At 44.5% G+C, this 60,948-nt stretch overlaps 5 protein-coding genes and 1 pseudogene across 6 annotated transcripts; 5 read left to right on the forward strand and 1 right to left on the reverse strand.

The window, feature by feature from the left end:
- The first annotated feature begins 329 nt into the window (after positions 1 to 329).
- LOC135506798 (fibrinogen gamma chain-like) lies at positions 330 to 6,403 on the forward strand. Its single transcript, XM_064926178.1, has 9 exons — positions 330 to 485; positions 602 to 649; positions 1,133 to 1,316; positions 1,730 to 1,814; positions 2,248 to 2,378; positions 2,992 to 3,125; positions 3,408 to 3,592; positions 4,499 to 4,776; positions 5,071 to 6,403. Exons 1-9 carry the CDS (start codon positions 423 to 425, stop codon positions 5,259 to 5,261), a joined length of 1,299 nt encoding a protein of 432 aa, XP_064782250.1. The 5' UTR covers positions 330 to 422; the 3' UTR covers positions 5,262 to 6,403.
- A 4,927-nt stretch (positions 6,404 to 11,330) lies between these two features.
- Positions 11,331 to 18,980, forward strand: LOC135506800 (pleiotropic regulator 1-like). Of its 2 annotated transcripts, XM_064926179.1 has the most exons (15): positions 11,331 to 11,477; positions 11,801 to 11,907; positions 14,064 to 14,194; positions 14,311 to 14,364; positions 14,693 to 14,786; positions 15,037 to 15,130; positions 15,260 to 15,361; positions 15,624 to 15,716; positions 16,285 to 16,434; positions 16,578 to 16,679; positions 16,784 to 16,886; positions 17,184 to 17,292; positions 17,447 to 17,586; positions 17,956 to 18,149; positions 18,378 to 18,980. In XM_064926179.1, exons 1-15 carry the CDS (start codon positions 11,469 to 11,471, stop codon positions 18,435 to 18,437), a joined length of 1,542 nt encoding a protein of 513 aa, XP_064782251.1. In that variant the 5' UTR covers positions 11,331 to 11,468; the 3' UTR covers positions 18,438 to 18,980. The 2 variants fall into 2 exon arrangements, with proteins under 2 accessions (XP_064782251.1, XP_064782252.1); XM_064926180.1 differs by lacking the exons at positions 11,331 to 11,477; positions 11,801 to 11,907 and adding an exon at positions 13,519 to 13,743.
- Positions 18,981 to 22,489: 3,509 nt separating this feature from the next.
- On the forward strand, positions 22,490 to 24,548 carry LOC135506801 (E3 ubiquitin-protein ligase TRIM47-like). Its single transcript, XM_064926181.1, has 3 exons — positions 22,490 to 22,637; positions 22,903 to 24,100; positions 24,419 to 24,548. The coding sequence occupies exons 2-3, from the start codon at positions 22,905 to 22,907 to the stop codon at positions 24,465 to 24,467; spliced, it is 1,245 nt and encodes a 414-aa protein (XP_064782253.1). The 5' UTR covers positions 22,490 to 22,637; positions 22,903 to 22,904; the 3' UTR covers positions 24,468 to 24,548.
- Positions 24,549 to 31,405: 6,857 nt separating this feature from the next.
- LOC135506466 (protein starmaker-like) lies at positions 31,406 to 37,080 on the reverse strand. The gene is made up of 4 exons (XM_064925847.1): positions 37,030 to 37,080; positions 33,515 to 36,002; positions 32,388 to 33,421; positions 31,406 to 32,281 (listed from the first exon to the last, which is right to left on the reverse strand). The coding sequence occupies exons 1-2, from the start codon at positions 37,078 to 37,080 to the stop codon at positions 34,848 to 34,850; spliced, it is 1,206 nt and encodes a 401-aa protein (XP_064781919.1). The 3' UTR covers positions 31,406 to 32,281; positions 32,388 to 33,421; positions 33,515 to 34,847.
- Positions 37,081 to 51,032: 13,952 nt separating this feature from the next.
- On the forward strand, positions 51,033 to 53,486 carry LOC135506802 (E3 ubiquitin-protein ligase TRIM39-like). The gene is made up of 2 exons (XM_064926182.1): positions 51,033 to 51,195; positions 51,604 to 53,486. Exons 1-2 carry the CDS (start codon positions 51,066 to 51,068, stop codon positions 53,229 to 53,231), a joined length of 1,758 nt encoding a protein of 585 aa, XP_064782254.1. The 5' UTR covers positions 51,033 to 51,065; the 3' UTR covers positions 53,232 to 53,486.
- An 894-nt stretch (positions 53,487 to 54,380) lies between these two features.
- Positions 54,381 to 60,489, forward strand: LOC135506803 (E3 ubiquitin-protein ligase TRIM39-like; annotated as a pseudogene).
- The last annotated feature ends 459 nt before the right edge of the window (positions 60,490 to 60,948 follow it).

Below are 60,948 nucleotides of genomic sequence, written 5' to 3' on the forward strand. Positions count from 1 at the left end.
CACTCTAATATAATATCTAATGTAGTATCTTGTCGTATGTTTTATACTGGTTGGATTGGAATTTGCAAGGTAATGATATGTCATGATTGACCCAGTGTTGTTTTGACCCCAATGAAGTTCACCACGCAAGCCTGCTGCCCACGACTTTCCCTGTGATCACAAAGTCATGGAAGGAACCACACCAAACCTGTTAATCAATCCCTGTCACATCTGGGAAATGACAAGTAGTAGGACATTTGAGTCACAACGTTGTTGAGTCATCTACTAGGACACGAGTTGGATGACCTGGTTCTGTTTACACGCGGACCCCTTATCTGCTACAAAAAAAAGGAGGACCTTGATCGGATAAATATACCATCAGGGGCCAGAGGCTCTTCATTCTCCAACTGGACAACGCCACAACTGGTGCACCAAAAGGCAACATGGCTCCTTCCCTTTTGTCCACAGCCATAGGCGTTCTTTGGCTGTTCTCCCTCTCCTCTGCAGTAAGTGTCACATTTCAGCGAACCTGTCTGAATTCTCGTAAACAGTGTTCTGCAACAAGAGATACAGTGGCATCTACTAAGATTACAGACTGTGCTGTTTTGCTTCTGTTCCACAGCAAACGAGGGGAGACTATTCTGAGGACTGCACACCAAGGGACGGATTTGTAAGTATGATTGTAGATGGATGCGCCCAGGTACTCTACTCGTTAAGCGGTGTGTGTTCAGGAAGAAATTCTCCCGTCTTACTATTTCATCCTCTTTGTGCCAAATACTTATTGACATTGTTATTTAGATGGATTTGTTGCTGAATTATATTCCTCTCACGCATGTAGTTAATTCTGGGACATTTACAACCAATTTAGTTGGTGCCTCTTCAAAGAACACACATCATTAAACCTTTCTAGTTTCTTTGAATCCAATGCCGTTTTCCAATACTCACACACCCACTGTCACAATATAGCAACATATTGTAAATATGTGTCCCCAATGGCACTCTGTTCCATATAAAGTGCTCTACTTGTGACCAAAGATCAATGCGCCCCGGTCAAAAGGCAGCGCACTATAAAGGGAATAGGGTGTCCTTTGCGACACAGACACATCTCTCACAGTGTTTAAATGAAAGCATCTGTGTTCTGTGCCTGTTGTAGGGCAAGTACTGCCCGACGACATGTGGCGTGGCTGACTACCTCAACAGGTACAAGCCGGTGGTGGACAAGGACCTTGATGAAATGGAGGACATCCTGGGTAGAATTACCAACCTTACCACGGGGGCCACAGAGAAAGTCACCTATATGAAGGATTCGGCAACACAACATCAGAAGTCTGGTGGAGGTAATTGACTTTTCTGTATCTTTGGTTACTTGACTGTGTTAACCTGGCTGACACAAAAATGAAAAAAAAAAAAATCAACGCTATTCGATGTGGTGCTAAGAAGTGGAGGAGTCAGTAGCAGAAAAGTCGAAACTTTAAAGGAATACATCAATGTGGCACACTCCGCTTTTCATTGCTACGGGATTTTGTTTTATATCACTTCACAAACGGTTTGTCTCGAACCTTCCTCAGGGTTGTGTTCAATAGGGAGAAAACATTTTGAAACAGAGTGAATCCGGGAGGTAGTGTCTGAACTTTCTACAGTTTGCCCTACTGAAGACACCCAGGTGTTAGGCTAATTTTAAAAGAAGTATAGACTCTGGCCACTCATTTAGGTTACTGTAACTGAAGCAGGTATTGTGATTGTTCCGCAGACGTCTACTATAAAAGGTCCGCGAGTATACTGGATGATGTCCTGCGCTTCGAGAAGACCATCGTCTCCCAGGAGGAGCAAATATAGTAAGTCCTTCTTTTAAACCATTGAAATTTTTTTTAATTTTTTTTTTTACATCAGAATCTAATTTGGTCTCAATTCACTTACAACTGGACTCAGAACTTTTCCTTAGTAGAGCAATTCACTTCTGGAATTGATTGGGATTTAGTTGGAATTGACCCCAATGCTTGTATGTCTCTCAGCGGCTAAAGCTGGTTGAAACCATTCAATGACATCATTACAAACAATCGTTCCCTGCTGGGGACGAATTACCTGCTAAAATTGGAAATACCCGGACTAAGTAAGGGTACAAGTGTCAAATGCTGTGTACTTCAAACACATTGATAGTCAAATCATACACCCGCTGGCTGACCTACGATATAAACCGCAATCTAAGTTTATATCCAAATCACCTGAGAAACATTATCCGTCTGTCTCCCCCCCCCCCCTTCTGCTCAGTCAACTCCAGGGGATGCTGGAATCCAATAAGAAGAGGATGTTAGACCTCAAACAGATGTCCATTCAGCTGGATCAGAAATGCCAAGATCCCTGCAAGGACACCGTGGAAATCAAACCCATTACAGGGAAAGGTAAAATCGACAACGTTCTGTAGGTCGTTCCCCATTTCATCAGAGAGGTTGCTCAATCCTGCTCTTGGAGAAATCGCTCTACGTACCCATCATTTGTCCTTGTTGCTTGTTTAGTCAGAAGCGAATCAATGGCATCAATCAATAGAGGCTGAGCCGATTTGTCCCAATCCAGTTATATGGATGCACTTTAGCAATGGTTAATGAATTCATTTGTTTATATCACTTGTTGGCATTTCTAAGTGATATTCTTTAAGTGAGGGGTATCAATCCAGTTATATGGATGTACTTTAGATTAGTTTAATGAATTACTTTGTCATTTATTGGCATTTTATAAGGGATTCTTCCATAAATAGGTATACTGTAGCTTTAATTTAATTGAAATGATCAAAAATGGCTGTTAATAAATACCACAGAGTGGATCATTACAAGGGACAATAAATCAACAATAATCAGCAATGTAATAGAGCCAGAGCTCATTTCCATCTGTAGTCCAGGAACAGGCTAAAAACACTACAAAAAACATTGTGCGTAGCGCATTGCCTTATGGGAACAGTAGTCTTTGTTATTAACACGGAACAACATGGTCATGGCATGTCGTTTTCCCCCGTATTAGATTGCCAGGATATTGCCAACAAGGGCGCCAAAAGCAGCGGCCTGTACTACGTGAAGCCACTGAAGGCTAAGGAGCAGTTCCTGGTCTACTGCGAGATCGACAGCTTCGGCCGCGGCTTTACCGTTCTGCAGCGGGTACGTGTGTTCTTCCCTTGCAAGTGACACGTAGCATATTCATTATGGTTGGCCCATATGCAGGATTCAAACCCCCAACCCCACCAGGCTCCAACCCACTGAGACATTGGACGTTGGAACCAGGTTTGGGGTTAATTCCATTTCAGTTAGTTCAGATAGTAAACATTCCAATTGGGATTTCAGTTCCCGGATTGACTAAAGTGAAATGGTATTGACCCACACCCGATTGGAACCACATATTGTATTATTACCATAAGCACCGTCCAACATATATCTCCACAGAGACGTGATGGCCGCGTGGACTTCAACAAGGACTGGATCCAGTATAAGGAGGGCTTCGGCTATCTGAGCCCAGATGACACCACCGAGTTCTGGCTGGGCAATGAGAAGATGCACCTGCTCTCCACCCAGTCCTCCATCCCATACGTGTTGAGGATTGAGCTCACCGACTGGCAGGGCAACAAGAAGTACGCACTACTAAGTTCTCTACTAAGGCTACTACTAGTGCACACTTAGGGCCTACATTCCCCCGTCCTGAATAGAAAATGGTGTTCAAAATGTAGTGGGAACAGCTCAAAGTCTTATCCCAGCAGGTAAAACGGGTTCCAGAGATGTCACTGTAACCCGTTGTAAGGCCGTTATAATGACATCATTGCAACCATCTTGACCCACTGGGATGCTTACCAATCCAATTCTGTGGTGTCTAGGTTTCACGCTATAGAAATGCTATAAATACCAGATATTTTGCTATTATCAATTCCCCCTCAAAGTTATTGGGGGCTGGGCACCATTGGTCTATATGACACATTTACTCGCGCAATTCTCTCCACTAAATTATTTTCACTTAGTCATTAATGTCAATAAGAGACTAAGTTGACATTTGACTAAGGTGAAGTTAGGATTTGCCCCTTTAATATGTTTAGTCCTGAAATATTTAGTGCCATTTAGTGCTATTTTATATCATGAATTGTGGAAATAAGCAGTAGTAAGCCTTTTCTTTGGTGAGGTGTCTAACTTAAAAATAATATGTTTCTCCACACATCTCAAACCTCTGGACTTTAGTTTGTGGAATAGATTTTCTGGTGCCAAGTTACATAGCTGAAAGAACTGACCTCCACAATCAAAGCAAACAACGTATTCTACTTCATGACACTGGTTTTTGGAGGCCATGACCCAAGCCGTCAGGATAGTATGCTGCATTTTAAATGAATACTGTGTGGTCTAGTGCTTTGTGCAGCGGACCCCAGTACACACACCACAGTAGGGTTCAAATGCCTTTCTGACCTGCGCCGCTCATGCTTTTCTTGTCTTATTTATTCAATAAAACCACACGAGTAAAAAAAATATATAATGTATTTCTTTTCTTTCTTTAGGCATGCCGACTACGCCATGTTCAAAGTGGGTCCGGAAGTCGACATGTACCGTCTGACCTACGCTTACTACTTCGGCGGTGATGCGGGTGACGCGTTTGACGGCTTTGACTTCGGCGATGACCCCAGCGACAAGTTCTACACATCTCACAACGGCATGCAGTTTAGTACCAGCGACAAGGACAACGACAAGTTCCAGGGCAACTGTGCCAAGCAGGACGGCTCCGGTTGGTGGATGAACCGATGCCACGCCGCCCACCTCAACGGGAAATACTACCCGGGTAAGGACACACACACGTACACAGACACGTGCGCACTCTCACACACAGACACGTGCACGTTCTTGCGTTTTTCTGTTTTTATACTACTCTCCAAATAACAAGAACCATACTACAGTTATACATTCATGCAAGTCACTACCAACCTATACCAATGTCAGTTTTGGGGTTTCTCTGACATTTTTACTGTTACCTTTCCGAGAAGGCCACATTTAGGAGTAGGCCCAACACTGTGATTTTCTTACTTGTAACAACTGTTTCATTGACACTTCTCTCTGTCCGTCTTTCCATCCCTAGGTGGGAAGTACACGGAGAAGGACGCCGGCGAGTCAGGCTACGACAATGGCATCATCTGGGCCACGTGGCACAGCCGCTGGTACTCCTTGAAGGAGACTACCATGAAGATCATCCCCACCAACAGGATCACGGCGGGGGACGGACAGCAGACCGGAGGAGTCAAACAGTTTGGAGGCCTGGGAGACAACTAAAACACATACTGTGTCCTGGGAAAGTTCAAGGATGCTCGAACTTCCTTGAATTTTTCCGGGCACAGATTAAGCCAAGTCCTAAAACGCACATGGAGAATCTCTATTAAACATGTAGTCCAGGACTAACTTTAGGCCTAATCTGTGTCTGGGAAAAAGGCCCTCTGTCTTGTAACTTGTTTTTATTGGTTCGATCAATTTCGTTTTTTTGCCCTCTTGCCTAAAATATTGTCTATGATCAAATCGCTGTTGCTGGACCTTGGAAGATTGGTTCGACTTCTTCTATTTAGCACCATCTTAGAACAAACTTTGTCTACTGTCTATGGAGAATAATTGGATCTGGTTGGTTTAACCAGTGAATAAATGTTGTATTTGTCTACATGTAAGATGTATTTTGTGCTGGTTTTAGATACCCCTGCAACGACTACATGATCTAAGACAGGGTTTGAACCTGGGTGGTCTGAAAGCCATAAGACTGTGTAAGCCCTCTAAGCTAAAAGCCAATACCTCAGGGAGGTAACACACGTCTTCAGGTCTCAGGCCAAGGTGCCGAATCAGCTCAAATAGCATTTAAAAGACCATGCCAATTTCTTTATTGTACTTTCCCTGATATCCATTCCTGGTACCACTTTTAATTGTTCTAAATGTGATAAATGATACCCACATTTATATGATATACATTTCATTTAGAAATTGAACAAGCAGTATATGATGAATTGCACATAGGCATCGGATGATAAATTAAATAACCATGGAAGTTGGTGGCGGCAATGAAAGGATTTGAAATAGAAGGCACTGTGCTGGGAGGACCAAACTCAATCAATTCGTTCAACGATTTTTAGAAGCTATTCTGATTCACTGCTATTTTGAAGTTCTTGGAAATCATCTATTGGAAGTTCTTTGAACCAATATTCAAATGGCCTGGTTTGAATTCTGAGAGGATGTGTCAATGGGGAAACAAACTGACACTATTAGGTAGGAATGTTAAGTAGGAATTTACCATATTAAAGAGGGTATGTGTGTTTTGCCCACCAAATCCAGGGTCATGTTCAGTATGGACAAAACGATCTGAGGCAGAGTGAAACTTTTACAAATCCTGTTATGTCCTTCATGCTGTTCTATTACAAAATAAATACCTACCTGAACATACGACTCAGTCAATATTTTCTTTCCTACAACACCAACAGTACAGCAATTAGACCCTATACTGTTGTTGTCCCATTGGTGCGTGGCATTACCAAGACAAATGTTCTCCCATACATGTTTTGAGAAGAACATGTTGTAATCATTGTCACGTGATTTACTTGACTGTGCATAGACAAAACCATGTTTGGATGTGACACTATGACCAAAAAGCCTCTGAGGCTAATCAGAGGGATCTCAGACAGGCCGTGTGTGTGTGTGTGTGTGTGTGTGTGTGTGTGTGTGTGTGTGTGTGTGTGTGTGTGTGTGTGTGTGTGTGTGTGTGTGTGTGTGTGTGTGTGTGTGTGTGTGTGTGTGTGTGTGTGTGTGTGTGTGTGTGTGTGTGTGTGTGTGTGTGTGTGTGTGTGTGTGTTTCTGCTGACTGGTAAGTAGGCTATGTGTGGGTGTTTATTTGTCTTTGTTTGTACATTGCACAGGTCCCCTATGTGAACACTCTTTTATGTCAATATTACCCAACATGCATTGCATTTTCCTATCAGCATTTTTATGGAGTCAACCAAAAGCCAAAATTAGTAAATGAATGTATTTCATAACGTACTGCTGCAATTGTCATCAATTTACAATCACTTTTCCATCCAGGAGACAAATGGGATCAGGGAACACTTTTATTCAATCCTTTTGGATAGTAGTATCGATGTTGGTTGAATAGAAGTCCACGTCTCTGACAGACATTCCATACTTGTTACTCATATTGAATCAAATATGTTAGCTGCAATATGCTTAATCATGTTTTCGAAGCATTGGACTGCAGGGAAATAACACAAATATGCTAGAATCTACAGTAGAGATTAAGAGATTTCTGTTTGCTTGTTGATTGTGATCAAAATACTACCTGCCCTCCAGTACACATACAGCACCAGATGTCAAAAGAAGGCCAAAGAAAGCACCAATGAAAACAACCACCCGAGCCACGGCCTGTTCACCCCGCTATCATCCAGAAGGCGAGATCAGTACAGGTGCGTCAAAGCTGGGGCCGAGAGACTGAAAAACAGCTTCTATCTTAGATCATCAGACTGTAAAACAGACATCACTAACTGGCTTCCTCCCGGTTACTCAACCCTGCACCGAAGGCCCTGCCCCGCTCTCCTTTCGGAAAAGCTGACCACGACTCCATTTTGTTGATCCTTGTCTACAGACAGAAACTAAAACAAGAAGCTCCCGCGCTGAGGTCTGTTCAACGCTGGTCCGACCAATCTGATTCCACACTCCAAGACTGCTTCCATCACGTGGACTGGGATATGTTTCGTATTGCATCAAACAACAACATTAACGAATACGCTGATTCGGTGAGCGAGTTCATTAGAACGTGCGTTGAAGATGTCGTTCCCATAGCAACGATTAAAACATTCCCAAACCAGAAACCGTGGATTGATGGCAGCATTTGCGTGAAACTGAAAGCGCAAACCACTGCTTTTAATCAGGGCAAGGTGACCGGAAACATGACCGAATAAAAACAGTGTAGCTATTCCCTCCGCAAGGCAATCAAACAGGCTAAGCGTCAGTATAGAGACAAAGTAGAATCTCAATTCAACGGCTCAGACACAAGAGGTATGTGGCAGGGTCTACAGTCAATCACGGATTACAAAAAGAAAACCAGCCCCGTCACGGACCAGGATGTCTTGCTCCCAGGCAGACTAAATAACTTTTTTGCCCGCTTTGAGGACAATACAGTGCCACTGACACGGCCCGCAACCAAAACATGCGGACTCTCCTTCACTGCAGCAGACATGAGGAAAACATTTAAACGTGTTAACCCTCGCAAGGCTGCAGGTCCAGACGGCATCCCCAGCCGCGCCCTCAGAGCATGCGCAGACCAGCTGGCTGGTGTGTTTACAGACATATTCAATCAATCCCTATCCCAGTCTGTTGTTCCCACATGCTTCAAGAGGGCCACCATTGTTCCTGTTCCCAAGAAAGCTAAGGTAACTGAGCTAAATGACTACCGCCCCGTAGCATTCACTTCCGTCATCATGAAGTGCTTTGAGAGACTAGTCAAGGACCATATCACCTCCACCCTACCTGACACCCTAGACCCACTCCAATTTCCTTACCGCCTAAATAGGTCCACAGACGATGCAATCTCAACCACACTGCACACTGCCCTAACCCATCTGGACAAGAGGAATACCTATGTGAGAATGCTGTTCATCGACTACAGCTCGGCATTTAACACCATAGTGCCCTCCAAGCACGTCATCAAGCTCGAGACCCTGGGTCTCGACCCCGCCCTGTGCAACTGGGTACTGGACTTCCTGACGGGCCTCCCCCAGGTGGTGAGGGTAGGCAACAACATCTCCACCCCGCTGATCCTCAACACTGGGGCCCCACAAGGGTGCGTTCTGAGCCCTCTCCTGTACTCCCTGTTCACCCACGACTGTGTGGCCACGCACGCCTCCAACTCAATCATCAAGTTTGCGGACAACACAACAGCGGTAGGCTTGATTACCAACAACGACGAGACAGCCTACAAGGAGGAGGTGAGGGCCCTCGGAGTGTGGTGTCAGGAAAACAACCTCACACTCAATGTCAACAAAACTAAGGAGATGATTGTGGACTTCAGGAAACAGCAGAGGGAACACCCCCCTATCCACAGCGATGGAACAGTAATGGAGAGGGTAGTAAGTTTTAAGTTCCTCGGCGTACACATCACAGACAAACTGAATTGGTCCACCCACACAGACAGCATCATGAAGAAGGCGCAGCAGCGCCTCTTCAACCTCAGGAGGCTGAAGAAATTCGGCTTGTCACCAAAAGCACTCACAAACTTCTACATATGCACAATTGAGAGCATCCTGGCGGGCTGTATCACCGCCTGGTATGGCAACTGCTCCGCCCACAACCGTAAGGCTCTCCAGAGGGTAGTGTGGTCTGCACAACGCATCACCGGGGGCAAACTACCTGCCCTCCAGGACACCTACACCACCCGATGTCACAGGAAGGCCATAAAGATCATCAAGGACAACAACCACCCGAGCCACTGCCTGTTCACCCCGCTATCATCCAGAAGGCGAGGTCAGTACAGGTGCATCAAAGCTGGGACCGAGAGACTGAAAAACAGCTTCTATCTCAAGGCCATCAGACTGTTAAACAGCAACCGCTAACATTGAGTGGCTGCTGCCAACACACTGACTCAACTCCAGCCACTTTAATAATGGGAATTGATGGGAAATTATGTAAAATATATCACTAGCCACTTTAAACAATGCTACCTAATATAATGCTTACATACCCTACATTATTCATCTCATATGTATACGTATATACTGTACTCTATATCATCTACTGCATCTTTATGTAATACATGTATCACTAGCCACTTTAACTATGCCACTTTGTTTACATACTCATCTCATATGTATATATGGTACTCAATACCATCTACTGTATCTTGCCTATGCCGCTCTGTACCATCACTCATTCATATATCTTTATGTACATATTCTTTATCCCCTTACACTTGTGTCTATAAAGGTAGTAATTTTGGAATTGTTAGCTAGATTACTTGTTGGTATTACTGCATTGTCGGAACTAGAAGCACAAGCATTTCGCTACACTCGCATTAACATCTGCTAACCATGTGTATGTGACAAATAAAATTTGATTTGATTTGATTTAGAGGCTGCTGAACTATACATAGACTGGCCACTTTAATAATGGAACACTCGTCACTTTAATAATGGAACACTAGTCACTTTAATAATGTTTACATACTGCTTTACTCGTCTCATATTTATATACTGTATTCTACTCTACTGTCTTTTAGTGAATGCCACTCCGACATTGCTCAATCTAATATTTATATTTTCTTAATTCCATTCTTTTACTTTTAGATTTGTGTGTATTGTTGTGAATTGATAGATAATACTGCACTATTGAAGCTAAGAACACAAGCATTTCGCTACACCTACAATAACATCTGCTAAATATGTGTATTGTACCAATGACATTTGATTTGATTTGAAATACACATTGAAAATTGCCAAATGCAGAGGTGTGTCTTGAATGGGGGTAATTTAGAATTGAGTGTATTAGACACATTAATCAATGTACTTTCCTTGGCAAACATTGTCCAAGTACCATAGTTTCCAAAGGTTTTCAAAGGGCAGTGTTGACGTATTCAGAACATAAAGCACACGATGTCACAGGAAGGCCAAAAAGACCAACCGCCCGAGCCACTGCCTGTTCACCCCACTATCATCCAGAAGGCAAGGTCAGTACAGGTGTGTCAAAGCTGGGACCGAGAGACTGAAAAACAGCTTCCATCTCAAGGCCATCAGACTGTGAAACAGCCATCACTAGCACATTAGAGGCTACTGCCTATAGGCATAGACTAGGAATCCCTGGCCACTTTAAGGAATGGAACACTAGTCACTTTCATAATGTTTACATATCTTGCATTACTCATCTCATATGTATATACTGTATTCTATACTATTCTACGGTATCTTAGTCAATAATGTTTACATATCTTGCATTACTCATCTCATATGTATATACTGTATTCTACACTATTCTAAGGTATGTTAGCCACTTAATGTTTACATATCTGGCATTACTCATCTGATGTTTATACTGTTTTCTATACCATTCTACTGTATCTTAGTCCGTTCTGCTCTGACAGCGCTCGTCCATATACTATAGTCTTAATTCATTCCTACTTAGATTTGTGTGTATTGGGTATATGTTGTGTGATTAGGGCTTAAAATGTAAATAAGGCCTTGAAAATGAGGCCTGAATTGTTATGTTGGGTAAAGCAGCGCTGCAGAATTTATCAAATACTTGTACCGTAAATGTTACTAGATGTGGCCATGGAGTGGCGCTCATCGTCAGGAGGAGAAAAACAAATTTAACCCGGAAATGAACACGTGAACCCTATTGTTTACATCCGGTGCATCGGAACAGCATCTGCGTTTGTTTAGAAAGCTGGACCTACGTAAATTTCTACATCTGTTTTATCTAAAGTTTTTTTTACAGTTTGGAAAGGTATCTGGCTAAATAACATCAGAAATGACTGAGGTGTGTGTGCTCACTCGTGCATCTTCATGTCAGTAAAGCTGAAATAACAATAGGTGTAGCTGATGCGCCACTACCTAACGTTGCCATGATGCCTTGCCTATTTGAAGCACACTTTAAAATAATTCAATTTGGGAAATTAATATTAGTCGGATCAACTTTATATATACATCTAGCCCAAGTAACATCAGCGGATGTGGTATCGTGGAGTTGAGATATACTTGGCAAGCTAGCATGCATCATGAATATGTCGCTAAAGTAGGTAACTAGCAATGACAGATATTGCTGTTGTCGAAAGTAATGTTTCCGTGTATTTTATTTTTCAGGATGTGCAAAAGCACTCTGTGCACACGCTCGTGTTCAGGTCCCTCAAGAGAACTCATGATATGTTTGTGGCTGACCATGCCAAACCAGTCTCCTTGGATGAAACAAGGTACTCGTGTTTTGTAAAACAATATGCTGTCATTGTTCTCCCATCGAGCTAACGTTACTCTTTTCTGTGTGAGATAAAGATCAGCTGTGTGTGGGTGGGTCCTGTCTGTGTGTTCGGGATAGACATAATAGTGTCCGACCCTACACTTGCTTACAGCTGCGCAGGGGGTCGTACAGGCTTTCTGTTTAGATTAAGATACCGGGACCCAGCGCATCTTAGAAACCCTACCTCCACCCAGGGATGAGAAATTCGTTGTACTCCGAATTGGCCCATCATCCAGTAAAATACAATGTTATTTGTCACATGCTTCGTAAACAACACGTGTAGTGAAATGCTTACGAACAGGTCTTATTTACAAGTCTCTTCCAAAAATGCAGAATTAAATATATAAATATTAAATAGAAATAGTAACACGATGAATAAATACACAGTGAATAACAATAACGATTAAAAATAACATGGCTATATACAGGGAGTACCAGTACAGAGTAGAATGTGCAGGGATACAAGGTTGAGATCTATGTACATATAGGTAGGGACTAGGCAAAAGGATAGATAATAGACAGTAGCAGCAGTGTATGTGGTGAGTGTGAAAGTGTGTGGTTCAGTATGCATGTGTTCGCCTGTTACTTGTGTGTAGGTAGAGTCCACTGTGTGCTCATAGGGGAGTTGGTGAAAACAAGTATGTGTGTGTTGGGGTGTCAGTGTAATACGCATGTGAGTTACACTTTTTTTAATTTAACCTTTATTTAACTAGGAAACTCAGTTAAGAACAAATTCTTATTTACAATGACGGCCTACCCCGGCCAAACCCGAACCATGCTGGGCCAATTGTGCACCGCCCTACGGGACTCCCAGTCATGGCCGGTTGTGATACAGCCTGGAATCGAACTAGGGTCTGTAGTGGCGCCTCTAGCACTGAGACGCAGTGCCTTAGACCGCTTTAAGTAAACTGATGTTTTCATCATGCTAGATAGCAGTAGCCACACAGCCATTATGGAAGGGCACGTCTCTTTGAACAACATAGGAGCTGATTGGCTGACATATTTTACCTTTAATTGTACGACAAAGATTTTAAAAAGTATACAGTGCCAGTCAAAAGGGATTTTCTTTATATTTACTATTTTCAAAACTATGAAATAACATATATGGAATCATGTAGTAACCAAAAGATGTGAGATTCTTCAAAGTAGCCAACCATTGCCTTAATGACAGCTTTGCACACTCTTGACATTCTCTCAACCAGCTTCATGAGGTAGTCACCTGGAATGCATTTCAAATAACAGGTGTACCTTGTTAAGTTAGTTACCTACTAAAGGACACCAATAATAAGAAGACTTGCTTGGACTTGCTTGGACCAAGAAACACGAGCAATGGACATTAGACCGGTGGAAATCTGTCCTTTGGTCTGATGAGTCCAAATTTGAGATGTTTGATATCCGCATGTGTAGTTCCCACCGTGAAGCATAGAGGAGGTGGTGTGATGGTGCTTTACTGGTGACACTGTTGGTGAATATTTAGAATTTGAGGTACACTTGACCAGCATGACTACCACAGCATTCTACAGCGATATCCCATCTGGTTTTGGTTTAGTGGGACTATCATTTGTTTTTCAACAGGACAATAACCCAACACACCTCCAGGCTGTGTAAGGCTATTTGACCAAGAAGGAGAGTGATGGATTGTAGCGTCAGATGACCTGGCCTCCATAATCACCCGACCTCAACCCAATTGAGATGGTTTGGGATTAGTTGGACCGCAGATTGAAGGAAAAGCAGCCAACAAGTGCTCAGCATAAGTGGGAATTCCTTCAAGACTGTTGGAAAATCGTTCTAGGTAAAGCTGGTTGAGAGAATGCCAAGAGTGTGCAAAGCTGTCATCAAGGCAAACAGTTTCTTGGCTACTACATGCTTCTGTGTGTTATATCATAGTTAAGATGTCTTCACTATTATTCTACAATGTAGAAAATAGTATAAAATAAATAAAAACCCTTGAATGAGTAGGTGTGTCCAAACTTTTGGCTGGTACTGTGTATATATATTGTGAATCACCTATACGTTTGAAAAGATCAAGATATGATTCTTAGGCCATATCGCCCACCCCTACTTTCATGCTCTGATATGTTCAATTGAGTTAACTTGCATTTCCCTTCGTAGTCACAAGGTGAAGATGGCAGCGAAGCTCAGGGCAGACTACAGTGCCGTTCTACACATGCCCGTTCTGAAAGAGGGAAAGGACAGACCACTGGGCTCGAACATGCCTGGCAATCAGAACTATGCCCAACCTGGTAAGAATGCCATCACTTCAACATCAATCATTGACAAATCATTATTGATTTCATGGGCAACGAATGAGAGCAAAACCTCCCAAGTATTTCTCATTTATAACCCTCTGGTCTTCCAGGTGATGATCCAGAGTACTTGATCACTGGGACACACGCATACCCCTCAGGACCTGGTAATTACAACAGTCTTACCCAGGGTTCCCTTACTCTGGTCCTGGAGAGGTACTGGGTGTGCAGGATTTCGTTCCAGCCCTATCCTAACACCTGATTTCAGCTAATCATGGCTGAAGATCATGCTTATTTGAATCTGGTGTGTTAAATGATGGGTCGGAACAAAACCCTGCACACCCAGTATCTCTCCAGGACCAGACCTGGAGAACCCTCCCTCTGGTCTAACCCCATGCAATGCTACTGTTGCATGTAAAACCACATTCATTCATATGGTGTCCTCGGGGGGGGTGTTACGTGACCTTTATAACGCTGTGTATTGTCGTTCCCCAGGGGTGGCTCTGACGGCGGACACTCAGATACATAGGAACCCCAGTGAGGGGGGAGTTCACGCCTTGGCTCTTGCCCTGCCGCCATCACAAGCCAGGTACTTCTTTTCAGATGATGCACGGTAGATGTGTCGAAGTGAGAAGACACCAGAGCAAACGGAATTCAATAGTCCACGTCAGACAGTCTGTACTTCCCCGCAGCCTCCTGTACAGACCCCAGATGTTAGAGACATGAACAAAGTGTTCTTGTATCCAAGCAACACAGGCAACCCCGATTGGAGTCCCATCTTATTAGAGTGCACTTTGACACCATCCAGCATCCATTTCTTTGCGTGTGTGTAATTGCAGGCTGGACGCCAGTCGCACTGCAGCTGGTGTCGGGGACATTCACAGAAACGCAGGGGGGGCCGAGAGGTCTCCTGCTCCTCACTCACACGCTATGGTGGGGTAACGCTCTCCGATACGTATCATTACACTTCGCATGCATTTCTGCACCAACATTCCATTCAGTCTTGTATGATATAATCCTACCACTGTGGATAATACTAATCGTTTTCTCTCTTATTTCTAGTCTCTTTTGGAAGGAGGCGGCACCAAGAACTCGTCCCTCGTTGCCAGAAAAGCCCCCACTATGCCCAAGCCCCAGTGGCACGCTCCATGGAAGCTGTTTCGGGTAAAGGACGTCGTTTTGTCATGTCAAGGGCTTCTGAATGCACTTACTTCCTCTACAGTCCACACACTTTATCAAATGCACAGGGCACACTCACAAAAAGCTTGGATGTTTTGTAAGGAATTGTCCCTAGTCCTTTGGACATACTACAATAATCGTAGAATATCTTCATGCAAGGCCTATGCGTTTTAAGATAACTTCATGTGTATTGACTTGCTCCCTGTTTTGTGTGGAAGCTGATGCAGGTTTGCTTTATCCCTTCCAGGTCATCAGTGGTCATCTTGGCTGGGTGAGGTCCATTGCCGTAGAGCCCGGCAACCAGTGGTTTGTGACAGGTGCAGGCGACAGAACCATTAAGGTGAGTACAGAGAGAGACCGAGAGATTTGTAACTTCTAAACAGCGGTTTTGAGGCTGGTGTACCAAACCGAAAGTAAAAGATGCAAAAATGAAACTTAATAAGAATGGGACGCATAGAAATAGTGCACATAGAACAGATATACCGTATCTTCTACTTGCTTTCAATGAGAAATCTACATCTAGCATTTCTATGTGAATTTGTTCGGGTCCCACCAAAAAGTTACATTTTGCAGCTTTAAAGGAAGAGTAACGCCTTTGTTTTATCAGTGTGTGTGATTGACAGGAGAGATGTGAACAATACAATTTGTTTGATTTGATTTGAGATGATGAGAGGGGCTACGTTTTTACCACTATCATCACTACAGGGACTGAAGAATGGGTAGATCGCCTCTGTGCAGCCAGTGAAACAGATATGATAATAAGAAGTGACATCATAAGGGGTTTGGGGCACCCATTTGATCTATTCAATGTCAGTCAACTGGTGGCATTTAGTCATGTATCTCGTAATACGTCAGCTATAAGTTTGCCCGTGACGTCAAATCCCCATTGTTTCTCATTCTCCTGACAGATCTGGGACCTAGCCAGTGGGAAGCTAAAGCTCTCCCTAACGGGACACATCAGCACAGTGCGCGGCGTGGCCGTGAGCACCCGGAGCCCCTACCTGTTCTCCTGCGGCGAGGACAAGCAGGTCAAGTGCTGGGATCTGGAGTACAACAAGGTATTGTACTAGTACCCTTTCATTTCTGCTTTACTTTATATGATGTGTTTCAATGGACTGTTGGTCCATTATTATCTAGTTAAGTATTTAGTATAGTTACGCCCACTCATTTCTGCTCCACCTCACTTTCAAAACATTTTTAGGTTATCAGGCACTACCACGGCCACCTCAGCGCTGTGTACGACTTGGACCTGCACCCAACCATCGACGTGCTGGTCACGTGCAGCCGAGATGCCACAGCCAGGGTAAGTCTTGCTAATTACTAGTTGTCTTAACTTTCAAAAACGTTATTTTAGTGGAACATTTTGGAGTGTATTGGGAGATCAATATGATATCTCTACGTCTATAGGTGTGGGATATCAGGAGCAAAGCCAACGTGCACACCCTGTCCGGACACACCAACACAGTGGCCACAGTCAGATGCCAGGCCGCCGAACCGCAGATCATCACAGGTACGGACAAGGATATGTTACAACTGCTTTGCCTTGCTGTGTTCATATATTGGCTAGTTGACTCACTCCAAACTACCATCAATGGCTTATCATCTTGTTACATTCTATTATGAGCTGGCGCAAGGAGAACTCGGGATTTTTTTATTTTGACCTTTTCTCCCGGGTCATGTTCAGTAGGGAAAAAAATAGGATAGAACACTTGAACTTGTCCGAGTAAGAATGCAGCGTTTTTATTGTTAGTTTCAAAACATATTGCCACGTTGTCACCTGAACACGACCTGACTTTTTCCGTTCCAGGGAGCCACGACTCCACCATCAGGCTATGGGATCTGATAGCTGGGAAGACCAGAGCCACTCTCACCAATCACAAGAAGTCTGTCAGAGCACTGGCCCTACATCCCAGACAGTACGTCACTTCCTCATACGTGGTAAACGGTGATGCGTATGTTGCACCCAAGTTGGTCATCTTTTGTTATCTAGTTGTAGTTAATGATAGGGTTGATAGGCTCGCTCATTTTATTTGTGCGTTTTGAATTATGGCACGTGGCTGAATGTTACAGGTATACCTTAGCCTCTGGCTCTGCCGACAACATCAAGCAGTGGACGTTCCCAGACGGCAACTTCATCCAGAACCTCTCTGGACACAACGCCATCATCAACGCAATGGCGGTCAACTCAGACGGCGTGCTGGTATCAGGAGGTATGAAAACGTTACTTTTTCCAACAGGGATATCCTTGTCCCATCGCGCACTAGCGACTCGTGTTTGAACAAAAAAATATCTTGTATATATGTTGCGATTGAAATAGACAGTTTTGAGCCTCTGTCAGAATGATTGGGTCAGATTATTTCTAGTCATAGTACATTGAATGACTCTGAAGGGCTTTGTTGCTTAGAAAGCGCACTACTAAAGATGGGCAACAAATGAAAGGGAAGTGGTAACTGCAGAGGCTGGAAGCAAATATATTGAATGGCTAAGTGATAGGAAATCCTACATACGGCTAGATCCTAGACACCGCTGTCTTGATCTAGATACAGCTAATCCTTACATCTTTTTATTGTCTCCGTTAGCTGACAACGGCACCATTCACCTGTGGGACTGGCGGACCGGCTACAACTTCCAGCGTATCCACGCCGCCGTGCAGCCCGGCTCACTGGACAGCGAATCGGGGATCTTCGCCTGCATGTTCGACCACTCGGAGAGCAGGCTGATCACGGCCGAGGCCGACAAGACCATCAAGGTGTACAAAGAGGACGACACGGCGGTAGGGAAATACTTATCCTGCGCTGTAAAATCACAAGTTTCTGTTGATTTGAGATGTGATTCAGTAATGGACGTGTTAATTACAACCTCATACAAAGTGTGGATGTTTATTCAGTCAGGGAAAATGACAGTCACTAAAACATTGCTAAGCTAATGAAACTGTGGTATTACTTTGAGTACTTCATAAGTTCTTGTTTCTGACTAGGGTGGGATTGTTTTTTTCTTTCAGACCGAGGAAAGCCACCCAATCAACTGGAAACCGGAAATCCTCAAGAGGAAAAGATTCTAGTTTTGCAACAAACAAAGAAATACATGAATTAATTTCTGTCAATATTCCCATCAATAGAACTCACATAATTTTTTAAAAGTAGAATATTCGCACAAAAACGAGTTGGCTTTTATTTTGGCTGTGATTTTGGGGGTTTTCAATGTCGTCCTTATTCTAAGTATCATTTTGCGATCTTCAATGTACAATGTTAGTCCAACAAAGCAGCCATTTTGGACAGCTAATAACCTTCCAGAATGTTTGTTCTTGATGATGAATGCTCTCTCATATCTCTGGTCACTCTCGTCCACCATGAGAAGCCACTTCTCAGCTCCGTAAGAGCTCGCCTTAGTGTACACATAGTCCCCACTCGGGTCAAATCTAGTAAACGTGTGGAAAATTACAAGATTTTCTCACCATTAGAAAGGTTTTCTTTTATTTCTTTATTTCAGAAACACCAACTGTATATACAAGAGAAACGTAATTTGTTGTGCAATCTGGTGTATGAAATAAATCACTGTATGATTAACAGAACCATAAAAAGAAAAAAACATGTTGCATCTCATTTTGAATTTCCATGAAGCGTGACTCACCCATGTAACCATTGGTGACAACATTCCCATCGTGTTTGGAGCTGTTTGCATTGATCTCCCAGTATCCGTCATCTCCTGGGTGGTCCTGGAGCTCAACCGTATTCCTGGTTTAACTGATAACATGGAACTTCTGCTCACCTGTTAGACAAAGCAGGTGTTCACTGTAACAAAACTACTGTATACGGTAATTTGGGGTATTATCAACAGTGAAATACTCCGTTTTACTGTAGCATATTGTAAATTATGGGCCATTGTGGAAAAATGTGGGCGGGGAAATAATTGGTCTATTTTGAGTGGTACTGTAATTCCAACCCACATAATACAGTATCATTGATAGTGCCAAAAATGGTATTGTTTCTGGCTTAACATATTTGAGGCTTTGTAAGAGGCTACATTGCACCTGTGAGTGCGAATGCTGTACCAATTTAAGTCCTATGTGGTTATAGTGCCCCATCAATTTAAAATGTATAGGGGACAGATTGGAGTGGGGCAAGTCTTAAACCTGAAATGGTTGCACATTTTGCCACGTCCTGTGCTCTGTTTTCCCCTGTAGCCGCTGCCAGTTTGGAAGCTTCCAGAAGTGCAAGTGTTCATTAATATGTTGTAATGTGTAAACACTTAGCAGCCAACCTGCTTGCACCAATCCCTTGCAATTACAGTAAACCATTTATCAGTCATTATGATTACGCTAATATTCACTTTTTTAACAGTATAATCAATGTTACGGTATTGTACTGTCATTACACAGTACTTGCTTTGATACTGTATTTATATTACAGAATTTGACTTGCCACAGTAAGTTACTGTCAAATTCAGCAACCCCTTTACAGTGTGAATTAACTCACACACATGCATTAAAGGGGAAATACGCAGTTTCTACATCAATTGTTAGCCTTTTAAATTAATTATAAATACCCATTCATTCTTGAAGAATATAACTCAGAAATCCAGTCCACTTTGAGATCTTGATAATATGCAGCTCTTTAAAGGGCAAGTTCACAGATGAAACAACAAAACGACTTCCCTGCCTCTGTTTTGGTAAAAAGCTGAGGGATGGGCCTGGAGAAATGTAAACACTCAGATTAATAGACAGCTATGGTTACAAGGACTGACCATCAGTGATATAAAAATGAATGTTTTAACCATGATATGAGGCTATACAGTGTTTATTCACTTTAACAATGTTTACAAACATTGGCAAAAAACAAGCTTATATTTTGGGTTCTCAAGGAGTGTGACAGTTGAACTGAACTCAGATGTTATTCAAGAATCAATGGATATATATATATACACACTACTGGTCAAAAGTTTTAGAACACCTACTCATTCAAGGGTTTTTACTTTTTACCATGTTCTACATTGTAGAATAATGGTGAAGGCATCAAAACTATTAAATAACATACAGTGACATACAGACACAAACCCATGTTCAAGATTAAACTGATCCTCTCTTGCCCCACAGCTGTCACAAAGAAAAGAGGACATTGATTGTTTTCTTTAATTAGTATGCAAAAGGTTGAACAATTCTGTTAAATAACAAAAACTCATGAAGGGAATAGAGATACAATAATAGGGAATCACGTTTTCTATGGATAAACTCAGTAAGCAGTAATGACTCAATGTTGCCACAATGTAGGGATTGTCAGTTATGATCATGCATTGCCTCTGACATGACAACTTCAGTACTTGTAGGACCTGCCATTCAAACATTAGAATAATATCAAACATCCTCAGAGTAAGTGGCTCATTCATATTTGATCCACCGTAGTAACCTGATCCTGTTATCGGGCGTGGGACAACAGCTTGCACAAATTTAGAATAAAAAAAGAATGTCCATGCAAGAAGACTTTGAACAAGGTATGGTGGAGTTATTTCAGACATGAAAAGGGCCTGTTAATCATCTATTATGCTCGTCAGTTGTATTTGTCAAAATTGTATTAAAAAAGGAGCAGCGCGGCACATTTAGCAACCATGAACGTCTTTATCGCAATCTAAAAATACATTTGATGCACAAACACTTGTTAGTGTACAGTAACACAAACACATGATTAGTGTACAGTAATCATGTTTAATAACAGGGGTGACATGGAACGCATTTGAAAAATCTCTAACAATACTGTCACCCACAAGAGGCTAAACATAACATACTTTACAACCTGTAAACTAGAACCAAACTGCACTAACAGTATTTTTGACTGAAGTACTTTTGTTATATAAAAAAGGTGTTTCAAAAAGGAATTGTGCTTAAAAAAAAAATTTTTAAAAACAAAGCTTTCATGTAAAGTGTGCCATATATTAATAAACAGGTTTTCAAAAATATTGTAGACTCTGACTAGAGTGATATCATGGTAAACCTGCTACACATGGAATAAAGAAAACACTTGGAATGTCTTCTGGTTTCTGTCTTCTGGTTTGGTCAAGCAAAAGTCCCTCCTCCGTGAGTCTACAACAATAAACAAAATGGAGTGTTAAACTTTCTGTTGGAAAAGTATTGTTAACTCACCGTGGGCTTCATCTCACGACCGTCTCCATCTGCCTCGGGCCGATCCCTTCCGCCATATTCTTACTGTTCTCTACAAACTCCTAAAAGCGAGGGAGAGGAAGAAGAGGGTGGATGTGTGTTGGTGTTGAGACAATAGCGGGCAAGTATCGTAAACGCTAACAAGGCAAGTTCAGTGTGATATGTGCATAAAAACACTATTTAACATATAGAAATGGATTAAAGTGGTATTTTTTAAACCATTCAGGTATATTAGACACTTCTTCAGGCACCACAAGCAGCAGATGCAGGATTTCAACAAACACAGGCAGTTTCCTACAAACAGAAAATACATTGAGCTTAAGTTCTCCACCCAATGTCTGACTTGACTTGGTAGAATTGAAAGTGAGTATGTTTAAAGGAATAATCTGAAAATAATATTTCCTACTCCTTATGTAGCCCTTGAAGTCAAATGACCTCGTGACCTCATGAGTGGAATATTATTCATATGTTTCAACAAGCCCAAACTCCAGTGTTGCTATGTCAAACAGTTTTGTTGTATTTCAGTCTTCTGTGATGTAATATTGGAATGTAAACTCAAAATGTATTACATTTCAACTCTGTATCTGACATGGTATATGTGTATTATTTTTGTTAAGCCCATAACCATGTGTGTGAGGTGTATACCTTTGTTTCAAAATAGATTTGCTAAAGACGAGAAATACTGTGTGAACCTGATTTAGCCCACTGCAGTAAAAGGCTATTAATGATCAAATCTACCTAACAGTGTGTGTTCATCCCCTGTGAATTATATTGTAGTTGATGACTTTAGAAAACTTTCAATACATCTGCAGTAATTCCTTGTTTAACGTTTCTGATTCACACTTTTGTATCAATGATGAAGAGAGATCAGCCATGTGAAGGGTTCATTCTGTTCCAGAGCACAGAGCAGCACTGGGTGGGGAGGAGCATGTCAACGTCACTTTACTGAAGTGAGACTGAAGTTGCTAGGCGTACTGTATGTTGCCAACACAAACAAACTGTCTCGAACTCTTCTGGAAAATATAAGACAGCTACGCAGTCTGTTTCTTTTAATACTACAGTACCGATAAATTGGAGAAAGTGCCCACCCTCTTTCACACACAGATACAGGTGAGTACAGATTTACAAGGGCAGGTGAAGATGCATTCCAGTGTGTGAATTCTTGTATTCTAATGAATTCCTTTATTCTGCGGTTTTATTTTATCCTGTTTGCTACATTACGTTTATCTTTATTTTGTACATTGACAAATGTATACTGTATGTTGTATGGTTAAAAAACTTTAATCAGCATTGGTTAGATTCTCTAAATTCCGTGTTGACAGTGGCACTAAAACTATTGAGAGAAATAATTTATAGTCCCATCTTCTCTATCTAGATATGGCTTCCTCCACTATTCTCCAGTCTGAAGAGCAGTTCCTGTGCTCTATCTGTCTGGATGTGTTCACTGAGCCAGTCACCACTTCATGTGGACACAACTTCTGCATGGCCTGTATCAGAAAGTACTGGAATAGCACGGACCTGTACCAATGTCCACTGTGTCAGGAGAAATTCTCCAGACGACCTAAGCTTCGTGTCAACACAACTTTCAGAAAGGTTGTAGAGAATTTTAAAAAGAGGAGAGATATAGGTAGAGATGGGCCCCGTACCGAACCTGGAAAAGTGTCCTGTGATGTCTGCACTGGGATGAAGCGCAAGGCCCTTATGTCCTGCCTGGTGTGTCAGACCTCTTACTGTGAGACTCACCTGGAGCCTCATCAGATAGCCTCACCCTTAAAGAGACACAAACTGATCGACCCTGTGGAGAACCTGGAAGACAGGATGTGTCAGAAGCATGACAGACTCCTGGAGCTTTTCTGTAGGACTGACCAGACTTGTGTGTGTCAGTTCTGCACTGAGGCAGACCACAAGACTCATGACACTATCCCTATAGAGGAAGAGTGTGGAGAGAGGAAGGCTCAGCTGGGGAAAACTGAGGCAGAAGTGCAGCTAATTATCCAGGAGAGACTGAAGAAGGTTAAAAAGATCAGACTCTCTGTAGTTCGTAGACAGAGAGATGCAGAGAGAGAGATAGAAAACAGTGTACAAGTCTTTACTGCTCTGGTGCGCTCCATTGAGAAAAGCCAAGCTGAGCTGATTGAGGTGATTGAGGAGAAGCAGAAAGCAGTAGAGAGGCAGGCTGAAGGGCTCATTAAAGAACTGGAGCAGGACATCACTGAGCTAAAGAGGAGAAGAACTGATCTGAAGCAGCTCTCACACACTGAGGACCACCTCCAACTTCTTCAGAGCTTCCTATCCCTAGAGTGCAAACTTCCACCCACCAAGGACTGGTCTGAGATCAGTGTTCACAGTGATCTGTGTGTGGGGACTGTGAGGAGAGCTGTGTCCCAGCTGGAGGAGATACTGAATAATGAGATGGAGAAGCTGCCTGAAGTCAAACTGAAGAGGATTCAGCAGTATGCAGTGGATGTGACTCTGGACCCTGATACAGCACATCACAAACTCATCCTGTCTGAAGATGGGAAACAAGTGAGAACTGGAGACACGGAGCTGAATCTTCCTGACAATCCAAAAAGGTTTGATGTTCATTGATTTGTCCTTGGAAAGGATGGCTTCTCCTCAGGGAGATTTTACTATGAGGTGATTGTTAAGGAGAAGGCTAGATGGAATTTAGGAGTGGTCAGAGAGTCCACTGAAAGGAAACGGAATATTATACTGAGACCTGAGGATGGACTCTGGACTGTGTCCCGAAGGGATGTAAATGAACTGATAAAATGCAGCATTATTAGTTATTATTTATCCTCTCATGATAAAAAGTTACTGCTGTGACCACTGTGCTGGAAATGTTTGATGTTTGTGTTTTTCTAATAGCTCATTTATATGTTCCATTCAAGGACTGGTCTGAGATCAGTGTTCACAGTGCTCTGTGTGTGGGGACTGTGAGGAGAGCTGTGTCCCAGCTGGAGGAGATACTGAATAAAGAGATGGAGAAGCTTCCTATAGTCAAACTGAAGAGGATTCAGCAGTATGCAGTGGATGTGACTCTGGACCCTGATACAGCACATCACAAACTCATCCTATCTGAAGATGGGAAACAAGTGAGAACTGGAGACATGGAGCTGAATCTTCCTGACAATCCAAAAAGGTTTGATGTTCATCGATTTGTCCTTGGAAAGGATGGCTTCTCAACAGGGAGATTTTACTATGAGGTGATTGTTAAGGGGAAGGCTAGATGGAATTTAGGAGTGGTCAGAGAGTCCACTGAAAGGAAGCGGAATATTATACTGAGACCTGAGGATGGACTCTGGACTGTGTCCCAAAGGGATGTAAATGTGTACGTTAGCTGGATCTTTCCCCCTGTCCTCCTCTCCCTGAGAAAGAAGCCCCAGAAGGTGGGGGTGTTTGTGGACTATGAGGAGGGTCTGGTCTCCTTTTATGATGTGGAAGCCAGGTCTCATATCTCATCTTACACTGGCTGCACCTTTACAGAGAAACTCTTTCCATACTTCGGCCCCTCTGATAATGATGATGGTCAAAACTCAGCCCCTCTCATCATCTCTCCTGTCATTGTCATGTCTTGTTATGTCTGTTCCTGTCCTTTCTCTTCACTCTGTCTCTCTCTGCTGGTCTTTTTAGGTTACCTTCTCTGTCTCTCATTCTTCAGCTGTTCTACATCTCCCCTAACTAGCTCATTCACTCTTTCCCACCTGTTCCCTCTTCCCCCTCTGATTAGGTCTCTATTTCTTTCTCTGTTCCTGCTACTTTCAGTGTCTGATTCTTGTTTGTGTTTTTGATGCCAGAAGCAAGCTGTCGTCTCGTTTGCTTCCACCTTGTCCTATCCTGTCGGAGTTTGCCTGGCAGGTGCATCCTGCATTATACTAACGTTCTTTTTGTTCCATTGACTACGTTGGAAGAGGATTTATGCCATTCCTGTTTTATCATTAAAGAACTCTGTTTTCTGTTAAAACCGCTTTTGGGTCTTCACTCAAGTACATAACAGAAGAATCAGACCACGAATGGACCCAGCGGCTCCGGACCCTTTTCACTCCGCCGTCAAGATCCAGGGAGCGATGCTAGGCAGACACGAGGAGGAATTGTCTGCTGCTCGACATGCCGTTGAGACCCTGGCCGTCCAAGTCTCCGACCTCACAAGACAGGTTCACCAACTCCACCTCGATCCACCGCCCACTTCCAGGGTTTCCGAGTCTCCGGAGCCCAGGATCAACAACCCGCCGTGTTACTCTGGGGAGCCCACTGAGTGCCGCTCATTCCTCACTCAGTGTGATGTGGTGTTCTCTCTCCAGCCCAACACTTACTCCAGGAGCGCAGCCCGCATCGCCTACGTCATTTCTCTCCTTACCGGACGGGCGCGTGAGTGGGGCACGGCAATCTGGGAGGCGAGGGCTGAGTGTATTAACCAGTATCAGGACTTTAAGGAGGAGATGATACGGGTTTTTGACCGTTCTGTTTTTGGGGAGGAGGCTTCCAGGGCCCTGTCTTCCCTATGTCAGGGGAATCGGTCCATAACGGATTATTCTATTGAGTTTCGCACTCTCGCTGCCTCTAGTGACTGGAACGAGCCGGCTTTGCTCGCTCGTTTTCTGGAGGGTCTCCTCGTCGAGGTTAAGGATGAGATCCTCTCCCGGGAGGTTCCTTCCAGTCTGGACTCCTTAATAGCTCTCGCTATTCGCATAGAGCGACGGTTTGATCTTCGTCGCCGAGCTCGTGGAAAGGAGCTCGCGTTCTCCGTTGCTCCCCTCTCCACATCACTGCCACCTGCCGCATCTCTGCAACCCTCCTCCGCCGGCTCGGATGCTGAGCCTATGCAGCTGGGGGTATCCGCATCTCGGCCAAGGAGAAGGAACGGATTGTCGCCTCTGTCTCTACTGCGGCTCCGCTGGTCATTTTGTCACCTCATGTCCAGTAAAAGCCAGAGCTCATCAGTAAGAGGAGGGCTACTGGTGAGCGCAACTACTCAGGCCTCTCCTTCTGGATCACGCACTACCTTTCCGGTCCATCTCCGCTGGCCCGGTTCATCTGCTTCCTGCAGTGCCTTGATAGACTCTGGGGCGGAGGGCTGTTTTATGGACGAGACCTGGGCTCGGGAACATGACATTCCTCTCAGACAGTTAGGGGAGCCCACGGCCTTGTTCGCTTTAGATGGTAGTTCTCTCCCCAAGATTCAGCGTGAGACGCTGCCTTTAACCCTCACTGTCTCTGGTAATCATAGCGAAACCATTTCTTTTTTAATTTTTCGTTCACCTTTTACACCTGTTGTTTTGGGTCATCCCTGGCTAGTGCGCCATAACCCTTCTATTAATTGGTCTAGTAATACTATCCTATCCTGGAATGTATCTTGTCATGTGACCTGTTTAATGTCTGCTATCCCTCCTGTTTCCTCTGTCTCTTCTTCACAGGAGGAGCCTGGCGATTTGACAGGGGTGCCGGAGGAGTATCACGATCTGCGCACGGTGTTCAGTCGTTCCAAGGCCACTTCTCTCCCTCCACACCGGTCGTATGACTGTAGTATTGATCTCCTTCCGGGAACTACTCCCCCGGGGTAGATTATACTCTCTGTCGGCTCCCGAACGTAAGGCTCTCGAGGATTATTTGTCGGTTTCGCTCGACGCCGGTACCATAGTCTCCTCCTCCTCTCCCGCCGGAGCGGGGTTTTTTTTTGTTCAGAAGAAGGACGGGTCCCTGCGCCCATGCGTGGATTATCGAGGGCTGAATGACATAACAGTTAAGAATCGTTATCCGCTTCCTCTTATGTCTTCAGCCTTCGAGATCCTGCAGGGAGCCAGGTTTTTCACCAAATTGGACCTTCGTAACGCCTACCATCTCGTGCGCATCAGGGAGGGGACGAGTGGAAGACGGCGTTTAACACTCCGTTAGGGCACTTTGAATACCGGGTTCTTCCTTTCGGCCTCGTTAACGCTCCAGCTGTCTTTCAGGCACTAGTTAACGACGTCCTGAGAGACATGCTGAACATTTTTGTTTTCGTTTACATGGACGATATCCTGATTTTTTTCTCCGTCTCTCTCGATTCATGTTCAGCACGTGCGACGCGTCCTCCAGCGCCTTTTGGAGAACTGTCTTTATGTGAAGGCTGAGAAGTGCATTTTTCATGCCGCCTCTGTCCCTTTTCTCGGTTCCGTTATTTCCGCTGAGGGCATTAAGATGGATCCCGCTAAGGTCCAGGCTGTCATTGATTGGCCCGTTCCTAAGTCACGCGTCGAGCTGCAGCGCTTTCTGGGCTTCGCTAATTTCTATCGTCGTTTCATCCGTAATTTCGGTCAGGTGGCAGCTCCCCTCACAGCCCTTACTTCTGTTAAGACGTGCTTTAAGTGGTCCGTTTCCGCCCAGGGAGCTTTTGATCTTCTTAAGAATCGTTTTACATCCGCTCCTATTCTTGTTACACCTGACATCTCTAGACAGTTTGTTGTTGAGGTTTGACGCGTCAGAGGTGGGCATGGGAGCCATTCTTTCTCAGCGCTCTCTCTCTGACGGCAAGGTCCATCCTTGCGCGTTTTTCTCTCATCGCTTATCGCCGTCAGAACGTAACTATGATGTTGGTAAATGAACTGCTCGCCATCCGCTTAGCCCTAGGCGAATGGCGACAGTGGTTGGAGGGGGCGACCGTTCCTTTTGTCGTTTGGACTGACCATAGGAACCTTGAGTACATCCGTTCAGCCAAACGACTTAATGCGCGTCAGGCTCGTTGGGCTCTGTTTTTCGCTCGTTTCGAGTTTGTTATTTCTTATCGTCCGGGCTCAAAAAACACCAAGCCTGATGCTTTATCTCGTCTCTTCAGTTCTTCTGAGGTCTCCACCGACCCCGAGGGGATTCTCCCTGATGGGCGTGTTGTCGGGTTGACTGTCTGGGGAATTGAGAGGCAGGTAAAGCAAGCACTCGCTCACACTCCGTCGCCGCGAGCTTGTCCTAGGAACCTTCTGTTCGTTCCCGTTCCTACTCGTCCGGCCGTTCTTCAGTGGGCCCACTCTGCCAAGTTAGCCGGCCACCCCGGCGTTCGGGGTACGCTCCTTCCATTCGCCAGCGTTTCTGGTGGCCCACTCGGGAACGTGACGCGTCGATTTGTCGCCGCTTGTTCGGTCTGCGCGCAGACTAAATCTGGGAACTCTCCTCCTGCCGGCCGTCTCAGACCGCTTCCCATTCCCTCTCGACCGTGGTCTCACATCGCTTTAGATTTTATCACCGGACTGCCTTCATCAGCGGGAAGACAGTTATTCTTACGGTTGTCGATAGATTCTCTAAGGCGGCTCATTTCATTCCTCTCGATAAGCTCCCTTCTGCTAAGGAGACGGCTCAGATCATTATCGAGAATGTTTTCCGAATTCATGGCCTTCCGTCTGACGTCGTTTCCGACAGAGGCCCGCAGTTCACGTCTCAATTTTGGAGGGAGTTTTGCCGTTTGATTGGGGCTTCCGTCAGTCTCTCGTCCGGCTTTCATCCCCAGTCTAACGGTCAAGCCCGAACGGGCCAATCAGACTGTTGGTCGCATTTTACGCAGTCTTTCTTTTCGTAACCCTGCGTCTTGGTCAGAACAGCTCCCTGGGCAGAGTACGCCCACAACTCGCTTCCCTCGTCTGCTACCGGTCTATCCCCTTTTCAGAGTAGCCTCGGGTACCAGCCTCCGCTGTTCTCATCTCAGCTCGCCGAGTCCTGCGTCCCCTCCGCTCAGGCTTTTGTCCAGCGTTGCGAGCGCACCTGGAAGGGGTCAGGTCGGCACTTTGCCGTAATAGGGCGCAGACTGTGAGGGCCGCTAATAGCGTAGGACCAAGAGTCCTAGATATTGTTGCGGTCAGAGAGTATGGCTCTCCACTCAGAACCTTCCCCTTAAGACAGCTTCTCGCAAGTTGGCCCCGCGGTTCATTGGTCCGTTCCGTATTTCTCAGGTCATTAATCCTGTCGCAGTGCGACTTCTTCTCCGCGCTATCTTCGTCGCGTTCACCCGGTCTTCCATGTCTCCTGTGTTAAGCCCGTTCTTCGCGCCCCCGCTCGTCCCTCCCCCCCCCAACCTTGTCGGCGCACCCATCTACAGGGTTCGTAAGATTTTGGACATGCGCCCTCGGGGCCGTGGTCATCAGTACCTAGTGGATTGGGAGGGGTACGGTCCTGAGGAGAGGAGTTGGGTTCCCTCTCGGGACGTGCTGGACCGTTCGCTGATCGATGATTTCCTCCGTTGCCGCCAGGTTTCCTCCTCGAGTGCGCCAGGAGGCGCTCGGTGAGTGGGGGGGTACTGTCATGTCTTGTTATGTCTGTTCCTGTCCTTTCTCTTCACTCTGTCTCTCTCTGCTGGTCTTTTTAGGTTACCTTCTCTGTCTCTCATTCTTCAGCTGTTCTACATCTCCCCTAACTAGCTCATTCACTCTTTCCCACCTGTTCCCTCTTCCCCCTCTGATTAGGTCTCTATTTCTTTCTCTGTTCCTGCTACTTTCAGTGTCTGATTCTTGTTTGTGTTTTTGATGCCAGAAGCAAGCTGTCGTCTCGTTTGCTTCCACCTTGTCCTATCCTGTCGGAGTCTGCCTGGCAGGTGCATCCTGCATTATACTAACGTTCTTTTTGTTCCATTGACTACGTTGGAAGAGGATTTATGCCATTCCTGTTTTATCATTAAAGAACTCTGTTTTCTGTTAAAACCGCTTTTGGGTCTTCACTCAAGTACATAACAGTCATTCACACACACTGATTAAACAACAGAAAGGGAATGGATAATTCATTAATTGCATTAATAAATCATTAAATATATCAATTTAGAAATGATTATATTTAGTCAGTCGACATGACACATGATTATATTTTCCATGGAGGTCCTCTGAAATCTTATCATCAAATGAAAAGTGAAACCTCTTTACTCTGTTAGGGACAGATTGAATATTACTGGGAGAGGGGTGGTCCGAAATAGGGGAGGGTTCTCAAACCTTTTTTATTGCTTTGGGGATAGTTGTGTGTTTTCTTTTGGGGGGGAGGGGGGTAGTGCAATTTTTCCTCATTTACATTCTCCCTATAAACAATGACTTACTTTTGATATTACCCTAATAAAGTTTTGAAACGTTTGGGAAATTTGGTATGGTTTGTCTATTATTAAGCTTTAGCTACTGCAGGCCTCTGATGTGATGGCAGTGCGCCCGGGCTTTTCAACTGATTTTGACAGTTGAATTCGAGGTGAGGAAGACTTTCATGCCAACCATTGTTACCCCTATAATCTAACAATATAATGCCCATCTTTATACAAGATATTGGGATCGAAAATCTATGAATTACCCTCATTCTGTACATCTATTTCTGTATAACAGATGCGGGAGCCATCTGACATAAAGAGATGCCCTAATACCAGCAGCCCCAAACTTCTAAAGAATTCATTAAAAATCCTACAATGTGATTTTCTGGATTTTTTTCTTCTCATTTTGTCTGTCATAGTTGAAGTGTACCTATGATGAAAATTACAGGCCTCTTCTCATCTTTTTAAGTGGGAGAACTTGCACAATTGGTGGCTGACTAAATACTTTTTCCCCCACTGTATATCTCACTACCCTATCACATGGAAACACCAGCAGGATCACTGGCATAAGGGGGCGAGTAGCTTCCTTTGTAAGTTCTAAATAGACAGTACACAGATAGGTCCCTGTGCTGAATGAAATAGCGTCTGATTCCTCTGGCCGTGTAGAACTAAGGCAGGGAATGCAACACAGAACCAGTGTCTACTGAGTAATCCACATAGATGTGCACCCGATCATAGGCAGTTCATTCTCAATTACTGCCACGTCAATTGTCTTTCAAAACGTGGTGTCGCTGTCATCTTTCAAATAAACACAACCAAGATATATGTATGTGCAAGACATATTTTATTTCAAGGCAATAGATATATATACAGTTGGCTGATAGAAAAGTAGAAAAGGGTAGGTACAAAAGGGTATACACATTACTCAGGTGTAATATGGTCGATTAAAGTACGGTATAAAATCGTACACACGTGAAATTGGTAACAATATACAAACATCATTGCTCTACTTTAAAGGAAACTGTAATACTCTATGGTTGTGGACACGCGAGTGAGACCAATACCATCATCGCCACTGTTGTGGTAGGAGCTAAACTCCTCAACAATATCGATGGAATTACCTCCTGAATTACCATCTGAGGGGCATGTGAACATGTTATTGGCATTCCTACCAGTGAAACAGTAATTGCTATCATCTTTGGCCTGTTGATGGGCCAGGTGAGGTGTTACTGTTTCCATCCCAATCCTGGAAGCCAACAAAGCTATGACATGGACCAAAGTAGCACCTTAACTGGGTTTACAATCTAACAAAAGGTTAAGCCGCCTGTCTTGTGGTGACACGTACTGAGCTGTAAACCACCCACAAAGATAGAATACCATTCTTCTAAACTCTATGCTCGAGGTGAGGTTTCTCAGTGTGTTGTCAACAACTGTGACTACCTTAGACTGCCCTCTCCTGGGCAACGAAGTGCACCACATAGTCAAAATGATCTGTTTCGGCACCAATGAAACCTGTAGGACCCAAGTGACACATTGAACAATCTCGGTAGGGAGTCATCAGGTCCGATCAGCTTCTCCGTTCTGGGAAGGGGACGGGTTCCCACCACAACGTGATCCCAGAATCCAGGTACATGGGGGATGCAGACATATCTGTAGGCCACCTCTTCTGGCATTGCTTCGTTTACCCAGTACCTGAAGGACATGGTGTCATTCACTGTGATGAGATGGTTGAACGCTGCGTGGGAAGAGAACACTGTCAGTCCAGCTACATTATCAGGGCTATTCATAGTACTATAACATAGACATAGAGATATATATCTATAAATGGTAATTATACATACCTCTTTTCAGGGTGTCAACTCCAGGGGATTGCTCCTCATTCATAATCAGCTGCAAATGGACGTTGACCTCCTTGTCAGTCTTGAACATATCATCTATGTTGAGTTCCAGATCCCAGTCTCCTACATTCTCCAGAGCAGGGCAATTTGCAAGGGTGTTGGCTGTGGTGGTTACAGCGGCCCTTGTGGACGATATATTGTGTAGGCGACAACCACTTTGTTCACTGTAACACAGTGTGCACAATACACAGCTGCCAGCACATTGCATGGGCCTGTTCAGCTGAATCGAGTAGATGTTACAGATGAACACTCTGTTGAACTTCTTTTTTTACATGTGCCGCATATAATCAACTGTTTCACCACATGGATTATCATCGCAATGGACGACACGGTGGCGCCGTCGCTGTCCAGGTTATATCGGCTGGGACCAGGCACGGGTTCTTCATAGGTGACAGCCGCTTCGGATTGTGGTGGTGTGGGGAACAATGTCCTTTGCGACTGTAAAGATGTCACTGGCTTGAGTTTGCACACGTTGAACCCGTGTATGTCAACAGTCTGCTGTGACATTTCAGGCACTTGAGATGCTGGTTGTTCGGGATGTAGGACCCGGGCCTCCTGCTGCGGTCGAGACACGTGATGAAACGTTTCCAGATGCACCTCAACCTGCTGGGCCTCTAGAGGCTGTGCCGACTGTTGTTGTTGTTGAAATACATATTCACCACAGACCCTCTCAAGAGCAAACATGGAGTTGTCTGGGTACCCGAGAGGGTCCATGTCACCAATACAGGCATTGAAGGCGTCGAGTTCCACATCTCTTGTCTGGGTTACCACATTAGAGATGGTGCTTGAAGGTGGTATCATAGTGGGAAGGGGATCGGTTGTAGCAGAAAATATTGAACCTGGACAAGAGTCAACGTTCAACTGTGGCCTACTGAAATGCGGCTCGGGAAGCATTGAATTGAGACACTTCACACCCTTGAAACGCGTTTGCATATTCCACATCGGTTAGCATATCATCCGGAACTCTCTCGGTACCCCTGTAACACAAGGCAGAAACAAGTCACCCCTCGACCCAAAGGCAATAGATTACTGTTCAGTAATAACACAATGTGTGTGATAGTTACACTTACGTGACACATGTCATGCTATCCAGGGCAGCAGCAACCTCCTCTGATGTATCACACCCAGACATGGCTGTGATGCTATCCACGGCAGTCTCAGGTTCCTTTGAGGTAGCACACCTGGCCCTGGTTACGTGCTCTGTCGCAGAGACAACTTCATCAGCCCTATCTTGATACCCAGGCGCAGCTAATACAATTGCATGGTCAACTGTACATTCAGGCACATTGTGAGACATTTCACATGTTTCACTAATAGGTTGTTGGAACGATGGTTCAGTTGTAGACTGGGGCTTGGGTACAGCAGACACTACCTCCTTGGTCTGAGTCTCATCAGAGCCTGGGTCCTTGGTCTGTCTCATCAGAGTCTGGCTCCTCGGTCTGTGTCTCAGCAGATTCTGGGGTCTGAGTCTCATCAGAGTCTGGGTCCTTGGTCTGTCTCATCAGAGTCTGTCTCCTCGGTCTGTGTCTCAGCAGATTCTGGGGTCTGAGTCTCATCAGAGTCTGGGTCCTTGGTCTGTCTCATCAGAGTCTGTCTCCTCGGTCTGTGTCTCAGCAGATTCTGGGGTCTGAATCTCATCAGAGTCTGGGTCCTTGGTCTGTCTCATCAGAGTCTGGCTCCTCGGTCTGTGTCTCAGCAGATTCTGGGGTCTGAGTCTCATCAGAGTCTGGGTCCTTGGTCTGTCTCATCAGAGTCTGTCTCCTCGGTCTGTGTCTCAGCAGATTCTGGGGTCTGAGTCTCATCAGAGTCTGGGTCCTTGGTCTGTCTCATCAGAGTCTGTCTCCTCGGTCTGTGTCTCAGCAGATTCTGGGGTCTGAGCCTCATCAGAGTCTGGGTCCTTGGTCTGTCTCATCAGAGTCTGTCTCCTCGGTCTGTGTCTCAGCAGATTCTGGGGTCTGAGCCTCATCAGAGTCTGGGTCCTTGGTCTGTCTCATCAGAGTCTGGCTCCTCGGTCTGTGTCTCAGCAGATTCTGGGGTCTGAGTCTCATCAGAGCCTGGGTCCTTGGTCTGTCTCATCAGAGTCTGGCTCCTCGGTCTGTGTCTCAGCAGATTCTGGGGTCTGAGTCTCATCAGAGCCTGGGTCCTTGGTCTGTCTCATCAGAGTCTGGCTCCTCGGTCTGTGTCTCAGCAGATTCTGGGGTCTGAGTCTCATCAGAGCCTGGGTCCTTGGTCTGTCTCATCAGAGTCTGGCTCCTTGGTCTGTCTCATCAGAGTCTGGCTCCTCGGTCTGTGTCTCAGCAGATTCTGGGGTCTGAGTCTCATCAGAGCCTGGGTCCTTGGTCTGTCTCATCAGAGTCTGGCTCCTCGGTCTGTGTCTCAGCAGATTCTGGGGTCTGAGTCTCATCAGAGCCTGGGTCCTTGGTCTGTCTCATCAGAGTCTGGCTCCTCGGTCTGTGTCTCAGCAGATTCTGGGGTCTGAGTCGCAGCAGACACAGTCTCAGCAGACGCTACCTCATTGGTCTGAGTCCCTTCCAAGTCTGGCTCCTTGGTCTGAGTCTCATCCAAGTCTGGCTCCTTGGTCTGAGTCTCATCAGAGTCTGGCTTCTGAGTCTCTGCAGACACAGTCTCAGCAGACACTACATAATTGGCCTGAGTCTCATCAGAGTCTGGCTCCTGGGTTTGCGTCTCAGCAGATTCTGGGGTCTGAGTCTCAGTGGACACTTCCTCCTTGGTCTCATCAGAGTCTGGCTCCTGGGTCTGAGTCTCATCAGAGTCTGGCTCCTGGGTCTGAGTCTCATCAGAGTCTGGCTCCTGGGTCTGAGTCTCAGCGGACACTTCCTCCTTGGTCTCATCAGAGTCTGGCTCCTGGGTCTGAGTCTCATCAGAGTCTGGCTCCTGGGTCTGAGTCTCAGCGGACACTTCCTCCTTGGTCTCATCAGAGTCTGGCTCTTGGGTCTGAGTCTCAGCGGACACTTCCTCCTTGGTCTCATAAGAGTCTGGCTCCTGGGTCTGAGTCTCAGCGGACACTTCCTCCTTGGTCTCATCAGAGTCTGGCTCCTGGGTTTGCGTTGTGGGTGAATTAGGCACAGTGCATACTGTCCCAGAACAGGCAGCATCCTCTGTATACTGATACTCTGGCTCAGCAGATACACATGGTTCAGTATCAGGGTCATGTTGGACTCCAGCCACTCTGGTACTTTTTTGTTTGATAGGTACACTATGTTTGACTGGAGAGGATACCCTTTCCGCGACATGTTTGGGTACAGAATTGTGACAGTCATCCTTGTCATCATCACGAGTGTGAACAGAGTCACTGGAGGAACTTGTGTTGCTTTCATCTCCGCTATCATCTGCACTGGGTTCTGTGGGTACTTTTGTCCCGATTCCACTGCTGGAGTCGATGCTTTCATCTCCGCTATCATCTGTACTGGGTTCTGTAGGTAGATTAGCCTCCTCATTGGTATCCGTGACATGGTGTAGAACCTCTGATGTGCCACTGTCTACTTCCTCACTGTTGTTCGGTCTCTGTTGAACATCCAGGCCCTCTTTCTGCAACCACTTTTAACGCTCGACTGAGAACCAGGCTGATTGTAGGACATGTCGACCGATCTCTTCTTAATATTGTCCACAGTCACAGGTTTCTGATGTGTGCCAGTGGACGGTCTATGTGATCTAGGCATGCTGTGGCTTTGTGAAGAAAACCTGTTTTCATATCTGCCAATCTTTGCCGATGTGACGCTGCAACCAAGACCACCATTGCGGCCGCTGCTACAGGAGACTTCGGGACACAGCCTTTGAGCTTTAAGGCCTGTATTGGGTTCTTTGCTTCGCCTACAGTTGACAGAACTATGGGTCATGTCTCTGCTGTAGTAGGAGCATGATAAAAGTTTTGTGGCCGTTTGTTGTACCGAGTTGGCGGTCCATTGTAACCTTGGTCTTCGGTGACAGTACTATGTCATGACTAAGTTGTTGTAACCTGTTTTTGTCAGACCTACATCTTAAGTCAAAGGGTTGGGGGTGTCTAGGGTACACAGGTACATTGTGTGGAACCAGAAGGTCATGTTGATATGTGTTCTCTGTGTTATACAGCCTGTCATTAGAGACTCTTTCATGTCTCCTTCTCTGCTGTATGCTGCGCAAGGGAGAGGGTGTAGATTCCCTCAACTGTGTATATTCCTCAACTCTTAGGGCCATATTGTGATGCTGGTAGTACCATTCGCCTCTGTTATTGTATGTTGAATAAATGTCATGTGACATTCTATCTTTTGTTTCTAATTCTTGTTGTTTTGTAGAGTACTTCACACGAGCACTGGACCACCTTCATGGTTCAGCTGCAAATATACACTGAATTATCCACTGTCTGTGTAACTAATCTCATATATGTAGCTGAGGCTCCTCCTAAAAGCTTCAAGGCCTTTGAAGTAATCACCACAATGTGGCATCTTTCCTGTGTCACTGCTGAGGTGTCAACCTGAGGTGACTTAGTTTCAATGTCTCACTGTGTATCCAACCAACTGCTGTTTCTACGGGCTTCCGATACGTCCAACCGCTGCTGAATTGTCCATTCCGATGTTATGCACATTACCTCGAATTGTCCAATAACTCCCGAGTCGTCCAACCGCTGTTCATCGAACATTGCTCATACAATCCAAACAGAGCTGACACCTCCGGCCGCAGCTGGGTCTTCCAACCACTGTTACGCAGATGAAACTCACACTTTCCAAGTGCAGGTGGCTCCCCCAACTAATGTTATCTCCATGGGGCTCAAACATCCAGAGCAAGGTAGATCGTCCAACCACTGTTATGTATATGGGGCTCGGAACATCCAACGCCTGCAGGGGTTTCCAACAGCTTTTATGTCAATGAAGCTCAGACTGTCCAAGTGTGAATGATTCACCCAGCTACTGCTATCTCCATGGTGAGCAAACATCCACACCAGATAGGTCATTCGTTTAGCTATTACAACTACAGAATAACAAGCTTTTCTGTTTGGGAGTCTAAGGTGGAAGCTGTTAGTAACTGATTGACTTTGGACCTGTTGCCGTGCTACCCAAACACGATCTGGTGTAAACAAGGGGACCTTATCTATAAGGCATGTTTGTTCATCCAGCACATTTTCCGTGTGAACATTGGAAAGTGCTATGTCTACCGGTTACACATTTAAATGATGGTAAGTGATAACGATGACAAATAAATGGTCACAGGTCTATTACAGTTTTTTCCATCTGCTTACACACGTTTTCAAAACTGTCTCCTTTTTTCAAAACTCTACACACAATTCCCAAAACTGCACACACAGAATGCAAAATGCCTCACATCTCCTTCAAAATGTAACACTGCATTCAAAATGCCATAAACACATGTCAGAATGAAGCATTTGCATCAAATGGCAAACATTGCTTTCATAATAGTACATTTTTGGGTATACCATGTAAACACTGTTGTTCTAAATCTAAAGCTCTTTGGTCTTTCATAGGCTTATATCTACATTTCAATACAATGTTCTACAGTGAAAGTCATCTGCTGAGAGGGGTAACAAGTTCACTGTAAACACCAATGCAATGTAGAAACAGAAAATATTTATTAGGCCAAACATTACTGTTGTATACAGTAGCATACAACAAAACCATAAACATATGCAAACCAAATATATTTTCTTTAGAATACAGTAAAGAACACAATTGTGTGTGTGAGGTCCCGTTGAACTTTGCGACCTTTTGCCACATTTCAGGCTGCAAACATAAAGATATAAAACTGTATTTTTTTGTGAAGAATCAACAACAAGTGGGACACAATCATGAAGTGGAACGGCATTTATTGGATATTTCAAACTTTTTTAACAAATCAACAACTGAAAAATTGGGTGTGCAAAATTATTAATATAATGTAAATATACAAATTGTGGATGGGTGGCAAACCAGTTTTGGACCAGAACAGCCTGGGGAAAACTTAACATTGTCCCATAAAACCACAAATCTAGCAGGCTCCTGATCTGGACCAGGGACAAGCATTGTGTAAATTGCATCCAGAAAAGTGAGCATATGGCCGGTGTTGTACGGACCCAGTGTGGCGTTGTGATGGAGGACCCCATTTTGAGTGATGGCAGCACACATAGTTATATTACCCCCACGCTGTCTAGGGGCATTGGTAATTGCCCTCTGTCCTATTACATTTCTTCCACGGCGCCTGGTTTTGGTGAGGTTGAAGCCAACCTCATCCACATAAATCAATTAATGGCGAATTACATGGGCATCCAGCCCCAATACTCTCTGTAACAGACAAAAGGATATACAGATGAGTAAATATGGTATGTCTGAAGTACTGGAAGTAGTGTTGCATACATACCTCTACAAAGTCATGTCGTATATTCTTGACTCTGTCAGAGTTTCTCTCAAATGGCACCTTGTAAAGTTGTTTCATCGTCACTCGGTGCCGTTGGAGGATGCGTTGTGTGGTCGACAGGCTTACAGCATTGATGTTGTTAAATATGGTGTCATTATTCAAGATGTGCTCTCTTATCTCTCGAATCCTAATTGCATTGTTGGCCAAAACCATATACATAATTGCAGTCTTTTGTACATCTGTAAAAAAGCGTCCTCGTCCTCCATGATGTCTTTGCCTTTCCACTCTGTACAGAATTCAAACACAGTATGTGTTCAGCATAGGAACTATAAACAATGTACAAAAAAAATGTAGTACAGCTGTCACGCCTTGGTCTTAGTATTTTGTGTTTTAGTTAATTAGTTGGTCAGGCCAGGGTGTGACATGGGTTTATGTTTGTTGTATTTCTTAGTGGGGTTTTTTAGTTATTGGGATTGTGGCTGATTAGGGGTGTGTGTTGCATAGGTTTGGCTGCCTGAGGCGGTTCTCAATCAGAGTCAGGTGATTCTCGTTGTCTCTGATTGGGAACCGTATTTAGGTAGCCTGGGTTTCACTTTGTATTTCGTGGGTGATTGTTCCTGTCTCTGTGTTAGTGTTCATCAGATAGGCTGTAATAGGTTTCGGTCCGACTCTCTTTCGACAAACGAAGAACGTCGTTACAACAGCATGATAACCAACCTCACTCATTCAATGCAGTGCAGTAAATGGATGGCTTCGAGTTACAAATGTTTATGCAATACTATGCAGTCATACGTATTTTACAGTACATTACTGTAATGCTAAAATAGTCATTAGATAGTTGCATACCTGTTCTCATTTCTGAAGGTTTGAATTATGGACGCCACCGTAAAATCGACACAAATTGGGCTGGACTGTCAGCCCAGCCTCTCTCATGGTCAAACCGTGGTTGATCACATGATCAACAATTGTTGCCCTAATCTCATCAGAGATGGCTTTCCTTCCTTCTCTTCTTTGCCCTCGTCCTCTTCTTCCTCTTCCTCTCCCTCCTACTCCTCTTGCTCTCTGTTCATTGTTGGCATCCATTGTTCAAAACAGGTAATCTGACCTTTGACCTATTTATAGGCCTATACTACAGTAAAGCAGTGATTGGTTAGTGATCAGTTAAGCTATTAGTGTTTGCACATGTGAGGAGTGTGTGTGTGACCTGGTGAATAAGTGTAGTATTTTGATTGGTTGTGTTTGGAAAAGGAAAGCAAGTCACTTCCTGTTAGAGTTTTGTGTTTTGGGTAGAGAATTGTGATTCCTTCATGCAGTTAACAACTGAGTCAAAGGCTGAGAAATAGCTTATGGTTGTGGATATTTGGTGTGTAGTTTTGCACTTTGAGTGAGAGGTGTGACATGAAAAGATTTAGTGTGTAAGCAGTTGGAAAAAACTGTAAAACAGTATCAAGCAATCAGGTAGGTGCAGCAAGTACACCATAATCCATGCTACTGAGTAACTGAAACAACCAGAAATAACATCATTTATTGTTGGCAGGTAAAAGATGTGGATGTTGTTACTGGTACAAAGTGTAATTACAAAAGGCTGCACTTCATTATAATGCAAGTTGTACTCTACTTAGCCCGTGTGTGTGTGTGTGTGTGTGTGTGTAGAGACGTGCACAGTATACATTGTTATCACTCGAGTTTATTGAGCAGTATATCACAAAACAAAGCAGTGGTACATATCAGCAAGCTATAGCTCAAGAGAGACATGTTGCAATGGCGCATTTATAGAACGACTACTGTTCAGTGTACGTAAAACAGTTTATCATTGACTACATATCCTAGGGACTGAGGCCAGCTATGTACTTTTTCAACTGGTCTGCCAGGCTGTTTTGGTTCATTTCCCTCAGTGTTTTGTAAATGGTATCCAGGTAACTGATATCCGGGTATATGAGCCTTGAAAGTTGACAAGGTAACCTGGATAGCCATCTATGCACACCTCCGGCAACCCGACGTCAGGACACAGTTTAACATTGAAGTAATAAACGGGACAGCTGGGCTGAGGCTCTAGGTGTAGCCCTTCGGGACTGACCATCTGCCAGTTCCCTACACTGAAGCTTGGGTAGGCGATTGTCTGGACTGTCAAACTGCAGCTCCCCGAAGGTGGACATGTGCATGTCTCGATCCTCGTGGTAGCTCTTGTTGTCTAGCCTCATAGTAATTCCCTCACGGCCACAAGCCGTCAGCACAGCCACCAGGTCCGAGTCTCCGGTGCACACGGTCACGCTACCTTTCAGAACGTTGACCAACTCAACGAGCAGCGTGTTAGCCTCTGTGCTCGTACACTCTAGACACGCGTCCCTCAATGCAGACAATTGTATAGTCTCGGGATCGGCGAAAGTCGCCACAAAGACGCCCTCGTGTCCCTCAGGTCTGTCTATCGAACCGTCAGCATAGCCGGGATCTAGGTCTGACAGCTCACCACGCTCAGGAGGGTTCAGATCTTGGGACGTGTTCACGAATAGAATGTCTTCCTGACACTCCCGGTACACCAGGTACGTCTGGTGGAACGACACCAGGTTATCGACCGAGGTTGCCTCTAGGGGTTCGTCCTCGGGGGAGGCTCCTTTCGCGCCGGTCACGAGGAACAGCTTGTTTTTCATACCCATGTCGGCCAAAATCTTCATCATGGTGTATTCTATTGCGCACAGATTACGCTTACAGAATGCTATGTGAGGTAGCGGGGGGCGGTTCAGTCTGATCTCTCACAGCCGGCCGGCTTCTGAGCTCCCACGTCGTCCTTTACAAGCACTACGCACCGGCTACACACCGAGCATCGCGTGAAGGGCCTTGTGTTTCAACCCCATGTCCATCAATGCGTTATACCATTGAATAGAAGAGGGATGGAGTAGGTCTAAAGCACATATGTCAGAGTCAAGGCTTTTTACGGCCCCTGGGATGATCTTGATTTATTATTAGAACCGGCCCGCAGACCGCAGCAAGCCGGCAGCCCGCAGATCTTTTACACGCACCAATACTACATTTCCCACAATGCAACGGTGACGCACCGAGCAGTAGGCTGCTTCATTTCAATATTTATTGGCACAGCAGTCGTCAGCATCACAGTAAAATTAACTTTCAGATACCCATCAAAAATGGCAAAACGGAAGGTGGACACTGAGAACCGGGGGTTTCAAACAAGGTGGGAGTCGTGGGTTTGACAACCGACGGAGCACCTGCGATGTGTGGACACAGGAGCGGACTGGTGGCGAAGATACGGGAAAAGATGCAAGAGGAAAACGCGACAGGTGAGCTGACAGCTTATCATTGTATCATACACCAGGAAGCGTTGTGCGGTAAAGCCTTGAAAATGGAGCATGTAATGAGCATCATCACGCGCACAGTTAACTTTATCAGAGCCAAAGGTTTGAATCACCGCCAGTTCAAGGCATTTCTGACGGAGTTAGAAACGGAGCATGGTGATTTGCCTTATCACACAGAGGTGCGATGGCTAAGCCAGGGAAAGGTGCTTCAAAGATGTTTCGAGCTTCGTGAGGAGATTTGTCTGTTCTTGGACAGCAAAGGGAAAGACACAACACAACTCCGAGATGAAATGTTTCTGTGTGAAATGGCTTTTCTGTGTGACATTACGAGTCATCTGAATGCAATGAACTTGCAGCTGCAGGGTCGGGATCATGTCATCTCTGATATGTACAGTACAGTGAAGGCATTTAAAACCAAACTGACTCTGTGGGAGACGCAGATGCGGAAAGAAAATTTGAGCCACTTTCCCAGCTGCCAGACCATGAAAGAGAAGCTCTCTACCAGTGCGTTCCCGAGCGCACAGTTGGCTGATAAAATAGGTATGCTTGCCGCTGACTTTCGACGCCGATTTGCTGACTTTGAAGCACAAAAAGCAGGTTGGAACTGCTCGGTAACCCATTTGCTGTTGACGTGGAAAGCTCACCACCAAACCTCCAAATGGAGTTGATTGACCTCCAATGCAATGATGCACTGAGGGCAAAATATGCGGCAGTGGGTGCTGCGGAGTTCGCCCGTTTCCTCCCCGACACAATGCCCCAGCTGCGCATCCAGGCTGCTCAAACGTTGTCTATGTTTGGCAGCACATACCTGTGTGAACAACTTTTTTCTTTGATGAACCTGAACAAAACATCACACAGAAGTCGACTTACTGCTGAACACCTCCACTCAATTCTGAGGATTTCCTCAGCTCAGAGCCTTACCCCGAACATTGATGAACTTGTGGAAAAGATGGGACACCACCAAGTATCACCCTCAACCTCAAACAAGTGAACATTACTGTGCAATCACATATTTAGAGTTTTTACTCAGTTCAAGTTTAAAAGTTAAAGTTTAATATTTGTTTTCACTGCATGTTACTTCTCCTTAAACAAAGTGTTGTTTTTGATTAATAGATTTTTGCACTTTATTTTATTGTATTTCAATCCAATTATATTTTAAAAATATTTCAGTTGAGTGGATGATAGAAAATTGCTATTATTGTTTTTTTCTTTGAAGTAAATTTAGCCCACTTTTGCTAAAATAGAAAATATAGGCTACTGATGGTGCCTTGAATACCGGTTTCTTTCATTTAATGTTCATGTTATGGGGATTTTTATATAAAGGAAATTTGTCTTTTGTGTCTGTTGAAAATTAAAGATTACTGACAGAGCCATAAGAAAATATTGCTTTATTTATCTGATCATATTGGAATATATTTGTTAGGTTTTCAGTAGGTTCAATTAGGTTCACTAGACTATATGCGTCATTTAAAATTTTTTCAATGAACATTCGAACAGTCCGGCCCTCGGCTTGTAGCTAAATTTTTTATTTGGCCCTCCGTCCATTTGACTTTGACACCCCTGGTCTAAAGTATGTCTACAGTGACAGTGTAGCCGGGCAATACATCGCCACGGGTTACCCTTTGGTTGGGTCTTTCATGCACCTCTGGGCAAATGCTGTACGGTTGGAGCCCTGGTTGGACAATGAGCCCTGCTACAAGGAACTGCTCTCGTGTTGGCGACTCGAGCCCTGTTTGGATTGGTCGCAAGGGAGCTATTGCGTTGCAGGAGCAAGGACACTACATGTACGTTTATTCGTCTTCATCGTGGTCGATTCCAACAGGAGAAACAACATCGGTGTCTCGGGTGATTGTCACCTGTACACTCTTCCTGATATTCAGTTTGTCCTGGTTGAAAAGTATGTTCCTGTAACACAAATCGAGCCACCATGCCGCTCAAGGTCTTTCACAGGTACTCGAGGCTGCTGCGATTCGACGATCGGCAGTCAAGGCCCACCAGTCTCGCCACTGACAAACTCGCAGCCATACGAGACATCTGGGAACATTGGGCTGCGCGGCTGACGGCCCTCTACAACCCGGGGCCTGACGTGACGGTGGACGAGCAACTGGTCCCGTTCAGAGGTTGTGTGTGTGTGTGTGTGTGTGTGTGTGTGCGTGCGAGTGTGTGTGCGTGTAGCATAGCACTCATTGGCCCCAACGAGCCGGTAATGAAGCCAATCTCTTCTCCCCTTGCCAAAGGCCGCTGTCCTTTCCGTCAGTACATCCCCAGCAAGCCGGCGAAATACGGCATCAAGTCGTGGGTGGCCTGCGACGCCAAGTCCAGCTACGCTTGGAAGATGCAAGTGTACACCGGTAAGGCGGCCAGCGGAGTCCCTGAGAAGAACCAGGGGATGCGTGTCGTCCTCGATCTGACAACGGGACTGAGCTGTTGCAATGTCACCTGTGACAACGTCTTCACCTCCTACGAACTGGGCCAGCGGCTCCTTGAAAGGAACCTCACCATGGTGGACACGGTGAGAAAGAACAAGGCCGGTCTCCCGCCCTGTCAGGTCCTGTCCTCCATGTTTGCCTTCACGCCCCTCACCACTTTAGTGTCCTACCTGGCAAAGAAAATCAAGAACGTGCTACTTCTGAGCACGCTGCACACAGAGGCCGACATTAGCGATTGCCGTGACAGGAAGCCAGCCCTCGTCCTAGACTACAACTGCAACAAGGGTAGCGTGGACAACCTGAACAAGGTGGTCGGCACGTACAGCTGCAGACGGATGACTGCCCGCTGGCCCCTGGTCGTCTTCCACAACATCCTCGACGTGTCCTCCTACAACGCCTTTGTCATATGGCGCGAGATCAAGCCTGACTGGATGCCTCGCAAGCGGAACAAGCGCAGGTTGTTCCTGGAGCAGCTGGGAAAGGCGCTCGTCAAGCCGCTGATCCAAAGAAGGCAGCATCTCCCACCGAAGCACCGAAGTGGCGTCAGCGCTCGTCAAAGTCCTACAGGGTGCTACTGCGGCTCGTGATCAACAGCGCGAGGAGCCCGCCGTTGGCCCGGCCGCTGCCCCGCTCGCTGCCCCGGCCACCAGGGCAAGTAAGAGGAAGAGGTGTCAGCTCTGCCCACCCAAGAAGGACTCCAAGACACAAACGGTGTGCTGCAGGTGTAAGTCATACATCTGCAAAGGCTGTTCACACGCATACTGTCACACTTGCACACATTGGGGCTTTAGCCAAGACGGGACAGGGTGACCCGGAGGACGCGGGGTCTAGACACTTTACAAGGACGATGGGTGGGTTAAAGAGAGTGGTTTTGTAATTTGATGATACTATATTTAGAAAGAATCTAAGTAATTTCAAGTCTCATTCATGCAGTTTGTTTAATAGGAACTATGTCATATAAAATATTTCATATTTTAATATTTTATAAAAATTTTAGCTTGTGCCCTCAAAAGTAACTATACCTCAGCAATTTATAATTATTTTTACAAGAAAGGTTAGCTTTTAACCGTCTTTTGGAGTATGCAGCATTGCTAGTTGTTGCTTGTCTTCTCATTATAAATACTTTCTTTCGGGGATCATGTAGATTACATTTTAGATTAAATGTAGTTACATTTATTAACACATCACAATCACAAGCGTTTAATTTAATTTAATATATTGTTTTATTGTTGCGTATACAGTGCATTCGGAAAGTATTCAGACCCCTTCACCTTTTCCACATTTTATTACGTTATAGCCTCATTCTAAAATATATTATTCTTTTTTTTAATCCTCATCAATCTACACAATACCCCATAATGACAAAACTGCTATGAGACTCAAAATTGAGCTCAGGTGTCTCCTGTTTCAATTGTTTTTTATTGATTTTATGTTATTTCACCTTTATTTAACCAGGTAGGCTAGTTTTTACAACTGCGACCTGGCGAAGATAAAGCATAGCAGTGTGAACAGACAACAACACAGAGTTACACATGGAGTAAACAATAAACAAGTCAATAACACAGTAGAAAAAAGGAAAAAAAGAGACTATATACATTGTGTGCAAAAGGCATGAGGGGGTAGGTGAATAATTACAATTTAGCAGATTAACACTGGAGTGATAAATGATCAGATGGTCATGTGCAGGTAGAGATACTGGTGTGCAAAAGAGCAGAAAAGTAAATAAATATAAACAGTATGGGGATGAGGTAGGTAAATTGAGTGGGCTATTTACCGATGGACTATGTACAGCTGCAGCGATCGGTTAGCTGCTCAGATAGCAGATGTTTAAAGTTGGTGAGGGAAATATAAGTCTCCAACTTCAGCGATTTTTGCAATTCGTTCCAGTCACAGGCAGCAGAGAACTGGAAGGAAAGGCGGCCAAATGAGGTGTTGGCTTTAGGGATGATCGGTGAGACACACCTGCTGGAGCGCGTGCTACGGGTGGGTGTTGCCATCATGACCAGTGAACTGAGATAAGGTGGAGCTTTACCTAGCATGGACTTGTAGATGACCTGGAGCCAGTGGGTCTGGCGACGAATATGTAGCGAGGACCAGCCGACTAGAGCATACAGGTCGCAGTGGTGGGTGGTATAAGGTGTATGAGGAGGCTTTGTTGCGGAATAGAAAGCCGACTCTAGATTTGATTTTAGATTGGAGATGTTTGATATGAGTCTGGAAGGAGAGTTTACAGTCTAGCCAGACACCTAGGTACTTATAGATGTCCACATATTCTAGGTCGGAACCATCCAGGGTGGTGATGCTAGTCGGGCGTGCGGGTGCAGGCAGCGAACGGTTGAAAAGCATGCATTTGGTTTTACTGGCGTTTAAGAGCAGTTGGAGGTCATGGAAGGAGTGTTGTATGGCATTGAAGCTCATTTGGAGGTTAGATAGCAGAGTTTCCAAGGAAGGGCCAGAAGTATACAGAATGGTGTCGTCTGTGTAGAGGTGGATCAGGTAATCGCCCGCAGCAAGAGCAACATCATTGATATATACAGAGAAAAGAGTCGGCCCGAGAATTGAACCCAGTGGTACCCCCATAGAGACTGCCAGCAGACTGGACAACATGCCCTCTGATTTGACACACTGAACTCTGCTTGCAAAGTAGTTGGTGAACCAGGCAAGGCAGTCATTAGAAAAACCGAGGCTAATGAGTCTGCCGATAAGAATATGGTGATTGACAGAGTCGAAAGCCTTGGCCAGGTCAATGAAGATGGCTGCACAGTACTGTCTTTTATCGATGGTGGTTATGATATCATGTAGTACCTTGAGCGTGGCTGAGGTGCAGCCGTGACCGGCTCGGAAACCAGATTGCACAGCGGAGAAGGTACGGTGGGATTCGAGATGGTCACTGATCTGTTTGTTGACTAGGCTTTCGAAGACCTTAGATAGGCAACTGATCATCCTTGAGATGATTCTACAACTTGATTGGAGTCCACCTTTGATAAATTCAATTGATTGGACACGATTTGGAAAGACACACATTGTTCTATATAAGGTCCCACAGTTGACAGTGCATGTCAGATCAAAAACCAAGCCATTAGGTCGAAGGAATTGTGGGTAGAGCTCAGAGACAGGATTGTGTAGAGGCACAGATTTGGGGAAGGGTACCAAAACATTTCTGTAGCATTGAAGGTCCCCAGAACACAGTGGCCTCCATTGTAAAATGGAAGACGTTTGGAACCACCAAGACCTTTCCTAGAGCTGGCCGCCAGGCCAAACTGAGCAATCAGGATAGAAGGGCCTTGGTCAGGGAGGTGACCAAGATCCCGATGGTCACTCTGACAGAGCTCCAGAGTTTGTCTCTGGAGATGGGAGAACCTTCCAGAAGGACAACCATGTCTGCAGCACTCCACCAATCAGCCCTGTATGGTAGAGTGGCCAGACGGAAACCACTTCTCAGTAAAAGGAACATGACAGCCCACTTGGAGTTTGCCAAAAAGCACCTAAAGGACTCTCAGACCATTAGAAACAAGATTCTCTGGTCTGATGAAACCAAGATTGAACTCTTTGATCTGAATGCCAAGCGTCACGTCTGGTGGAACCTGGCACCATCCCTTACGGCAAAACATGGTGGTGGCAGCGTCATGATGTGGGGATGTTTTTTCTGCTATACATGTGCATGTGACAAATAAAAATTGATTGGATTTATTAAAAAAAATTCAAAACGTTTTGCTGCATTTGTTACATTCAGTAAATGATCTGACTATTCCTGGACAATGTGGGGTAAATGAAACATAATATAAGAAAAAATGGACACACACATCTCCAAAGTATTGCCAATGCACATTTAGGACTCAAAGAAGAGTCTTTAACTATAAGGTGCTTTTTTAGGCTCTCCTATCCGTGCCATTGCGGAACTAGAGTAGTTGTTTTGTTTGGAACACAACCCTGCATCCCCACCATCACTCACTTGCTGTTGTTGTTTATGCAGTTCAAAAATAAAGCTTGTTCTATTGCCAACACGACTAGCTAGGACGAGCCATGAGTGCATTCAGGTGCTTGTTCTGCTGCAAAATTGCTTCACATTAGACAAACATAGGCTCATTCTGTTCAGAACAGGGTATGATGCCATGTCATCTTGTAACTGTACATCACACATAGTGATCAAAAACGTTGACACTGTATAGACTTGAGATTTATGATATGGAAATATAAAGTACACATTTTGGACGTACAGGTGTTTGGTTTGCTTGTATGACATCAAAGCGGTACTTATTATAATCCTCAATGCCTCATCTTCGAAAATACATAGAGACCTCTTAATTTACAGCATTTCCCTCACTCAAACATCCAAAAGTTGCCCAATTAATGGGAGGGATGGAGGCAACTTCTTGTCGCGTGCAGTGTGGCACTTCAGAATGACTGTCAGTCAAAACCCGTACAGCATTGCAAGGTGCAGAGCCTGAGCTCTGACACCATTTATAGCATGTTAGTGTACAGCCATTGCGTTCCAATTTAAGAGCTTATCAGTCCTGAAATTGTCAACCTGTATACAGGTACGAATGTAAAGGGCTACCACAGGCTTAACACCTAAAAAACAATGTATTCTCTGATTTAATGGTTTTGTTTACTGTTTATGGGCTTCATCTCATGACCGTCACGGGCTAATCCCTTCAACCAATTGTGTTACTTTTCTCTACAAACTCATGGAGAAAGAGAGAGAATGGAGAGAGAGAGTGACCGTGTGTGCATGTAGATATGATAGTCTAATTTACTGTAATATGTGCATAAACACTATTTACCATATAGAGAAGCAGTAAAAGTAGTACTGGGTAAAAACCAATCAATCAATCAAATGTATTTATAAAGCCCTTTTTACATCAGCTGATGTCACAAAGTGCTATATGGAAACCCAGCCTAAAACCCCAAACAGCAAGCAATGCAGATGTAGAAGCACGGTGGCTAGGATAAACTCCCTGAAAAGGCAGGAACATAGGAAGAAACATAGAGTGGAACCAGGCTCTGAGGGGTGGCCTGTCCTCTTCTGACTGTGCCGGGTGGAGATTATAAGAGTACATGGCCATTTAAGTTCAGATTGAACATCTTGAAGGACAAACGTTCATGGATGACCAGCAGGGTCAAATAATAATCACAGTGGATGTAGCACGTCCGGTGAACAGGTCAGGGTTCCCTAGTCGCAAGCAGAACAGTTGAAACTGGAGCAGCAGCGTGACCAGGTGGACTGGGGACAGCCAGGAGTCATCAGGCCAGGTAGTCCTGAGGCAAGATCCTAGGGCTCAGGTCCTGGGGAGGGAGAGAGAGAGGAAGAGGGAGCATACCTAAAATCACATAGGACATCAGATAAAACAAGATAATTAAACCAGATATAACAGACTGATACTAGCCCACTGGCACATAGACTAATGCAGCATAGATACTGGAGGCTGAGACAGGGTTGGATTGGGGGACACTGTGGCCCCGTCCAACGATACCACCAGACAGGGCCAACCAGGCAGGATATAACCCCGCCCACTTTTCCAAAGCACAGACCCCACACCACTAGGGGGATATCAACAGACCACCAACTTACTACCCTGAGACAAGGCTGAGTATAGCTCTCGAAGATCTCCTCCAATGTATGAGCAAGAGGGGGCGCAAAACCGGACAGGAAGATCACGACTGTGACTCAACCCACTCAAGTGAAGCACCCCTCCTAGGGACGGCATGGCAGCCAGTGACTCATCCCCAGTAATAGGGTCAGAGGCTCTCAAAGAATTTATAAAGTCTTTTTTCATCAGCAGAGGTCACAAAGTGCTTATACAGAAACCCAGCCTAAAACCCTAAACCCTAAACGGCAAGCAATGAAGATGTAGAGGCATCTCCATTGTAAATTAGTCTCCATTGTAAAATAGACTGTTGTCAATGATATAGCGTGGAATCGTAAGAACAATCCACAACTCAGATGACAATAAATCGGATTCTGATAAAACACTGAATTGATTCACGTATGTTAGACACTTCTTCAGGCTCCACAAGCAGCAGATGCAGGCTTTCGGCATACAGCGAGCACAGGCATTTTCCTACAAACAGTAGAGGGCCAAAGGATATTCTGCATTTTTGTCCCTACCCATCGTCTGACTTGATAAACTGGTAGTTCGTATAAGTGAAATTGGTCATGTTTAAAGGCACAGTATGGGATATTTCTTGCTTATTCATTAATGGTCTAATATGCCAAGACAACCAATGTGGAATTAGAATTCTGTTGTTGTAGATGACAGAAAACCTTCCATACACCTGCAATAAATAGGTCCTTGTTTCACATTTCTGATTCACACTCATTCTGTCTAGACTAGTAAAATAATTATAAATCTATTGTTTAAACTGTTCAACCCTGTTTGTATTGAGATAAGAAAACAATGTATCAAGGATGAAGAGAGATCAGCCATGTGAAGGGTTCATTCTGTTCCAGAGCACAGAGCAGCACTGGGTGGGGAGGAGCATGTTGATGTCACCTTACTAAAGTGAAACTGAAGTTGCTAGACGTGCTGTATGTTGCACACATGAATACACTATTTCAAACTCTTCAGAAATCTCTCTTAAACCGCTACACAGTCTCCGTTGTTTTTAAAACTACAGTATATACAAGAGAAAAATCAGAAAACACGCCCTCACAATTTTACACAGACACAGGTGAGTAGAGATTTACAACGATCGATGAAGAAATATTACTGTGTATATTTATTTTATGGTAATCTCCTGTTTTCTTCATCTACAGTAAGTAAGTATGTTTAACTATATTTAGTAAATTCACAAATTTATACTGCATGTAGTACGATTAAACAACTTTAATCAAGATTGGATAATCTCCAGGGACCTGTGCCGTGTTGACAATGTCACTGAAACTATCGAGAGCTGACTCATTCCAGGAAATGGAAAATGCTCCATTATATTGTATTAATGACTGATTGATTATAATCTGGAGCTGGAGTCTATTTTTATTTTGATCTGAAGGTTTGCTGCAATTTGCTAAATAAAAATGTTGAACTTTAATTCTGCTTTACATTTTTGAATTTGATCTCGCTCGCTCTCTCTCTCTAGATATGGCTTCCTCCAGCAGTCTCCTGTCTGAAGAGCAGTTCCTGTGTTCTATCTGTCTGGATGTGTTCACTGAGCCAGTCACCACTTCATGTGGACACAACTTCTGCATGGCCTGTATCACAAAGTACTGGGATAGCAGGGACCTGTACCAATGTCCACTGTGTAAGGAGACGCTGTACAGACAACCTGAGCTTCGTGTCAACACAACGTTAAGAGAGGTTGTAGAGAATTTTAAAAAGATGAGAGGCAGAGGTAAAGACGAATCCCCTCCTAAACCCGGAAAAGTGCCCTGTGACGTCTGCACTGGGAAGAAGCTCAGTGCCATGAAGTCCTGCCTGGTGTGTCTGGCTTCTTACTGTGAAAATCACCTGGAGCCTCATCAGATCGCCCCAGCCTTAAAGAGACACAAACTGATCGACCCTGTGGAGAACCTGGAAGACAGGATCTGTAAGAAGCATGACAGACTCCTGGAGCTTTTCTGTAGGACTGACCAGACATGTGTGTGTCAGTTCTGCACTGAAGGAGACCACAAGACTCATGACACTGTCCCTATAGAGGAAGAGTATGGAGAGAGGAAGGCTCAGCTGGGGAAAACTGAGGCAGAAGTGCAGCAGATTATCCAGGAGCGACTGAAGAAGGTTAAATACATCAAACACTCAGTAGATCTCAGCAAGAGAAATGCAGAGAGGGAGATAGCAGACAGCATACAGGTCTTCACTGCTCTGGTGCGCTCAATTGAGAAAAGCCAGGTTGAGCTTGTTAAGGTGATTGCGGAGAGGCAGAAAGCAGTAGAGAGGCAGGCTGAAGGGCTCATTAAAGATCTGGATCAGGAAATCACTGAGCTAAAGAGGAGAAGCACTGATCTGAAGCAGCTCTCACACACTGAGGACTACCTCCAACGTCTCCAGAACTTCCCATCCCTAGTGTACAAACATCCACCCACCAAGGACTGGTCTGAGATCAGTGTTCACAGTGCTCTGTGTGTGGGGACTGTGAGGAGAGCTGTGTCCCAGCTGGAGGAGATACTGAATAAAGAGATGGAGAAGCTTCCTGAAGTCAAACTGAAGAGGATTCAGCAGTATGCAGTGGATGTGACTCTGGACCCTGATACAGCATGTTCCATTCTCATCCTGTCTGAAGATGGGAAACAAGTGAGAACTGGAGACACGGAGCTGAATCTTCCTGACAATCCAAAAAGGTTTAATCAGTATTTAATTGTCCTTGGAAAGGATGGCTTCTCCTCAGGAAGATTTTACTATGAGGTGACGGTTAACGGTAAGACTCGGTGGACTTTAGGAGTGGCCAGAGAGTCCACTGACAGGAAAGGGGAAATCACACTGACACCTGAAGATGGACTCTGTGTTGTGTACCAAAGGGATGTAAATGTGTACAAAGCCAGTAACTCCCCGCCTGTCCTCCTCTCCCTGAGAAAGAAGCCCCAGAAGGTGGGGGTGTTTGTGGACTATGAGGAGGGTCAGGTCTCCTTTTATGATGTGGAGGCCAGGTCTCATATCTACTCTTTCACTGGCTGCACCTTTACAGAGAAACTCTTTCCATACTTTGGCCAATCTGCTAATGATGAAAACTCAGCCCCTCTCATCATCTCTCATGTCAATCACACAGGTTGAATCAATGATGGAAAGGGAACAGATAATTAACTAATTACATTCACAAATCATTGAATATATCAGTTTAGAAATGATCATATTTAGCCAGTCGACACATGATTGGAATTTCCATGGATGTCCTCTGTAATCTCATCATCAAATGAAAATGTAAACTTCTTTACTCTGTTAGGGACAGATTGAATATTACTGGAGAGGGGTGGTCCAAAATATGGGAGCTTTGTCAAACCTTTTTCATTGCTTTGGTTGTGTGGGTTTTTGGGGGTGACAGGGGGAGGGTAGTGTGTTTTTGGGGGTTACAGGGGGAGGGTAGTGTGTTTTTGGAGGTGACAGGGGAAGGGTAGTGTGTTTCTGGGGGTTACAGGGGGAGTGTAGTGTGTTTTTGGGGGTTACAGGGGGAGGGTAGTGTGTTTTTGGAGGTGACAGGGGGAGGGTAGTGTATTTCTGGGGGTTACAGGTGGAGGGTAGTGTGTTTTGGGGGGTTACAGGGGGAGGGTAGTGTGTTTCTGGGGGTTACAGGGGGAGGGTAGTGTGTTTTTGGGGGTGACAGGGGGAGGGTAGTGTGTTTTTGGGGGTGACAGGGGGAGGGTAGTGTGTTTTGGGGGTGACAAGGGAAGGGTAGTGTGTTTTTGGGGATTACAGGGGAGGGTAGTGTGTTTTTGGGGGTGACAAGGGGAGGGTAGTGTGTTTTGGGGATTACAGGGGGAGGGTAGTGTGTTTCTGGGGGTTACAGGGGGAGGGTAGTGTGTTTCTGGGGGTGACAAGGGGAGGGTAGTGTGTTTTTGGGGATTACAGGGGGAGGGTAGTGTGTTTCTGGGGGTGACAAGGGGAGGGTAGTGTGTTTTTGGGGATTACAGGGGGAGGGTAGTGTGTTTTTGGGGGTGACAAGGGGAGGGTAGTGTGTTTTTGGGGATTACAGGGGGAGGGTAGTGTGTTTCTGGGGGTTACAGGGGGAGGGTAGTGTGTTTCTTGGGGTTACAGGGGGAGGGTAGTGTGTTTTTGGGGGTGACAAGGGGAGGGTAGTGTGTTTTTGGGGATTACAGGGGGAGGGTAGTGTGTTTCTGGGGGTTACAGGGGGAGGGTAGTGTGTTTCTGGGGGTTACAGGGGGAGTGTAGTGTGTTTTTGGGGGTGACAGGGGGTGGGTAGTGTGTTTTTCCCCAGATTTACATTCACCATTCTGCTCATATTTTCCATACAAACAATGGCTTGACTTACTTTTGGTATTACCCTAATAAAGTTTAGAAACGTTTAGGAAGGATTGGTATGGTGTGGCTATCATTAAGCCTTAGCTACTGCAGGCCTGTGATATGAAGGCAGTGTCCCCCTGTGCTCCAGGTGAGGGAGATAGTTTCAGGCCTACCAGAGTTACTCCATTAATCTACCAATATAATGCTCATCGTTATACAAAATATTCAGATTGAAAGCCTATAAATTTGCCCTCCTTCTGTGTGTCTATATCCGTGGAGCAGACGCAGTAGCCATCTGCCATAAAGAAATGCATGTCAGTGTCGTAGCAGGCCACCAGCATCTCTCTCTCTGGGGTTAAGCTTATTTTCCTATATATATGCTACGTATATATAGATTTATTAAAATGTTAATATCATACAGTGTATACCTAAGCCTATTGGCCTTTGCATAAGCAATGCCTTGATACGTTTAGTAATCAAATCTCTGACAGCTGAACCGTGAGGTGGACAACTATTATTTTAGGAAAGTACCCCCCCAAAAATAAAAATAAATAATTGGCTATAAAGTTTTGCATATGCTACACATCGCAACACAATTAATAGTGTTTCTGTAAATTGTTATAGTCTGGTTTTAATTACATGTAACTATGGTTTAATTAGCCAACATTCCTAATTTATTGAAGGTGCTGGCTGTCCAGGTTGGATTTGAATGCATATAGATGTTACATTTCTCAAATGTCTGGTAAATTAAAGATTTTCCTGTCATGTTGTCCAGAGCCAGAAATGGCACATTGAAAAAGGTTTTAGAATCAATTCAAACAAACCTTTGTTTCATCACAAAACCCGGAGAGCAACCTTTGTCCAGTGAAGTCCCCAAAGCATATTGCATGGAACAAACAGTTACATGACCTACAGCAAGTTAGCATTTCTGACATTTTAAGACCAGTAATGATTTAGAACCACAGAGAGTTACCGCAAGACGCAAAGAAAACAGGAGCTGCCTCCACTATTCCAGCACCATTTCAACTTAAACATTTCAACATCATCTGATGCTTAGTCTAATTCAGTGACAACTAAAAGATACCAAAAAACAATTTAGTCCAATCAACGTAAGCTAAATATGATGTGGCTGTCCATGGTTCTAATTTCTGTGTGTGTTTGTGTGTGTATGTACAGAAACTCCAATGCCATCCTCTCTTTCATGGAGATGAAACGGTCTATCACTCTGTCAAACAGTACACACTTTGTTTTTTGCCGTCCTAGGCTACTTGGCTACAATGCTTGCTCGCTAGTTTAAGTTCATTTCATGGGCAACGTTAGCTAGTTACAGTAAGAATAGCCTTCTATATCTAGCAACATATTGAACTTCCATCCTCTCAGGCCAGGGGCACTATGTATGTATGTATGGTTGGATCAGAATTGCCATTTAAATCAGTGTCCAGTATGGAGAATTAAGTAAAACCACAAGTCCAAATCCCTATCTCCAGGAAAGTGACAATTTTAGCTAGCTAGCCACCGGAGGACAACAACACAAAGAGATGCAAGAATTCAAGTTGTTTCTGTCAATGACGTATGCTCTCGAAGCGATTGGAGAGAAGCCAATTCCAAACCAGCTTCTATTGACACTTTTTTTTGGTGCGCCAGGACCATTCATAGTAGAGCTCACTCAGGTTAGCACTGATTGGCTATTATTTCATACTATTTTATCAAGGGAGGCCAAATGCCCGCTGGCATCCCTTGCATTCAATGCTATGGGCGGCAACAATGTCATACTCTTTTGGACCAGACAGCATCAGATAGATGGCCTACACATACTGAGACAGAGCGATGCTGTTTCACTCGTGCAGAGGTTTCTCCAGTGAGATACATTCAGCCTCTTGGGAATTGAAGGAAAATTATGAAACTAAGAGAGACGATAGATCAATTATTTTATATGTTTTTATTTTTCTCTTGGGCCATGAATATATGGACACAGAATTACAATCTCACGAAGCAGTAATGACTCAACGGTGCCACGATTTGGGGATTTACATCCTGTACAGGTCCAGAACGATGTACCTATTTGATTGTATTTTAACCCAAGCTCAAGATCACAGTCTGGGCATCGTAAAGGACCATAACTGTATTACCGTTATTGCTCTTTGTTTTTGTTGTCAATTGCCTGTCAGTGTTGTTTTATCTGTTGTTGTTTATGGATGCTGTGTGGGTTGTCTGCCACCAAGTGGCATGTTTTGTCATGTCCTGCATTTATGTTTTATAAACTCCAATAGAATATATGAAAGAGACAAAGTCAATGAGCAGTAATGATCAAATATTGCCACAATTGAAGGGATTGTCAATTATGATCATGCGTTGCCTTTAACATAAAACAACCTCAATATTTGTAGGAGGTACATTAGACACTTATTCAGGCACCACAATCAGCAGATGCAGGCTTTCAGCATAGAGCAAACACAGTGAGTTTGTTTAAAGGCACAATCTGGGACATTTCTTGCTTCATAATTAATTGTCAAATCTGCCAAGACAGCAATGACTTTTTCATCCCAATGTGGAATTAGAATTATGTTGTTGTTGATGTCAGAAAACCTTCCATACACCTGAAATAGGTCCTTGTTTCACATTTCTGATTCACACTCATTCTGTCTAGATCAGTAAAACAATTACAATCCTCTTGTTTAACTCTTCAACCTTGTTTGAATTGAGAAGGTAAAACAATGTGTCAGCCATGTGAAGGGTTAATTCTGTTCCAGAGCACAGAGCAGCACTGGGTGGGGAGGAGCATGTTGATGTCACTTTGCTGAAGTGAGACTGAAGTTGCTTGACGTGCTGTATGTTGCACACATGAGTAAACTCTAAAACACTTCAGACATCTCTCTTAAACCGCTACACAGTCTTCTGTGGTTAATCACAGTACATACTAGAGAAAAATCTGAGGACACGCCCACACTATTTTACACAGACATGGGTGAGTAGAGATTCACAAGGATCGGTGAATAAATATGACTGTGTACATTTATTTGATGGTAATCTCCTGTTTGTATCTATGATGGTAATCTCCTGTTTGTATCTACAGTACCCATGTTTAACTATGTTTCGTAAATTGACTAATTTGCTCTGTATGTAGTACGGTTAAACAACTTTTATCAAGATTGCTTAGTTTCCCTTAATGCCGTGTTGACAACGGCACTGAAACTATCGAGAGCTGACTCATTCCAGGAAATGGAATAGGCTCATTTGAAAAAACATATATATTGTATTAATGACTGATTGATTATAATCTAGAGCTGGAGTCTATTATTATTTTGATCGGGAAGGTTTTCTGCAATTTGCTAAATAAAAATGTTGAACTTTAACTATGCTTTACAGTTTCGACTTTGCTCTCTCTCTCTCTCTAGATATGGCTTCCTCCAGCATTCTACTTTCTGAAGACCATTTCCTGTGCTCTATCTGTCTGGATGTGTTCACTGAGCCAGTCACCACTTCATGTGGACACAGCTTCTGCATCACATGTCTCACAAAGTACTGGGATAGAATGGACCTGTGTCAATGTCCACTGTGTCAGGAGAAATTCTACAGACGACCTGAGCTTCGTGTCAACACAACGTTTAGAGAGGTTGTAGAGAATTTTAAAAAGATGAAAGACAGAGGTAAAGATGAATCTCCTCCTAAACTCGGAAAAGTGCCTTGTGACGTCTGCACTGGGACAAAGCTCAGTGCCATGAAGTCCTGCCTGCTCTGTCTAACCTCTTACTGTAAGATTCACCTGGAGCCTCATCAGATCGCCCCAGCCTTAAAGAGACACAAACTGGTCGACCCTGTGGAGAACCTGGAAGACAGGATCTGTAAAAGCATGACAGACTCTTGGAGCTGTTCTGTAGGACTGACCAGACTTGTGTGTGTCAGTTCTGCACTGAGGCAGACCACAAGACTCATGACACTGTCCCTATAGAGGAAGAGTGTGGAGAGAGGAAGGCTCAGCTGGGGAAAACTGAGGCAGAAGTGCAGCAGATTATCCAGGAGCGACTGAAGAAGGTTAAAGACATCAAACTCTCAGTCGATCTCAGCAAGAGAGATGCAGAGAGGGAGATAGCAGACAGCATACAGGTCTTCACTGCTCTGGTTCGCTCCATTGAGAAAAGCCAGGCTGAGCTGATTGAGGTGATTGAGGAGAAGCAGAAAGCAGTAGAGAGGCAGGCTGAAGGGCTCATTAAAAATCTGGATCAGGAAATCACTGAGCTAAAGAGGAGAAGCACTGATCTGAAGCAGCTCTCACAGACTGAGGACCACCTCCAACTTCTCCAGAACTACCCATCACTAGTGTACAAACATCCACCCACCAAGAACAGGTCTGAGATCAGTGTTCACAGTGATCTGTGTGTGGGGACTGTGAGGAGAGCTGTGTCCCAGCTGGAAGAGACACTGAATAAAGAGATGGAGAAGCTTCCTGAAGTCAAACTGAAGAGGATTCAGCAGTATGCAGTGGATGTGACTCTGGACCCTGATACAGCACATCACAAACTCATCCTGTCTGAAGATGGGAAACAAGTGAGACGTGGAGACGTACCACAGAATCTTCCTGACAATCCAAAAAGGTTTGATCGTATTGCCATTGTCCTTGGAAAGGATGGCTTCTCCTCAGGGAGATTTTACTATGAGGTGACGGTTAACGGTAAGACTCGGTGGACTTTAGGAGTGGCCAGAGAGTCCATAAACAGGAAAGGGTTTGTATCACCGAGCCCTGAATATGGACTCTGGACTGTGGTCTTAAAGGATGGGAATCAATACACAGCCTGTGCTGCCCCCCAAGTCATCCTCTCCCTGAAAGAGAAGCCCCAGAAGGTGGGGGTGTTTGTGGACTATGAGGAGGGTCAGGTCTCCTTTTATGATGTGGAGGCCAGGTCTCATATCTACTCTTTCACTGGCTGCACCTTTAAAGATAAACTCTTTCCCTTCTTCATCCCCAGTAATAATGATGGAAAAAACTCAGCTCCTCTCATCATTTCTCCTGTCAATCACACAGGCTGATAAAACAATGGAGAGAGAGAGTCATTTCTCAGTTATTGCCCTAAATTGTCATTTGTGTTAAAATGTTTTGAGCTTGTAATGTACCATAATGCATCTTTGAACATTTATACAAAGGTATACTTAATGAATACAACCAAGCTTTGGTGTCACCCTGTCTCAAAAACAGATGGTTTTCACCGCTTGGAACTATTGGAAATGAAGCTTTTCCTCCTTACTGTGCATGTAGTCGAATGTGAGAAAGTTCTTGCCTTTGAGCTGGTTTTTGGTTTGTGACAGTGAATGTAATAGAGGACGTACTTTTCCTTTGAGCTGGTTGTGGATGTAGGTGAGGATGAGGCCAGGGATCTCCACCAGGGGGATGATGGAGTCTTTGGCCACGTTGCCCAGGTTTTAGTGGGACAGTTACATCATAGAGGATGGGGGTCAGGGCCAGCTGAGATGTATTCCTGATGTCCACCACAGGGTACAGGTAAAGAGGAGTTTGAAATAGTATAAGTGGTACACTACATACCTGGGTTCAAATAGTATTTGTTTTCTTTCACATACTTTTGCCGTTTGATTGAGCAGGTATGGAGTGCCAGATGGGCAGGGTCTGTACTTTAGGGACTATTCCATTGGTTCAACCGCATCAGGCGAGATCAATGAAGTCCACTGCATAAACATGTTACACAACATATTCTGAGTTGAACTCTGCTTTCATTTATGAATACATATACACTTCTAGGCAATTCCTTTTTCTACAAACTCAAGCTTCATTTTGGGATTGTCAGTTATGATCATCCATTGCCTTTGACATAAGACAAACCAAGGACTTGCAGGACCTGCATTTAATATGTTCAACGACTATAAATATTTAATCAGAGTAAATGCCTCTTTCATATTTGATCCACTGTAGTAATGAGTAAAATGATCCTGTTAAACCTATTGCACATGGATTCAAGAAAGCCTCTGCAATGCCTTTGGTTTCCGTCTTCTGGTTTGGTTTTTCAAGTAAAAGTCCCTCCTCCATGAGTCTACAACAATAAACAAATGGAGTGTTTAATCTTTACTATTGTCTTCATCAGCACCATCATTTTGGGTGTATGACTCTAGATTATGGAGGTAAATGAATGTATTCTCTGTTGGAAAAGCTTTGTTAACTCACCATGAGCTTCATCTCAGCACAGACTCCATCTGCATCGGACCGATCCCGTCACTCCATATTCTTACTGTTCTCGACACGCTCCGAAAGAGAGAGAGAAAGAAAGAAAAGATAACGTGAAAAGCGTGTTGGGTGATGAGATAACAAGGTGAGCTCTGTTTAAAATGTGCAAAAACCGTTATTCGCCATATATAAATTGATTGGTATTCTGCAAAACATCAGTCTCAACGTCAACAGTGAAGAAGTGACTCCGGAATGCTGGCCTTCTAGGCAGAGTTGCAAAGAAAAAGCCATATCTCAGACTGGCCAATAGAAAATATAAAAAATTAACACTGGATAGAGGAACTCTGCCAAGAAGGCCAGCAT

The sequence above is a fragment of the Oncorhynchus masou genome, chromosome 20, assembly GCF_036934945.1.
Source record: "Oncorhynchus masou masou isolate Uvic2021 chromosome 20, UVic_Omas_1.1, whole genome shotgun sequence".
In the NCBI taxonomy this organism is placed as follows: domain Eukaryota; kingdom Metazoa; phylum Chordata; class Actinopteri; order Salmoniformes; family Salmonidae; genus Oncorhynchus; species Oncorhynchus masou.

Excerpts from the sequence above, each read along its gene's own strand:
- LOC135506801 (XM_064926181.1), top strand. The coding sequence starts at position 22,905 with ATGGCTTCCTCCACTATTCTCCAGTCTGAAGAGCAGTTCCTGTGCTCT. Across the intron at positions 24,101-24,418 it reads CTTCCTGACAATCCAAAAAG|GACTGGTCTGAGATCAGTGT; the intron begins GTTTGATGTTCA and ends GTTCCATTCAAG.
- LOC135506466 (XM_064925847.1), bottom strand. The coding sequence starts at position 37,080 with ATGTTCGATGAACAGCGGTTGGACGACTCGGGAGTTATTGGACAATTC. Across the intron at positions 36,003-37,029 it reads GAGTTATTGGACAATTCGAG|TGGTTGCAGAAAGAGGGCCT; the intron begins GTAATGTGCATA and ends GAGCGTTAAAAG.
- LOC135506798 (XM_064926178.1), top strand. The coding sequence starts at position 423 with ATGGCTCCTTCCCTTTTGTCCACAGCCATAGGCGTTCTTTGGCTGTTC. Across the intron at positions 2,379-2,991 it reads CAAACCCATTACAGGGAAAG|ATTGCCAGGATATTGCCAAC; the intron begins GTAAAATCGACA and ends CCCCCGTATTAG. Across the intron at positions 3,126-3,407 it reads GCTTTACCGTTCTGCAGCGG|AGACGTGATGGCCGCGTGGA; the intron begins GTACGTGTGTTC and ends ATATCTCCACAG.
- LOC135506800 (XM_064926179.1), top strand. Across the intron at positions 15,362-15,623 it reads CTCCATGGAAGCTGTTTCGG|GTCATCAGTGGTCATCTTGG; the intron begins GTAAAGGACGTC and ends TATCCCTTCCAG. Across the intron at positions 17,587-17,955 it reads CGGCGTGCTGGTATCAGGAG|CTGACAACGGCACCATTCAC; the intron begins GTATGAAAACGT and ends TGTCTCCGTTAG.
- LOC135506802 (XM_064926182.1), top strand. The coding sequence starts at position 51,066 with ATGAATACACTATTTCAAACTCTTCAGAAATCTCTCTTAAACCGCTAC. Across the intron at positions 51,196-51,603 it reads ACAATTTTACACAGACACAG|ATATGGCTTCCTCCAGCAGT; the intron begins GTGAGTAGAGAT and ends CTCTCTCTCTAG.